Genomic DNA, 68,100 nt, shown 5'->3' on the forward strand with positions numbered 1-68,100 from the left:
GCCTTATCCATCGAAAACCTATGCCCTAATGCTCACCTTGTCGCTCTGCAACACCTCCTTCTCGAAAGTGTTCCTCACAATGACCTTCACTGGGCCACTGTTATCGGTCGGCACTGACTGGGACAAAGGCTTCGGTGGCTCCTCTGGCGGCAATTCGACCTCGATCTTCGACGTGGCATGTTCCTGCACAAACTTCAGCAGGTCCCTTGCCGATCGGCCCCCGGTATGTTTGATGGGCTTGCCGCTTCCCTTCTTGATGAACCAAATGGTGGGGAAGCCTGTCCATTTGAACTCGGGGTTGTCTAGCGTGTTTTGAGTCCCGTCCATCTTCGCGACAACCAGATTCTTCGCAGCAGTTGCCGATTTTGCAGCTTCTCGCGCAAATGCCTCATACACAGGCTCGAGCTTCTTGCAGTGGCCGCACCACGGGGCGTACACCTCCAGCAACACGTCCTGTACCACAGAACCACCCCGCGCCGTGCAAACGCGCCTAGTGAACCCACAAGCACCCGTGACACATGTCCCTCGCATTGAGAACAGAACTACATCCCGCCTTATCCATCGAAAACCTATGCCCTAATGCTCACCTTGTCGCTCTGCAACACCTCCTTCTCGAAAGTGTTCCTCACAATGACCTTCACTGGGCCACTGTTATCGGTCGGCACTGACTGGGACAAAGGCTTCGGTGGCTCCGCTGGCGGCAATTCGACCTCGATCTTCGACGTGGCATGTTCCTGCACAAACTTCAGCAGGTCCCTTGCCGATCGGCCCCCGGTATGTTTGATGGGCTTGCCGCTTCCCTTCTTGATGAACCAAATGGTGGGGAAGCCTGTCCATTTGAACTCGGGGTTGTCTAGCGTGTTTTGAGTCCCGTCCATCTTCGCGACAACCAGATTCTTCGCGGCAGTTGCCGATTTTGCAGCTTCTCGCGCAAATGCCTCATACACAGGCTCGAGCTTCTTGCAGTGGCCGCACCACGGGGCGTACACCTCCAGCAACACGTCCTGTACCACAGAACCACCCCGCGCCGTGCAAACGCGCCTAGTGAACCCACAAGCACCCGTGACACATGTCCCTCGCATTGAGAACAGAACTACATCCCGCCTTATCCATCGAAAACCTATGCCCTAATGCTCACCTTGTCGCTCTGCAACACCTCCTTCTCGAAAGTGTTCCTCACAATGACCTTCACTGGGCCACTGTTATCGGTAGGCACTGACTGGGACAAAGGCTTCGGTGGCTCCTCTGGCGGCAATTCGACCTCGATCTTCGACGTGGCATGTTCCTGCACAAACTTCAGCAGGTCCCTTGCCGATCGGCCCCCGGTATGTTTGATGGGCTTGCCGCTTCCCTTCTTGATGAACCAAATGGTGGGGAAGCCTGTCCATTTGAACTCGGGGTTGTCTAGCATGTTTTGAGTCCCGTCCATCTTCGCGACAACCAGATTCTTCGCAGCAGTTGCCGATTTTGCAGCTTCTCGCGCGAATGCCTCATACACAGGCTCGAGCTTCTTGCAGTGGCCGCACCACGGGGCGTACACCTCCAGCAACACGTCCTGTACCACAGAACCACCCCGCGCCGTGCAAACGCGCCTAGTGAACCCACAAGCACCCGTGACACATGTCCCTCGCATTGAGAACAGAACTACATCCCGCCTTATCCATCGAAAACCTATGCCCTAATGCTCACCTTGTCGCTCTGCAACACCTCCTTCTCGAAAGTGTTCCTCACAATGACCTTCACTGGGCCACTGTTATCGGTAGGCACTGACTGGGACAAAGGCTTCGGTGGCTCCTCTGGCGGCAATTCGACCTCGATCTTCGACGTGGCATGTTCCTGCACAAACTTCAGCAGGTCCCTTGCCGATCGGCCCCCGGTATGTTTGATGGGCTTGCCGCTTCCCTTCTTGATGAACCAAATGGTGGGGAAGCCTGTCCATTTGAACTCGGGGTTGTCTAGCGTGTTTTGAGTCCCGTCCATCTTCGCGACAACCAGATTCTTCGCAGCAGTTGCCGATTTTGCAGCTTCTCGCGCAAATGCCTCATACACAGGCTCGAGCTTCTTGCAGTGGCCGCACCACGGGGCGTACACCTTCAGCAACACGTCCTGTACCACAGAACCACCCCGCGCCGTGCAAACGCGCCTAGTGAACCCACAAGCACTCGTGACACATGTCCCTCGCATTGAGAACAGAACTACATCCCGCCTTATCCATCGAAAACCTATGCCCTAATGCTCACCTTGTCGCTCTGCAACACCTCCTTCTCGAAAGTGTTCCTCACAATGACCTTCACTGGGCCACTGTTATCGGTCGGCACTGACTGGGACAAAGGCTTCGGTGGCTCCTCTGGCGGCAATTCGACCTCGATCTTCGACGTGGCATGTTCCTGCACAAACTTCAGCAGGTCCCTTGCCGATCGGCCCCCGCTATGTTTGATGGGCTTGCCGCTTCCCTTCTTGATGAACCAAATGGTGGGGAAGCCTGTCCATTTGAACTCGGGGTTGTCTAGCGTGTTTTGAGTCCCGTCCATCTTCGCTACAACCAGATTCTTCGCGGCAGTTGCCGATTTTGCAGCTTCTCGCGCGAATGCCTCATACACAGGCTCGAGCTTCTTGCAGTGGCCGCACCACGGGGCGTACACCTCCAGCAACACGTCCTGTACCACAGAACCACCCCGCGCCGTGCAAACGCGCCTAGTGAACCCACAAGCACCCGTGACACATGTCCCTCGCATTGAGAACAGAACTACATCCCGCCTTATCCATCGAAAACCTATGCCCTAATGCTCACCTTGTCGCTCTGCAACACCTCCTTCTCGAAAGTGTTCCTCACAATGACCTTCACTGGGCCACTGTTATCGGTAGGCACTGACTGGGACAAAGGCTTCGGTGGCTCCTCTGGCGGCAATTCGACCTCGATCTTCGACGTGGCATGTTCCTGCACAAACTTCAGCAGGTCCCTTGCCGATCGGCCCCCGGTATGTTTGATGGGCTTGCCGCTTCCCTTCTTGATGAACCAAATGGTGGGGAAGCCGGTGATCTTGAAGTCATCCTGGGAGGGTCGGGTTTCGGTGCCGTCCATCTTGGCGACGACAAGGTGTGCGCGGGCGCTCGGGGATTTTGCTGCGGCGGTGGCGAACGCCTCGTACACGGGCTGCAGGCGCTTGCAGTGCCCACACCACGGGGCGTACACCTCGAGGAGAACATCCTGAGGCAGCCACGGCATCGCACAATCGAAGAGACGGTCGCAAACTGGCCCCAATGTCTCTGGAGAGAGGTGACGCGCCCTCGAACGCAGCAGAAACGTGGCACTGAGCGGACCAAAGGAAGCGCAGGCTCCCCGTCCCAGCCGATGCCACCCCGGGGCGTGAGTGCACCCGACTGCTGTCGTTCCGAGATCTGCAGCTGGCCGTCAACCCTGTAGCCCTCTGGCCCGTTATCCCATGCTGAGCCACGCGAGCGACGTGTGTGCCGCTCCACGTCGCCGGTCGTTTGATGGCCTTCCAGACGCTGCGGTCCGCAGGCCGGACCCTGAAACACTGTCCCGGGGTGTGCGGCGCGTCGAAAGGCGTACCTTGTCCCCGTTGACGATTTTGTCAAAGTTCGCGGCGTTCACGACTGTGGCCGCACTAGGGCCGGAGAAGACATCCACCTCTGGCGGCGGAATGCCAGCGATGTCGAGCGCGGGGTTGCTCCCGTGCTTCACAATGAAGTCGTAGAACCCTCGGAGCGTGCGGGGACCTGAGAAGGGAATGGGCGTTCGAGACCCGGCCTTGATGAACAAAATGGTGGGATAGGCCGACCAGGAAAACGCCTTGTGTCGGGTTGAGTTCTCCGTCCCGTCCATCTTCGCCACTACGAGAGACTTTGCAGACGGAGAGAGCGAGGCGAGACGAGCAAACTCTTCGTAGGTCGGCTTCAGGTTCTTGCAGTGTCCGCACCACGGCGCGTAGATCTCCAAGAGAACGTCCTGCAGGGCCACAGCGCGCACACCCCTCGCCGAGCAAACCCCGTGTCAAAACAAGAGCGAGCGCAGTGCTCACAAGCAGGCAACTAACGACAAACCGCTGAGAAGTAAACAGAAGCTCTCGCTCGCGCATTTCAGATGAAGGAGATCGGCGGCCGCCGCTATGTGGATAACGGGTCTTTCGGTGTGCGCCTCGAGTTCTGTGTATGTAGGTCTGTGTAGTTGCGTGCACGTGTCTACTTGAGTCTACACTGGCAGCCACGGAGGTGGAGCTGCCCAGACTTGTGTGAGCCCATATCTTTCCGTCTCTGGCCGCCCGTCATTCTGCGTCCCCTCTCGTGCGCAGTTACCTGCTGCCGAAAGCGTCGAGCCTGCGTCGAACGGAGGCTCTCAGCTTTGCCGCCTTGCTCCCCCACACGCGCCACAAAGCGAACGCATGCAGCGAAAAGGGAATTCTACGGCGGACTCTCTACGCGGAAGAGCTAACGCGATCTCCTATTTCCTATACTATTAGTGAACCCTTTTTGTCTGATCGTAAGTACGCAGTGAGCCCGCTGAGTGCATCCTTGTCCTGGGGCACCTGAATCCCGAAAAACGGCTCTTTTCAAGTTCGGGGCGGGCGAATGCGAGAGACCTTGCGGTCCAGGGATCCCCAAAGAGACACACCCGAGAGCTCTGGAAACCTAGGGGCCTGCCTCGTCTCTGTGGACACGAGATCTTGGGTGTCTTTAAAGTATTTGTAGCGCGCTGGTTACATACTTGCCAACAAACTATAGAAGTTTACGCAAAAGCAAAGGTGCGTTATGTAAGGTATTCTCGGAACCATTTACAATTTTATAGCTACATTTTGTTGAAGCGGGGGGGGGGGACAATCTTCCAATTTACATCTTTAAAGTACATAACGGCGGGTGGGCACTCCCAGGGTCCTTGAACCACCTTCGGATCTGATAGTTACCTTTTCTTCGTTGAAGACGATGCTGTCGAAGGTGTTCCCGACGACAACTTTGACCGGTTTCGAGTTGTCTTCAGGGACTGCCTGGGACATGACTTCAGCCAGATCTTCGGGGACCGTGGGCCGGAACTCCGCAGCTACGTGCTTGGCGACGAATTCCACCGTGTTGTACACGGTGAGGGCGTCCTCCATGACTTGAACTTTCTCTCGGTCGTGTCCCGGCGGCAGAACGAGAACTCGCGGCTGAGATTTGTAGTTGCAGAAGTCGAAGGGCTCTGGGTACCGGTTCGTGAGACCGTCGGCCAGGGCGAACGTGACAGGCGCCTTCTTGTCGGCGAACGCCCGGGCCGCCTTGAGGAATTTAGGTAGGAACGAGGAACTCTTGTTGCAGAAGGAGGAGTACGAGGCAATCACAACGACCTGACAAGGAAACACACAACGGCAATTGGCGAGGATCCAGGCTCCGGACGGCGCCGAGGCAGAAGCAGGCGTGAACGAGTACAGCGGTTCAATCGAGAGTCGACGCATTCGATAGTGCGCAGAGCTCCGGAGACAGCGCAGCTGAGTTGCCACAACAGGGACTGCCTCACTCACACCGGGGCTTCAGAACAGCCGAGAACTTCCCGAAAAGGACACTGCGGGGTCGGAAAACGCGCTGTCCCTCTTCAGTGCCCTCGCCTCACTGGGAGTGAACCTCGACTGTGGCGCCACCCGCCGAGGACCAAATTCACTCCCCTTTCCAGACAGACGAGCTTCACGAAGCAGCAGACCCACAGGTGAGAAATGCCACAGAGACGTGCCAGTCGGCTTCCGGGCTCCGTGTTTACCGGACACAAAGAGACGCGGGGCTGCTTTCCACGCAGAAGCGCGACCTCTCCACGGTTTCCCAGAGAGACACGGGGAAGGGTGATGCAGAGGCATCACGGCACACGGCCTCCGGATGCAAGACGTGGGAACTGCGCGTCTTCTCTGCAGCCCGCCCCACTCAGAGGGTACCTTTTCCTTTTCGAGGACGTTCGCGATGTTTCCGGAGTAGAGCTGAACGAGCGGATAAGGACGGTTTGCGTCTTTCCGCGGCTCTGCCTCGCACGCGCACCGCGGCGGAGCCGTCGTGGGATCGACTTTCACCATGTCGTCGGCGACTGTCGGCGTGCCTTTCTGTCGAGACGCGTACACCTCGAGAGCTTGGAAGTAGTAGCAGAAAATCTTGTTCGGAACCAAGTGCTCTTGGGCGTACTGGCGAGCTGGACAGGCAACCCAAAATCCCCAGCGACGGTGCCCATCGGATCACCACCCGAGAGAAGAAACGCGCCAGGAGAGAAGAGACAGAAGGATAGGGCGAGAGACAGACGGACACCGGGGGACTGAGGCAAGTGAAGAAGGCTTCATCCGTCGTTCGGCGCGAAGCGAGATTTACCCGGCCTTCACGCTCGGACACACACAGCCTTCCTTCTGGATCCACGCGCGCGAGGCCGTCTTGACAGAGAGCCGAAGACCCGACCAATGACCGGCTCTTCAGAATTGCTGGACGGGGGGTGTGCATAAACACGCGCAAAATTCCGTTCGCCTGAGGCTTTCCCTTGTGTGTCTATGCGAACGTGTAATATTCGTACCGTACCTGGGGCCACGTGTATCCGCGTATGTGCATGCATACAAGTAGACACAGCCCAAAAAGCCGAAACTCTCGCAAACCTACCCCGGTCGGCGATGGCTTGAGCCTCGACAGGGTGCTCCTCCGCCCACTTCAGCTGGTCCACGAGATCGGAAAGATCGTTCTTGAAGGGAAGGTAGTGGACGCCAGCCTTTAGGTCCCCGTAGAACCACTCGTAGTACCGCGACTCGTGCTTCAACGGGAGACTTCCAGCTGTTGCCAACACACGAGAGGCAGGCGCGTCGAGGACAAGACTGGTGCACAGACTGGGAATGCTCGCACGTCTTGCAGCTAACAAGAAGAGACACACGTTATGACCCACAGGCGGCGCTCCGGAGATCAAACGCAACGTCGCGAGGGACACGGCTGCACTTGTGTTTTATATATTTACATATATATGTTTGCATACGTATCAGTGTATGCATGAACGCTATGTACGCCTGCGGTGGGGCAAAAGGGCCCGAAGACGATTTCCGGCTGCATCGGGGTGTTGACGGCCGGTCGACGTTCCCGTTGCTCCACGAGCTCTTTCGTCTCCAAAACCCTACTTACTCATGAGGAGGTAGGGCGTCCGGAAGGGTGCGACGCTTCCGTCGACGAGGAGTTGGTATTTGTACTCGCCGAACTTCTCGAGAGGAATTCGGGATTTGTAGCCGCCTCCAAGTTTCTTCTCCTGCTCGGCGTACGTGTCGTTTTCCCAACTGGTGATTGCCACGTCGAGAATGTCGTGCTTCTGGGCGAGTTCCGCGAGTTTCACGCGCAGCGAGTTGCTGTCTCTGCCGCGGAAGAGAGCCTTCGGAATGCGCTTCGCCAGAGGTTCTCCCGATCGCGCCTGATACACCCAGAGGGGAGTAGCCGAAGAAAGTTAGGAAAAGCGACACGGACAGCCAGGAAATGTGCGCAGGTGCCTCCTGGCGAGCCGGCGAAGAGGAGACAGGAAATGTCGTGTTCCTCGATGGCCAAAGAAGAAAAGACGGACTCGAAAGGAGCGGTAACGACAAGAGCAAAAGACTCGCCCACTGAGTTGAAAACCCTCTGCTTCACTGCTCACCTGAATCGTGAGGAGATCGGGTTGCGACTTGCCGAGACCCACGGTGCTAGTCTTGGCGACATCCCACTGAGGAAGAATGATGTCGAAGGTGTCGTCGGAGCCCGACCAGGAGAAGAGCGGCAAACCGCCTTCGTCTGCATTGCGTTTCTCCAGAGGCCAGTCGCCCAAGTTCATGAAAAACTCAACATCTGCAAAAGGCCACAGGGTCCACAGTCCTGACGCGTTCCTCCACTCCCTAAGCAGGTGCCAGGCCAACAAGAATCCGATCCGTGCGTTAAACCCCGAAACTCTGCGCACATCCCGGCGTCTTCACACTTCAACGCATGCCCATTGGCTGTAGCGACTACCCTACAAATACCACCCGGCATACTTGCATGGGTGGAGACATGCAAGTACCCAAACACACACACACACGGACACAAATACACGCACGCACATCTGTGGAGTTGCACGTATATATATGTTTGGGCGGTAGACAGACTGGTTAGACAGCCGTCTGTGCCAAGGATACAACAAACGAGATACTTAAGCAAGGTGAAGAGCCTGTATTACGTGGAGAGACGCAGAGAGCAGGGATCTGTCGACCCCGCTGCTCCCCATGTGGGTGTCGGTGGCGACGCGGCTGTTTCCATAGCGTCCGCTGTTGCCTTACCCGGAAGCTTGACAGCTGCAGCGAGGTAAAGCAAGACGTTGTCGATGAAGTACTGGAAACCCGGGAGAGGCCCAAAGTGCCGACGGAAAATTTGGTTATCCTTGACCACGTAGTGAACCACTGTCCGCAGGGTATTGGGCGCCGCGAACGCCGGGCCGTCCTTTCTCAGACGTGCCAAGTCGACGACGGGGAATTTCGAGATATCCTGAAGACAAGAAGCCGTTTCAAACCAGAAATGTCAAGTGCTGCGCCACACCGGTTCATGCATGTGACAAACAGTTGCGCACACACGCAAAGGGACAGATACAGAGATCCTTGTGTTGAGGGGAAAATGAGACACGCACATGTCCACTGGACGCGAGACTCACGCGCCCGTGTGGGGCTCTCTGTGTGTGGATCCGCAGGCAAGTGACGTTCAGGAAAAGGACCAAACATGTCAAAACGTAGACGCATGCATGCGACTTGAGCCGTGCAAATACAGCTCGAGAAAGAGCGAGACACAGATGTAGACCGAAAGCCAGATCTAGTAGATTGATATACAAAAAGGTGCCTTTTCCAGGGAACTCTTTGGCCGTTTCATCGTGCTGCAAGGTTCAGGTGCGTATCATCCGGTAAAACATAGACCATCGCAGACATGTCTACGCATCCAAACCTTGCAGCGAGTTCCCGTCTCAACATGCATTCCAACCCCCCCCCCCTCCCCCAGCCGAGAGTTTCACGCACAGCCACACGCTGTGGAGTCGGTGGAACCCGAACCATCGTTCCTCTGTCCGCTTCCTGCCTTTTTCTTCCTCCCCATGCCGCTCGCGCCGCAGGCTGGATCGTATATACAAATACATATGCATGTGTGTTTGTGCAAAGCTATGCTCTCTCTCCCTCTCTCTGTCGCCCTGTCTACTTCTCTCCCTCTCCTTTCGACCTCTTTCTTCTTCTCCCTTCCCGTCTTTGTCTGGCTCTCACCCGTTCCAGTTGGCGGGGCAGGGTGCGAGGACAGCTGAGTGCCTGCTTCCAGGCGTCTGCGTTTTCCGGGCATCTGCAAGTTGCCGGGTGGATGGGGCCTTCCATCTTGAAGACGAACGGCTCAACGATGCTTCTGTCTGGCTTTTTGCCAGCGTAGAGAACCTTTCCGCTGAGCGTGTGCCCCGCGGGAATGGCGTCGTGGAGCGAGAAGCGGAAGAGGAAAGTTCCATCTTGTCGACTGACCACTTGCGAGCTCAGCTTCGCGCCTCCGGGAAGGCGCGGCGTAGTCGACCAGGACACGCTGAACTCGGAGGAAAGAGCCTGTTTCTCTCCCTCCGTCAACGCACCTTTGTCGGAGTGGAGCGAGAGCGAGAAGAAGCGAGACGGGACGTTGAAGCCCGGGTGCATACCGGGGCCCTCCGCCACGAAACTCAGATGCGACGCACTCAGGAGGCGCCTTTGCACGACGTAGTAGCAGAGCGCAAAGAGGAGAACGACGAGAGAGAGCGACGACACTGTCAAGTATCGGCGGAGACGCTTGAACGCGGCGCTCGCGCGAGAAAAACACCCCGCGACACCCGAACGTCGACGCGCCAGAGACGCCGCTTTCGGCCCGGGCGAGCCCGCTGTCACAGGGCGGCCGGCCTTCATCTTGTCCGCTGCATGCACGGCTGATAACGAGGGAAAGGGTGCGAGAGAAACGACGAAAGAGGAGAGATCGAAGGAAGATCTTTGGGAGAGGAAGCCGGCGCGAGTGCTGAGGCAGACGCGACGGGCGGTGGAGAACGGATGTCTCCTTCTTTTGGCCCCGTAGAAAGAAGAGAGCACGAAACGAGAAGTCCGACAGCGGAAAGAAGACGCCCAAGCGCCTGTGCGGGATGCTCAAAAGGAAGAAGGGAGAAGTTTTGAAGACGCGATCGACTGAAAGCTGACTCGGTAGCCTGCAGAAGCATTCTCCCTTTTCTGTGTTTTGCGCGCACGCCGTAAAGGGATGTGACACAGACAACACATAACCTGGGAGGAGAGAGCAAGAGAGCATCGAAACAGAAACCGGATTGGAAAAGGTTCATACTCTCAACGGCGACATCTTCGAGACACAACTCCTAAAACTACAGATATATATATATATATACTGGTGCATACAAACACTTATTATACGCAGGTTAACGGCGCACAGAAAATGAAGTGTGTACTCGTTTGTTTGTAGTGTTAAGCCTGCTGCACTGTGTACATATCCGCAACACCCCTTAGAGTCGGAGAAGACGAAACTCGGTGTGCGTCTTTTCAGCGCCTCAGACTGAGCCTGTGGAGTCGCTTCTCTTTGCTTTTTGCCATGAGTCCGTTGCCCAGAGGCTTCAGGGCACAAATGCACTCGTGACAACAGGAGACGACAGAAGATCGCATGGGGCTCAAAGGCCTCCGTCCTACTTCGAGACGAGCCGCGGCAGATCCTTTTTCCCCTTGTCTTTCACTCTTTCTTGTCGGGCTTTGCCGCATTACCTTTCACTGCTGCTGTCGGTCATGCAAGGCGATGACCAGGAGGGCGAAAACGGTATTCTTTTGGCCTTGTGGATCCTGTCGGACGAGAGTCGAAAGTTTCCTCCGGCATCTACAGAGGAACGACGATGTGTTTGAGCGGCACGGTCGCGGCGCCTCTTCTCCGGTTCGCCGTAGACCAAAGAAGGTAAAGACGGTACGGCAGTCTGCTTTTCGAGAAACGTTGCCCCGGTGGAGACCTTGAGCAGAGACGAACACGTCCTGTGTGTTTCTGGAAAAAAGGACGGTTGACTCGCTGGCTCCAAGGAACAGGCGAGGGGAATCCAGAGAAAAGATGTGTACGGTGAAGCGTAAAAACCTGCACACTTTAAAAAACACTGCGGGGTTGCATCTGTGTGTGTGTGTCCTCTCTCCCAGCGATCTAGCGTGCACCTGCACAGCCGGAAGAGATCACTCCCTCCTCCGCGAGGGCTTCAGGCATATTCATGAACTGGATAGAGAGGATCTTCAGATTCGAGAATGCGCGATGTCAATCTCGCTCTTTGGCCAGGACTGTTCTGCGCAGCTCAGACAACGGACGAAGGGGGGCGCCTGCCGGGCACACACACACGCACCAGCCCCGGAGGAGTGGAGATGCTCGGAACGCGTCTAAGAAGAGGGACAAATTCACACATGGACCGTCGTCTTTGAGTTGTCTCGCGTGCTTCGGCAAAACGTGGCGGCAAGACTCCAGGAAACGGGTACAGCATGTCGAAAAAGACACGACAAAGCGGCAGCCTTGTGGGCAACAGCGAAGAAGTTTCGCGCGCGCGAGACTCTCGGCCGAGCAACCGACTCTCCCAGTCGGCGCGCGCGCCGCTGGCCCTCTGGCCGCTCTCGGATGGACCCCTCCCGGACGTTTTCTCGGGAAAACGCGGCCGGAAACGGGGAAGAGCTGAAGCGAACATGGCAGGTTGCGCCCGTGCTTCTTCGTACCAAAGGAAACGCGAACTTGTCGAAGCCAGAGCAGAGACCTCGTGCGTTTGCGCGCCTCCTCCAGCCAGCTGGGTGCCTCCTCGCAAGGGCAGAGAGGCCGACGCGCGCGCGACGCGGGGCACACACAATCGTCTAAAAACTGAGAGGGGGCGCGAAATGCGCGGTGGAAAACGCGCTTTCTTGTCTGCACTCTTCCTCCTTTCATCCCGGCCGAGTTGTTCGCCGCTGGGCTTTTTTCCTCCCGCCAAACTTCCGCTTCGTCGCTGCCATCCGCGCGTTTCCGGTTTCAACGGAAAGCGACTCTTGTGTCGGGTGTACATACACCCGGCCCTCCAGCGCCTCCTATAGCCGTGGCGTGCCAAATGGGGCGGGGAAACCTGGCAATTTGGACGAAGTAAGGGACGGACGAGAACGCCTTTCAAATCGAACCCCCCGCCCAAGGGCTAGGTTGCGGCCTGCCCTTTGAGGTCCGGGCAAAACTGTGACCTTCTCTCCGGCTAGTGATCGCGCGCCTTTTCGGCAGCGCGAACCACACAGAAAGCCTCACAAAAAAGGGAGCGGTCTCTCCGAGTGCCCGCCGCGCCGCCGCGAAGAGGGCAAATCCGCGGCCTCCAGAGATCTTTGCCTTTTTCTTGAATTTGCGGCGTTCTTTGGCTGCGATTCGTCGACCCGGTGCTCGTCGTTTCCTCGGTTTCTTCGGGTCTCGTCTCCTTTGTCGGGTCTCCTGCGAGCGACGTACGCCAACCAAACTTGGATCTTGCGGAGAGAGGACGCGTCTTCGCGCGCACCGCTGTCTTCCCCAGCGAGTGGTACTCAGGGGGGCTGAAGCTGATCACTTCCCAGCAGTCCGTTCCTTGCTTCGCATGTGCATCTCTCCTGTCTCGCTCCTTGTGGGCCGCGCGAGGCTTCGCGTTTTCTGCCCGTTTTCCGTATTTTTCTCCCTCTTTCCCCCGCCCAGCGTCTTTCGCTGCTCGCCGTCGAAGCGCCTTCCCGTTCTCTTCGGTTTCGTCTGCGGTCTCCAACGCGTGCGCGCCTTCTTCCGTTTTTTGCCGAAACACGGGAGAAGAATCAGGGCCGGAACTTCGATCGTGCCGACACATCCGTTTCCCCCAGATTTAGTGCGGCTGAGCACCAGCGAAGACTATCACTCTCCGAACGTCTTTTTCGGGGGAAAAACCCAAAATCTTCCCGTTCAAACGCCAAAATGGCGAGCGGTATTGCAACAGTGAAGGAAGTTGTGTCGGGCGACACATTCGTCCTCGTCGGGGCGCCTAAAGGTAGGATTCTTCTGCAAATGCAGTCCGTTCGATAAAAAAGATCTTCTGCTACAGGGACATGGGCGTGCTCTCGCGTTGCAAGCGCCACGTGGCATGACGAGAACACAAAAAACACCAAATTCGAGAGAGGTTTGGAAACGGCATGCGGGGTCAGAGTTCACTCGCCTCCCGACATGGACGGGGGAAGTGTGAGGGATTTTCTTCTGTTTTCCTCTCTTTCAAAACTGGAGAAACAAACGCGCACCTCGCTTCTTCTGCTCGGCCTCTATGTAGCCTGTGTCTCTCCCTCGACGTCCCTCCCGGAGTGGCCTCTCTTTCGCGTGTCCCTGCGGCTCTGGCACGTCTCCTTGCTTCGCTCTTGCGAGAATTTCCTTCGAAACGCATGCTCGTTCTTCTTAACACCCCTTTGACTTCCTCTCCATTGCCTAGTCGCTCGCCATTTCTCCTCGGGTGTCTCTGCGGGGTCTCTTGCCCTCGAACACGCTCTTTGGTTTCTATGGAAAAAGGCCATCTCTTTCTCGCTTCAGTCTTCTCTCCCGTCCTCCTCCCTTTTCCTGTCGCTTCGTCCACCTCGAAAATTCTTTCCTCCGTTTTCTCTGCCGCTCTTCCTCCTCTCTGTCTGGGCTCGCCTCCGCAGTGCGTGCTCACTTTCTTCCCCCCTCCACTGCCTCTACTCCCGCATGCACACGCTGTCTTTGTTCTTTTCCTTTACTTTCTCTCGCTTCCGCCCCGCCCTTACTTCATTCTTTTGTCTACCCCCCTGCAACTCCCCGTCCCTGCGTCGTCAGGTGTTCGTATGTTTCTCTGTGGCTGTCTTCCGTTCTACGGCCACACGCGGTTTTTTCCGTGTTTCGAGGCGACCCCGAGCAGAAAGGCGTCTCCCTCTTCTCGGTCTCCCTTCCCCTTTTCTCTCTGTCTCCCTTCCCCTTTTCTCTCGGTCTCCCTTCCCCTTTTCTCTCGGTCTCCCTTCCTCTTTTCTCTCTGTCCCCCTTCCCCTTTTCTCTCGGTCTCCCTTCCCCTTTTCTCTCGGTCTCCCTTCCCCTTTTCTCTCGGTCTCCCTTCCCCTTTTCTCTCTGTCTCCCTTCCTCTTTTCTCTTTGTCTCCTTTTCTCACTCTTCCCGCTCCTTGTCCTGTTTTCCCTCAGGGGGGCCGCCGCCGGAGAAGCGGCTGTCCCTCGCGTCCGTGCAGGCGCCGCGCGTGGCGATGAAGTCGCTGAGTCACGAGCTGCAAGACGAGCCTTACGGCTGGGCTGCTCGGGAGTGCATGCGGAACCGGTTGATCGGCCAGCAAGTCGAGTTCAAAGTGGACTACGTGCTGAGCAACAAGGAATACGGAACCATCAAATTCAACGGCGAGAACATTGCCTGCAGCCTCCTCAAACAGGGGCTCGCGAAGCTGAAGCCAAACAGGAACCCGCCGTGCGCCCCCGACATCGAAGGTAAACGGAAAAAGAGAGAGGAAAGGAAGAGAGAAGGGGAAGCAGAGAGGCGAGAGAAGCCAGAGAGATCCGAAAAAAGAGAAGAGCGAGGTGAAAGAAGCCGAGATGACGGGTCCGCAACAGACGGCACTAGCAGCGGAGTGCCCGGCAAAATCTGTACAGAGACCAAACGTCGCGTTTCGGCGTTCAGATCCTCGCTTCCCCTTCCAAACGTGGAAAGACACGCCGACAGGTTGCCGCGGAAACGTCTAGTTCTTCGCGTAGCCTGCGGTACAGATATACCTTGGCCGCGACGCCTTGGAAGCGGCGAACGCGCGAGGCCGCGCGTGTGTCTCTCTCCGTGCCCGCTTCTCTCGACGACAGAAAACGCGTGTTTTCTTCTCGTGGGTTCGCAGAACTCGAGCAGTGCCAGGACTTCGCCGAGCAGCGGCAGCTCGGCGTGTGGGCTGCGGACCCTGCGGCGGGGAGTGGGACGGTGCGCGAGATGAAGTGGGCGGTGAACGACACGGCGTTCGTCAAGGCCTTTGTGGCGGAAAACAAGGGAAAGAAACTCCCGGGAATCGTCGAGTACGTCCGCGACGGCGGTTGCATGCGCGTGGCCCTCCTGCTTCCGCAGAAACCAGGAGAACCTCTCAAAGTCGTCTACCTCCCCATCCTCCTCTCAGGCATCCAGTGTGACGGTTTCAAGCGCGAGCAACAGGAAGGCTCGACTGAGTTCAAAGTGGTCCCAGAGCCCTACGCAGGTAGACGCAACACCGAAAACGCGGCAGAAAACAGAAACGACAAAGTGCTTCAAGACAAAAAGGGAAAGGCGAAGAAGAAGCGAGGGTTCTGCATGTCTCAGATGCACATGAAAGACTTCACTCAGTGGCAAAGCGAGCGTGGTTTCCCAACCCCCGCTGATTGAAACAAGTCTTGTTCGTCGAGCTCCACAGCCGGTTTCCACTTCCTGAGACATATATACATAGTTGTATGTAATTATATATATATATATATATATGTATATGTGCGCACTTTTGTACACGTGATTTTCGACATCTGGACGTCCTTCCTTGGACGTGTCTCTGGTAGATACACGCTTTTTCCGTGTTAAAACTGGTTGCGGCCGTGCGTTCCTTCACCTCGAACCAGATGAAGCTACCCACATGCGTGTACAGGTACTTGTAGCAGGTCCATATATATGTATATATATGTATATATATGTGTGTATATGTATAGTGTGTATTTAGTTGCATGCAAGGATCGATTTGTCTGCCTTTGGTTGGGCCGCCGCAGGACTCGTGCGTGGTTGAGAGTCTGCGTGAGTCTCCATCTGTTTTCCATCTGTTTACCGCTTTTTCACCCACGTCTTTTTTCAGTCGAGGCGCGTTTCTTCGTGGAGATTCGATTGCTGAACCGGGATGTAGAAGTTCGCATAGAAGGCTGCGATGAATATGGCAACGTGAACGGGACGGTCTACCACCCAAAGGGGAACATTAGCGTCTTGCTCCTGCAGAACGGCCTCGCGAAGATCCAAACTGGAACATTGAGCCTGACCGAGTGCGCGTCTCAACTCTCACAAGCCATGCGAGAGGCCCAGCAGAAGCAACTGCGAAAGTGGAAGGTAACGCGTTTTTCAGGCATCGCCTCCAATGAAAAAATGCGAAACCTGAAAAAGTCTGACGCCAAGCCTGATGAGGGCTACGGGGGTTGCGACAGCTGGACCTGCGTCCACAGGGAAAAGGTGGGGGGGGGGGGGGGGACGGGGGGGGACGGGAAGGCGGCTTATCTGGAAGCCAGGAAGCGAGTGGGTGAGACAGGGCGAACAAAGGAGAGATAGAGTGAACGCCGAGGGACTAGGAAAAGCGGTTGAGAAAAAAGACAAGACGGAGGAGGGAGGGAATGCGCACGCGTTGTTTTGAGTTCGGTTAGCCCCTTTTTTCTCCGTTTCCAGGGCTGGTCGTCTTCGACGTCGGCGGTCGCCTCGAAGAATTACATGGCTCAGGTTGCAGAAATTTTGAGCGGAGACAGCGTCGTTCTGCGACTCCCAGACGGCAGCGAACGGCGCGTGTACCTCGCCAGCATCCGGTGTCCGCGTGCTGCCGGTGTCGGCAAGACTGCGTCTCGCGAGGAAGAAAGCATCGCGTTCGAAACGAAGGAATTCGTTCGCAAAAAGCTCATCGGGAAGAACGTCAAGGTGAGAAAAAAACCTCAGAACCGCGCAAAAGAAGTCGCGAACAGGGGAAAACGACCGAGAAGATCGCGAGCAGGACAAAACTCGGCTTTCGTCTCAGAGAGGAGAGAAAGAGAAAGCAGAGAACGGTTTCTACGTGTCTGCAGACAGGGAATTCGCTATCTGGTTGGCAGAACGTGGCGATTTTGATTTTCTTTTAGGTCTTCGTGGAGTACCTTCGAGAGCCGCTCCCGAGCGCGTCGGGCGCGGCGTTGCCGCCCGCGAGCGACGACCAGGGACGCATGCACTTTGTCAGTTTGTGGATTCCAAACAGCCCGAAGGACACCGATCCCACGCAAACGAAAAACGGCCAGAACATTGCCGAGTTGCTTCTCCAAGCTGGACTCGCCAAGACTATCCCCCACCGAGCCGACGACGAACGCGCCGCTGTGAGTCGCAGCCCACTTTCTTTCCCCGCCGTGTCTCGGTGGTTTGCGCGTCAAAATCTGAGAGGCTGCATGCGCACGGTCTGTTTGAGTCGAGCACGCTTGGATAGATCCACACACTGCACCTTTGAAAAGGGGCGTTTGCACATGTCGGCGTGCTGGCAGTAAGCGTATAGGTGGAACGGCGGGTCGAGGAGGTACAGTTTTCCGGACCTCGGAGCACTTTTTGCATCAGTCTGTTTGCGTGTGTGGGTCAAAAAGTCTGGATTGAGAGAGCTGAAGGCGCAGAGAGTGGCGCGCATGTGGGGAGATTGACGGCTGTGTTTGGTTCTGTGTTTTCAGGAGTACGAGAAATATCTGGAGCTGGAGCAAGTCGCAACTCAGCAGAAGAAGGGTTTGCATGCGCCGCCTCAGCAGTGGAAAGTCCACCGCATCATCGACTTGCTCGGCCCCACAAACGCCCAACGCGCCAATGCGTATTTCCAACAACTCGAGAGAATCCCGAAACTCGACGGTGTCGTGGACCATGTCTTCGGCCCTGGCAGATTCAAGATTCGAATTCCTTCGGTACGCGTCCATCTACACAAAAATATGCGTTGTATGTGTATTGTATATACTTACATCCGAGTACGAGTTGTGTATATATATATATATGTATGTGGATGCATATAAGTGAAAAAAAAGTTCTCGCCGGAATTCACGTTCAGCACGCATATCGGGAGGGGGGGGGGCGGGTGAACCTACGGATATGTGTGTGGGACGGCTCCCTGTGTTTGTATGCATGCATACGTTTGTTTGCCTGCGTCACTGCTTGTTTTTCCGTGGCCCGTTTGCTCATCTTCTGAGCGTGCGCTTGCGCTCGGACAGCTCTCGCGCCTCATGATGTCCACTTCCGGCCGTCTCCAGAAGCCTCTTTTCATGAGGTCTAGTTCCCCTCCCTGAGTGAGCAGCAGGACCTCCGTTTCTCTTGCGTGTGTGTGCCTCTGCAGCAAAACATTGCGATTTCGTTTGTGTTGGGAGGCCTTCGGTGCCCCCAGACTGCACCTCGCCCAGGGTCGTTTGCGGCGACTGCGCGGCCAGGCAAGGCTCGCGAGGCAGAGCCGTTTGGGGAGGAGGCGCTGAGTTTCTCCCGCGCGCGGGTGTTGCAGCGCGACGTGCAGGTGAAAGTTGAGTCCGTGGACAAGGGCGGAAACTTTATCGGCAACTTCTGGTACGGTCAGGGCAAGCAAAACCTCGCAGTCGACCTCCTTGAGCTCGGCTACGCCCACACCGTCGATTTCTCGCTCGCCAGGTGTTCGTTGCGCGAGTTGCTCACGGCGGCGGAGGCAAAGGCGAAGGCTGCTCGGATGAACATTTGGAGTCTCCCGGGAGCTCTGGAGGCGGAGGAAAACGCGGCGAAAGAAGTCCAAGTCGACGAAGTCCTCCCCCACGTGACTGTGACCCACGTCGAGGGCGTCGACAGCTTCTTCATTCAGGTGAAAAACTCTCCGATCTGGAGAGAGAATCGGATATTGCAGGCGGGGCCTCGCAACTCGCGGTAGCGATTGACGGGGGGAGGGGGTATATACTAGCACAGAATATGCATTTGTATCTATGTGCATCGACGTAGACAGACGCATACACATGTGCACATGGAGGCAGGCAGATACAGAGAATGAGAGAGTTACATGCATCATATGCACAAGCATCTACCATATGTTATAGTAGCACTTATATATATATATATATATATGAATTTGCAGATGTAGATGTATGTGGCGTGAATGTGATGGATGTGTATGTGCCTTTTGTTTTCTCAGGATCCATCGAGTGCTGATTTGCAGAGTGTCATGTCGACGCTCGGGAAGTACGGCGCTGAAGGATCCTCGAACCTCGATGACACGTACACGCCGGGAGGGTTGCCGCGGAAAGGCGAAGTTGTCATTTGCAAATTTTCGGCAGACAACCTGGTGAGGAGACACCCGAGCGAACGGAACTGAACAAAAATCGCAAAGGTGACGCATGCACGGCATCTGCCACCTGCACATGTGCGTAAAATGTGTGTGTATATATATGTATATGTATATGGCTAGACGGATTTTGTAGCGGTAGCTCCGTGGATGCATAGTAGTAAACAACGGAAGTGTGTGCATAACAAACATGGATATTAAGGTGTGGAGTGCATGCAAATTGGTTTGTTTTGCAGTGGTACCGCGGGCGCGTCGACGCGAGAGACAGCAGCGGGAAAGAGCCGCAGATTTCCGTTTTTTATATCGACTTTGGAAACCGGGAAACTCTGCCCCTCCACGCAGTGCGCAGGTGTCCAGACGCTGTGGCCACAAGCAAGTTTCCGCCACAGGCGAAGCAGTGCTGTCTCTCAGGTGAATCTCGACACAAGAAGGCTCGTGCATGAACTCAACCAAGAGGCGCTGAGGGATGCCGTCCATTCCGAGAAGATACACGCCTGCGCGTTCTCCCCGAGACCGAGAGTCAGAGGCTGCTATATGTAGAGGCCCACAAAACCTACAATGATATATATATATATATGTAGATATTATATTATATATATTATATATATTGCGGATGGCTTAAAAGACCTGTTTGTCTGCCAATTCCGTCCTATTGTCGGCAGGACCGATTTGGGGATCTCATATATATATATATATATATATGATTATAAATATATGTAGGTACGTGTATACGTATGCATGTATATGCATACACGCATATGTAGATGCTTGTCGACTTCTTGGGAGTGTGTTTTTCATCCTGTTCGACTGTTCGAGTGTCGCTTCGTTCACTCGCTGCTTTCTGTTCTTTTCGACCTTTCTGCTTGGGCGAGAGGCGTGCAGATCTTTGTGCGCGGTTTAGCGCGCTCCAGTTTTTCTCGGATCGTGTCTGTTCCCTTAGGTCTTTTACCGCCGCCAGAAATGGAATTTGAAGCGGCTTCCTACTTGGATGAAGTGACACAAAACCTCGTTTTCCAGTGCAAAGTCGAGAAGATCGACATCCAGAAGAGGCGGCATTGCATCCTCACACCGCAAGAAGACCTCGGAACAGGAAGTAAGTTTTAGAATCTCAGAGAAGGAGCAATTTCTCAGGAATACGCACGAAAACGTACACAAGCACGCATGCAAATATACATATGTACATGTGCGTGCATGCGTATGTATGTGTATATGTCTATGGTAGATGATCAGGATCGGATACATCTTTCGTTTGTCTTTATTTAGGTGTATGGATCTGCAAAGGTGGAGAGCTGTTGTTGTGAAGCAGCGGGACACTTGTTTTTTGTGTCTTTTTTCAGAGACTGGAAACACCGTGAACGAAAAGATGCTCCGAAAAGGTTTGGCGTGCTTGGACAAAAAGTCCAACACGAAATACTTCCACCGATTCCAAGTTGAGGAAGAAGCCGCTCGCAAGGCTCACGTGAACGTATGGAGATACGGCGACTGCGGAGGAGACGATGAAGAGGACTACCCCTCTCTCAACGGGCGAGGGTAGGAAAAAGTCGACACACACACACACACACTGGTTTTTTGCGAGATGCGCTTTCCGCAAAAAGAAACCGTGGACTGTGCGCGAGGGTTTCATCGGATTATCTTTTCTACTCCTGCAACGGGCGCGAGAGCATCTTTTCACTGTCCTTTGCAGTTTATGTGAAGAAATGTTTTGGAAGGCGCTTTCCCCGGACTTCGTGCATGTTTCTCTTCCCCGCTTGTGAACCTGCAAGTGTCTCTTCTTTAACAGGAGCTCACATCTTCTGTTCCCATAGGGTGTCTACAATAATGGAAATCATCATGCACCCGCGTCTTCTGCGTCCTCGTCCTTTCCTGGGCGTCTGCCTGTCTCTCATCCAGAACTTCTAAAGCGACGTGTTTTTCGGTCCTCAGGAAACCTACAGAGAAATGCGCGGTCTGAGGGTTTCCCGTCTCTGTGCGCGGGCTTCGGCATTCTGTGGTGTCTTTTGTGGATTCGTTCGCCAATTGATACACGTTTTGTGCCTGTTTCTCACTTCTCTTTCAGGGGACGACGGTAAACAAGACGCCCACAGGGAAGAGGGAAAGCAAGAGGAGAGCGCTTGGTGCGCCTGAACATCTCCCGATCTTCTTCGTCTGTGGTTCCTCGGTTTCCCCTCGAACAAAGGAAACGGTTTCTTCCGCAATGGGTGTTCCGCCTCGCTGCTCTCCGCTTCTTTGTCGATGCCGAAGTTCCAGGTTTTGAGGCTCTCCAAAGAGACGCCAGAAATTCTCGCTTGCAGACGGCCAGAGGCGAGGGTGTGCTCGCGTGGCTGGACATTCACACGGGATGCAGCTTTGTTGGCGTAGAGAGGGAAGGTTTTCCGCGAAAGAGGAGAACGGGCGAGGGTTTTGAGGCGGCCGGTATTTTTCATGGAAAACGGAAGCAAAATGCGTTTCCGTTTGTTGTTGGTGATTTCCAAACTGGAGACAAAGTGTCGCACTTTTCTCTAGGAAGCGAGCCTCCGGCGGTGGAAGAAATCGGATTTCTCTGGTGTGATATCTTGGGAATGTGTGTCGCGTTTTTTCGTTAGATAAACCGAGCTTGGTCAGCGGCAATTTCACGTCGTGGCGCTTGCCAAGCTGAAATGAGTGCTCGTCTTTCGGCGTTGTGTTGTTTCCGCTCAACTCGAGAGTCTGTTTTGCCGCCGCTTTTTTCGGTATAAATCGTTCCCAAGGAAAACGACACAGAGAACTTTCTGGCGTTTTCGTGTGAAGTTTTTCACGCACTCCGCACGTTTTCCGGGTTATCTGCCGCTATCAATTCCATAGAGGAATTCCCAAACCAACGGTCCCTACTCTGCGCCTGCACATGAGAGTTTGCACATTCTCGGATGTGCTCGTCTAGGACAGAATGCAAATTCATGCTTACGGAAAAGCTGCAGTCGCCACTATTGGATAGTCGATTTTTTCCCATCAAGAGGAAATGTGCATGCATACGCATATGTCTCGTCTTACGCGGCGGCATCCTGCGTGGTTTAGTGCGGGCGCCCCCCCAGGTCCAAATATTTACGGTTTACACTTGGCATCCAAACAGATGTTTGTAGCTATGCATAGCCATGTGGATAAGAGAGTGGCAGCCATTAAAAATATGCATATATATTTATATGCATGTATGGATTCATTCATATATACAGGTATGCATGCGTTTGTCTACAAAAATAGGCGTGTACGTGCTGAGGCTGTGGTTGTCAGACAGTACGGTCGAGCTCTCAGGTCACAGCTTTGGATCAGGCGTGCAAAGGCGGAGCAGCATCGTCCAAGCTAAGTGACTTTCTTCTCAAAAAATCAACTGTTTTGTTCGTTCCAAAACTGCTTCTGTAACTGTCGCGAGGAGCAAAAATTGCTGCCGCGGATTCCCTAGGTTAGGGCCGTCGAGAGCCCTTTCCCTTCGCTCCATGTTTTCCTCTACTCTCGACCAGTCACAAGAAAGGACGCTTTTCAAAGCCTACATGACACGCGCATACATACACTCATATATATATATATATATATATAAATACATATGTAAGTAAACATATATATATAAGTAAACAAGCATATTTTTCTACAGGAGAAGGCCCTGTGTGTTGCTTCGAGCAGCCGGAGTGGCGAAAGAGTGAGGAAGGGAAGAGAGGGAAGCAACAGGCTGTGAGATGGTTTCGTAGAGAACGAGGCCTTTTAAGTGTTCGTGCCTCTTTTCTTTTGTTTGTTTTCCAGTTGTCTCGGCGGTCGGTCTCTGCGGTGTCCATCGTGGTTCTGCTATTCCGTGTCTGAAGGAATCTGCGTAAAAACAATCGGGGATGGACGGGAAACGGAACATGGAATGCCACAAGTGCTTCCTACGGACAGCGAAACATACAGTCACCGAACAGATGCTTTGTGTTGCGTAGCTGGCGACAGTTTCGTTTGAGATAAAACGTGGTGTGGCTTCGGAGGAGACGAGCTGGAACGCTCCTCAGCAGCGCCTGTCCTGGTCGCTAGCAACGTTGAAAAAGGAGAAATCGCGACTTGGTGAAAAGGTGCTTTAAACCCAAGTGGGCACTTTTTCCGGATAGCGTCCTTCTTCGTTGGCTTTCATACAACGTTTTAGGTCGGTAAGGAGAATCTGGACTTGGGAAGGGACACGTGCAATGTGATCCCAAGCACGTCTTGTTTCCAGAAACCTAGAGGACGAATATCGCACGGCAACGGCGCATGTCCTTTGACTTATGCTTCGTGTTTGATACTGGAAAAGTGCATGTGCCCCACAGCCTGCGCAAGAAGCCCCGCAGTTTCACAGGGCTGCGCGAGGGTAGCTAAACTATGAGGAGAAAGGTTTTCTCTGTGTGAAATGCAGAGAGCAGCACACTTGGGAGAGCGAGGCCTCAGGGATACTGGCTGTTTTTGCTGGGCCTGCCTAGGAGGGAAATTTACTACGGTTCCGCGCTGTCTCGTTTGTTATGTGGAATCTGCCCGATCGTGTGTGCAAAATAACGATCTCTCGGAAACAGGCAAGCAGCTTTTCCGCTGAGCCACCACGATTCCGCCCAGTCGCGTGGGGATATGAAATGCTCCATCCGCGGTAAAGAAACGAAGCGCTGTCGCCATACACATTGGGAAAAAAGAGCAGCGTCGGCGCGCAAAAGTCGATCGATTTAACTCAAAGTGGACTCCTCCCTCTGTGTGGACGTCTCTTACGAACGGGGAGGGCACGCACGCACGGGATTTGAATGCCATCAAGTCTCTTCGTACACTCCTCTGGACCCAAACTTGGCGGTATCTCGCTCTCTCTCTCGCACAGGAACGGACGGATACCCCTCCGCACACACACACACACACGTCTGTTCAAGTCCTGATGTGAGACTGCCTCTCTCCATTCGCTTTGCCTTCTCTGGTGAGCTGTGGAGATGGAACCTCAGCTGCGATCTGTTGTTCGCGGGGCCGTCGGGCGTCTGGCCGAGGCCGAGACATTGCTGACTCCGCAGGAACTCGCGCTGCTCCGGCAAGCTTTTGCGAAATTGGACCAAGACGGCGATGACTGGTTAAGTCCGGAAGATCTTCGGCGCAGCATGCATGCAGACGGGATCTGCGCGACAAAGGCAGAAGCAGAAACATACGTCTGGGAAGTCGATGAAGACGGAGACGGCAGGTTGGCGTTCCCGGACTTTGCTCTGCTGTATGCTCGAGCTAGGCGTGGTGTCCGCCGCCGGGAACCGCGAAAGTTGTCCAACTATTTGATTTATCGCTTGATTGATTTAGACTGCGACGGAAAACTCGACACCGCCCAAGTGTACTCTTACCTGTGTCACATCATGGACAAAGACGCCGCGAACCGGAACATGAACAAGATCTTTGGGGTCTGCTCGGATTCACCCACGACGGCCGAAGTGACCCCCGCGCAGTGGCTTACCATTCTCGAGACGTCGCTCTGGGAAAAGGACTGCCCGATCGTGGATGACGAAAGCGCGGCTCGGCACGCCAAACAGAATGCGCGCTTTCCACTGCCTCCGAAAGATAGTCTGCAAAGCGTGCGACCGAGGGTCTACGATCGACTTGACATCAAGAAACTGCGAGAAACCAGGAAGCAAGTTGTCGCGGGAGTTGCGCCTCTTCGGCACGAACCCTACCGAGGCAGGTGTCCCAGAGCGCGAAATCAAAAAAGTCCAAAGCCACCGGCAAATGTCACTCCAGGAATCTGTTCTCCCGGCGCATGCGAAAACTCCAGTCGGAGACTCCATGGAGGCCTCGCTACCGGGATTCAACGAGAAACGACGGGGCTGAAGCAAGTCAAACTTCAGACAGGAGTCAGATGAGAAGGCGGGGAGAGGCAAACAGGGCAGAGATGACATGAAGGACGCCGCGTGTCAGAAACAGACTGGAAGGCTCAATCACGACACCGCGGTGCAGGCGAGAAGCGTTTGCGAGAGAGAAGAGATGAACGCGTCGTACTCCCGTGAGAGAGCAACGTCTGAGGAACCAGAAGATGCCACTTGCACACGCTCGTGCTTTACCGAAGAGAGCCGGGAATTCAGTGGTTCCCCGAAATCCCCCGACATTTATGTTCGCGTTTTCGAAGCAATTCAGTCGTGCCCTTTTGAGAGAAGTCGCACAGAACAGGCGACTGTTCACGTGTATCGCCGGTGGCATTCGTCCAACCTACGCAATTGCGAGCAGGTAGTCATTGTACAGGTATATATATAAATATGTAGCTGTATTGCAGGTGTTTTTCTGCGTTACGGGCAGTCCGCTTAACGTAGATGGATGGCGTTTGGTGGCCCAGAAGGTATTTGCTGTCGGGCGGACTCTCCAGTGGGCCCCGGACGACGGGTGTCGCATTAGCCTGTCCAGCCAGAGCGTTACGGAAAGGACGTTTCGTTTCACTACAGCCTGCCACAAACCGGATGATTTCCCCTGAGAAAATGCAGTTTCTCTAGTACCACGTTTTGCCGCATACTCGCGGGGGAAGGCTGAGAGTAAACACGGAAGTTTTGTGTCTCCTCTTAGGGCGAAGGATTGCACCGACATTTGGAACTTCGATGTACGCATGCCTGCTCGAACGTTCCCAGTTGTTTTTAGCGGACGCCGAAACGCAGCGAGTTTAATAAACGAGTACATGCGAGAGCATTTGGATGTATAGGAACTCAAAGGGGGACGGCTACTTTTTCAAACCCTCCAGTTTAGAAACGCCGGTGTTGCAGTGCATTCGAATCGGATGAAAAGCTGTCTGTAAAAAGATCTCAACAACGTCACCTGGATTCTTCCACCCTGGGATGTAGAGTCGACACAGTTCGACACCTCAGCACCCTTATAAGATCTCTGCTACTCTATATACCGATAGCTTTGGGGCTCTGTCGCAATCGCTATCGATAAATATGTGAAAGGTAACTGTATATAGATTTATTTTGAGGCATCCCTAGCTATACAGGGAACTGTCTACAGATTCACAGATATATGTGAAGAGATGCTCATTTTTCTTTTATTGGAAGTGTTTCGTTATCGCTGGACGCGTGTCTGTGTCTGTCGAGGCACAGTGCCAATAAAATCAAATATGACAACAGTCGTATCCATTGTGTTCTGTTATCCCCGGCATTAGCTTTTGTCCTCGAACGCTTTTGTTCACGCCTTCACAAGACGTTGGACTGACATAGAATCACAAAAAGTTTCGATACGCCGGTTCTCACGCCCTTTTCGCGGCGCCCGAGAACACCTCAGTTGCCTGGACCGATACAAGTGTCCCGAAAACGTTGAAAAGGAGAAATGAACGAGCACCTGAAGGGTCGTCCGTTCCTTGCCATGTCACTGAGCCTGTTCAACTCCACCAATTGCTTCGACGGAAACTCTTTCTATCAAAGGAAAGGTCTTTCGGCAACAGGTTCCTCGTCCGGAATCGGCTTCACTCACGGCCCCCCTTTTCGCCGGCGTTTCTCGCGAAGCACCGCCTGGCCTTGCTTTCCCGAATCTCAGAAGACGTCCGATGCTTCTCCATCTGATTTTCTGATGCTCAGAGCCTCTCCTGTCGCTGCTTTTCTCTCCGGCCGCGCGAAATATCTCAACTCTGATTTCATTGTCCGAAGAAAGTGGCTCTGAGGGAGACGGAACCGGCCCGAGACTGTCTCGAGCGCACATGCAAAACCGCGTGCATGCGGCGCAACTGCTCCTGCGGAGGTCTCACAAGAGCCGCAAGGTGTTTCCTTTTCTCCTGCGTGGAAAAGAGTTGTTTCTCCCTTCTTCCTGGGCTTCACGCGTTTTGTCGCCTGAGCGAATTTTTTGTACGCCCTCCGTGGAGTGTCTATACACCTGCCGACCTCGCCGCAAGGAAAGCGGGCGAATCCTCGTCCACTCAAACAGTCGTTTTGCAGCCAGTGCGGAACCGCGTTTCCTGTTTCAACCTCGTATCCCGCTTTTTCTTCCTCCGGCTCGCCCCGCAGGAGCCTAGAAAACGCGCGCCTCTTACAGTAAGACTGTCGTTTTTCTCGATTTCCCCTTCTTCGGCACCATGGCGAGCAGCATGCAAACACTGAAGAACGGTGACGAAGCAACTGCCTTTCGCCAGGCGAAAGGCAAAAAGGCGCTTCTCTTCATTCAAGCCGCCCACGGACCCTCGCAGCAAATGCAAGAAGTCTTTGAAAACTTCCAAGAGGTAGACGGCGCCTGTCACTCTTCAGCTGCCTTCTTTTTCTGATTTGAATATCGAATTGTAGCGAGACAGAGCTGTTTCCAGCCGACTCATGTACCTATTAATATATATATCCATACATAGGGATACCAGCCTTGGATGGGGATGGGAACGGATGAAGCTTCGACAAAGCCAAGAAGCCGGTATATATCCAAATCTAACTGTTGCAACTTTCACCTGCGAAAGTGAATGTGTTTCAACATATTCGCAACGCATTCTACGGTGCATGTGTACATCTGTAAATACATGAGAATGCCGCTATTGTGTCCATCAGTCAGCTATATCTATATATACGCTTGCATTTAAATGCTTCCGTGTCGCTATGCATCTCTGCATAGTGAATATGTGAATGAAGTGGAGGTAGTACATATATATATATATATATATATATGTATATATATGTATATTATATATATATATATATATATATGTAGAGAGAGAGACGTGTGAATGGATTTACGTGCATCTTCGTGTGGGGCGCGACGATGGGAAACGCGTTTGTGTTGGTCTGCTTTGCTCCGTAAAGCGTTTGTCGTTTTTTCTGTCTCTTCTTCAGGATTTTCCCGCCGTGGCTTTCGGCGTTGTGGATGTGACGAGCAACAAATGCTTTGCTCACGCCTGCAGCGTAACCGAGGTCCCGAGCACGCTCTTCTACGAAGTCAGTGGAGAGTTCATCTCTTTTTTTCTTGCCTTCCCTTCCTTCTCGTTCCTCTCTCCTCTTCCGTCTCTTGCTCACCTCTTCCTTTCTTTTTCTCGTGCGTCTCTTTTCACTCTTTTTCCTTGTCCGCTTTGCTGTTTGTCTCTCCTGCACCGTCGCGCGGCACGTTCTGTGGACGCGAAAACCGCGCGCATACACCGCAGTGGATCGTTTTTTTTTGAAGAGGGAACCGGAATGTTCCGTCCATTGCCCCTAGGGCCGCGCGCGTTTTCGTTTCTCTTCTCTCAGGCACAGCCCTCGTGGACGGCGCTCACGCCTGTGCCTCGCGTTTCGGTTCCTCTGAGCAACGGAGCGAGTTGTCTTTTGGCACAAAGTGTTGTCGACCTAAAAGGGGAAAGCAAGCACTTTTCGCCCCTCTCCGTCGTGCTCCAGCGGAGAGGGAAAGTTCCTGAACAGAACGGCCATTCGCCTTCTCACTGAGTGCCCGAGAGTGCGGGGGTTCTCCTGTTTGCGATATGTTTTTTCTTCAGGATGGCGAGTTCCTGGGACGATTGGTCGGTGCAGTCCCACCCTCGGTGGCAAAAGCTCTGACTGCCTGGACGCATGCGGATCGATCCACGCTCCTAAACTCCCTTAGGGAAATGCAGCCTGCGCATCAGCCAGCGGTGCGTCTGAGACGGGTTCTCTTGCTGTTCACCTCTCGAGACACCAGAGCGAGCTTCTTGTCTTTCGCGAAAAAAGAAGATTTTGCGTCTTTTCGCAAGACCAAAATTGCGTTTGAGAGCCCACCTTCAAATTTCCAGTTGAAAAAGAGTGTGCGCGTCGTGTCTCGTCGAGGACTAGAGTGAATCTCCAGCTACCCAGGCACTGCGAGTGAGCTCTAGTCGATTGTCGATGCTTGCGCGGAGAGGAGAACTCTCGTTTTCGCTCGTTGTGTGTGTTCGCAGCCGCGAGACACAGAAGTGCCGCTCCAGGAGAGACTTGCCAGTCTCGTGAACAGCCATCCCGTGATGGTTTTCATGAAGGGGAAACGCGAAGCGCCTTTCTGCCGATTCAGCAAGCAGCTGATGGCGATCTTCGCCGAGAAACGACTCGTCCACTTTGGCGCCTTCGATGTCTTCGACGACGAAGAAGTCCGCGAGGGGCTAAAAACCTTCTCCAACTGGCCTACCTATCCTCAAGTCTACGTCAAGGTAACCGCCCGAAACGAAAACGAAAATGGTGCCACAGATACATCTGTACATATACATACACGTATGCAAATGCATATATATATATATATATATATATATGCATATATATTTGGAGATAGCTGTTCATGCGTATACATATACAGCATGCATATGTGTATATGCATATATGCAGGGATGCGTTCGCGTATAGGCATATGTGTATATATTGAACTATGTGATACTTATCAATGTTACTTTTGTATAGTTTATATCAGTGAATAGGCGCAACCTGAGAAACTAGGGGTTGATGATTTTGATTTTGGGGAAAAGAAGTGAGAAGGATAAGGGTCTAGGGACACAGTTGGTTCATGTTCCCGAGATGCAAAACGCATCTCTTCGCCTGTTTTGCCATCCTGATCCCTTTTTGTTTCGACAAGTTGCTCGCCGCCCCTCTGTCCGTGCGAAAAAAGACTTGCATGCGTCTCTCGGTGTCTCCCAGGGCGAACTGATTGGCGGAGTCGACATCATTCGCGCGCTGTGTGAAGACGGTTCCTTTACCGAGGTGTTCCCGCCGGAGGCCTTCGCCTGAAACAACAGCACGGAAAGCCCCAGAACTTTCTTTCAAAGCGACGAACGTTTGGAAGCCCAAAACGCACACTCAGCAATTATATATATATATATATATATATATATATATATATTTGACTTTGTATTGGTATAGGAGAGACATTTATATATATATATATATATATATATATTTGTGTGGTTGGCTCTCACCCCCTGTGCAATGGGCGTAAATGCGCATGCATATGCATGTGTGCATACGTGCCTATATGTATGTGGACATACGTTTGTGGTTTTGTAGCGAGACAGTCGCGTTCCTTTTGCGTTTCTGGAATGAGGTGAAGAAAGCAATGCTTTCGTCGTGTCGACAGAGAAAGACAGAAGAGGGGAGTGCCTTTTTCGTTGTGCCGAGGCGGGAAGGGGTTGAGAGGAAAGTTCAGTTTTCGCTCGCTTTTTCTCGCCGTGGAGAAAGCGTCGCGTTCGCTTTCCTGTGCTTCTCGTCCCGCAAGCGATATCTTTGGCCTTCTTTGGTTTTGCATGTGGGCGGCTGTCACGTTTTTTGGTTTCCTTCGCCTTGGAGGCGTCATCCCCTCCTAGGGGGGAGCGCAAGAGCTGGTGTCTTCTCCACTGGGCGCACACTCCCGAGTCGCTAGTTCGTTTTCTTCGTTTCCTCAGGGTTTCGTTTTTCTGTGTTTGTTTGCTCCCTCTTTGTGTGGGGATGCGCGTTCCTCGTTTCCGTGACCCCTGTCCGTGTTGCCTCTCCGTCGTCTTTATTCTTCTATTTTTTTTTCTTGTTCCCCAAGTCGGATGGAGTACAGGACTCTGTCCGCAACTCTTGCATTGTCTTTGAACCGTTTCTGAAGGAGTCTCCCGTCACTCGTCTTTCAAAATCTTAGGTGGCGACGACGACCGCCTGAGAGAGCGCTGCGCGTCTCGCTTGACGCTTCTGTCTGTTTATGTTTTTCTGTCTTGCTCGTGTGTGTCTGACTCTCTCCCTCTCGTCCTCCGGAGTCGTCTCTCTCTTTCGTTCTCGCGCCGCCTTCTCATGCTGCTGTACATCCTTTCTGTCTCTCTCGGTCGTTCTCTTTCTTTTTCTTTCTTCTTTCTTCACTGTTGCTCCTCTCTCCCCTCTTCACAGAGAAGGTGCGTAACTCTGAGGGCGACACGTTGGCGTCCGCTGCGTTCGAACATGATGCCATACGCCTTAGAAAGTGAAAGGAGAGAAACAGAGAGAAAGAAAAGGAGAGAGAGGAAGAAAAAGAGAGGGAGAAAGAAAAAAAGAGAGAGAAAAAGAGAGAAGGAAGGAGAAGAGGAACGAGAAGAGGTAGCCGGGATGTTCCGGTGCCACAGACTGTCACAGGGATTCCTAAAAAGCCGCGATGCGAGCGCCAAGGAGGCGTAGATATCCAGAGAGCATTTAGACAAGAGTGACAGATTTCAAAAGCGTTTTCGGAACAACTTTCAAAACAACTTTCCCTTTCCCAGACGTGTGCCCCTGGTTCTGCTTGCACGGAAACACCGTCTCCGAATCCCTCTCTTCGGGGGAGCGTTTTGACGAAAACAAGAAGCGAGACGAAACCGAAACCCGGTGTGAGGCTCGTCTCTGCTGTCTACACTTTCTACTGCGAGAGATGCGTGCGAACGCAAAGAATCGACTCTTTTTCCGAGACCGCCAAAACGAATTAACAGTCACGGCCCTCAGAAACGAAGAAGCCCGACAGGGCGCTTGCAAAACAATGCGAAAATAGGGAGGAAAACTGTTTCTGCATCCGTTCGCACGGGAAGGGAAATGGCTGCGAGCCCGTCTGGGGCCGCGATTCACGCACAAAATAGTTTTCGCCAAGACCTCGAGAGGAAAATTGAGAAGCCACATTTCTAGCTGGTCCATCTGAACACTTCTCGGTCCTGCCAGAGAGGAGTGCGCGAAGCGCGCAACCTTTGGTGACAAAAAGCGCAGCGCGACAAAAGAAACGAACACTGAAATGTACACTTATTCGTCAAGTTATATATATATATATATATATGTACATACTTGTATATGTGTACGTGTGTGTCTGTGTGTATGCACATATACATACATATAAATACATTTACATACATATACATGCATATACATATATATACATATATATATATATATATATGCATACAGTTACGTATCTTTATTTACACAGATTTTGCGGTCGACAGTGCGACATGTTTGTGAGTCGACTGTAGCGAGAGGCAAGCTGGAAGACGTTCCTTTGTTCCCTTTCTGTCCCCTTTCATCTTTCGTGTGTCTGGGTGGTCTCTGTCGCGTCTGGCCCTCTCTCGTTTCTGATCTGGGCGTGGCGCATCGGCGTCGCCCTCTTCGCTGTCCCAGAGACTTCGGAGACTCTCTGAACTTCCCGCGCTTTTCCCTCGCGCAGGCAGGAGAGGTCTCTCGTGGTGAGTCTGTGGCGGAAAAGGAAGCGGAGAAAACGCGGCCGAAGGCGACGCGAAGAGAGCCAATTTCAAGAGGTCCAGAGGAGAAACGTCTGGGAAAGGCTTTCGCGGAAAAAGAGTCGGCAGCCCGGTCGGTGTCTGTGTCTCCTCTTCTCCCGACTCGGATTCTCTCTCGTATCTCTCCGGTCTTTTGAAACCCTCCACTGGGCCGCTCCTGGAGTGCGTGGACGGCTGCGGCGCATGCACTTGAAGCTGCCTTTTCTCTGTCTGCTCGTCCCGCCTCGAGGTTCTTTCCGTCTTCGTCGCCCCTTCTCTTCTGGTGGTTGTCAGCCGCAGCGAGAGGAAACCCGTTTCCCTGGACGCAGTTTCTCCGGAAACGCCCCAGCTACGCGTCGGCGCGGCCATGGTCTCTCCTTTCTCAAGAAACGTGTCCAGTGTTCTTGTCTCTGCGGAACAAGGCCGAGACGACCACGACGCGCGCGGGCCGGACGACGCACCTGGACGGCGCCCGGGAGAACAGAGAAAAAAGGCAGGAAATCCAACAGGAGGTGCACACGCCTGTGGAAGAGAAGAAGGGGGAGGAGAAGAAAAAGAAGAAGGGGGGGGAGGAGAAGAAAAAGAAGAAGAAGGGGGGAGAGAATAAGAAGAGGGGGGAGAGGAAGGAAAGACGGGACAAGGTTGAAGCGACCGAGGTGACAGAGAAGGACAAAAATGAGACCAGGAAGCGGTGGAAAAGCACGGAAACGGAGGAGGCGACTGAGGAAACGGAGGCAGAGAAGACGGACGAGAAGGAGGATGTGGAGGGCGAGGGGAGACACAAACGAGTTCTTTTCGCGTTCCGTCTTGGGCGCTTGCCGCGCAGCCCGTTTCAGGGAACACAGCAAAGTCCAGCTGGTCAGGCGCGTCTCGCAGATTTTCAGGAGGGCGAACAATTTCGTTTTGTTCATGCCACAGAGGAACAGCGACAGGATTCGCAGAGGCGACTTCGCTTCTCCCTCGTCGGGAATCGAAGACTCTCCCGCCGGTCCTCGGCCGGTCCACGACCCAGTCGGGTCTTTCTCCTGTGTTTTGTCGCGCTTTTTTCTCTCTGTTCTCATCCGTACCCGCAGTCACTCTTTCTCCTCCCCCGAACCTCTGCGCTCCTCCACTTCCTGCCTGCCTCCTCGCTTTCCCTTCGGGCTCACATGCCCGACCAGAAGCACAAGCAGACGGAACAGAGGAAGAAGACGGAACAGGAGACGGAACAGAAGGGAGAGGCGTGAGGAGAATGATGTGTCGCCGGCGAGAAAGAGAAGAAGAGGGCTGAGGGCGCTCGGGAGAGCGCGGCGGTGCGTGGAGAGAGGCACGTTGGCGAGGGCAGTTGGGCAGGTGACAGGAGGCGACCTTCACTGAAACGCGGCCAGACGAGCTCAAGGATGGAGAGAGGAGCACCGTCTTTTCCACTGTTTTGTCCTTCGTGGAGGGAACAGTTTCTCCAGAGCAGCCCTTTTTGCTGAAGGTCTCCGCGTCTCGCCGCGCGCCAGCTTCTTCCTTCCCCTGCGCGGCCTTCTCATCTGTCGACGCCTCCCCACAGCGTTCTCCACTCGGCGCGTCTTTCCCTCGTTCTCCTTTGCCCGTCGTTTCCGCGCGAGACGCGACGAGGAAACCCGAGAGGAGAGTGGGGAGCTGTTGTTGGGGGACGGAGAGAGAACGCGGAGAAAGAGCGCATGGAGAGAGAGAAGAGAGAGAACAAGAGACCGAAGAAGAGACAGAAGGACGGAAGGCTAGAAACGTAGAGCAAGCGGCCGATGGAGGAAAAGAAGACGACGGCAGGGGCGAAGACGACGGACGGGAGAAGGGAGACGTCCGCCGCGGTAAGAGTGGAGACGCGCACGTCTGCAAGGAACAGGAAGAAATCAGGGAAGATCGCGTCCGTCCACTGCCTTGAGCTAGCGTCGCCGCGCGTCCGTTCGCGTGCTGAGGCGGCTGAGAAGACGAGACGGGGAAAAGCCTTCCGCTTCTTCCTTCGCGGCCAGTTGCAGCCAGAGAACTTTCGTCTTTTGTCTCCCTGCATCTCGCGCGACCTAATCCAGACAGAGAAGACGAAGGACGCGAAGAAGGACGGGAAGAGAAAGCAGGGCGGGAAGAGGAAGGGAGAGAGGGGACAGCGGACTGTCGCGCGTGCGAGCGCGGTGCGAGAGCAGCGCGACGCGAAGGAGAGGACGAGGGGAGAGAAGAAGGCCGTCGCGATGCAGAAAGCTCACGAGAATTCGAGGTTGCGCGAGAAGAACGAGGCAGCGCAGGAGACAACAGAGAGCGCGGTGCCTTGTTGCTCGAAGGCGCCGAGGCCATCCGGCGTCGTGTGTCGCTCTCGAGCCCCCAGGAGAGAGACGCAGAAGAGAAAGGAAGCGAACTCTCTACAAAGTTCCTTCTCTCCCACTGCGACTCGAGTGTGCGTCGTGAAAGACAAGAAAAGGAAGCAAAAGGCGGAGAAACTCGGCCTCGAGGAGAAGCTGCGACCGTGGAAGGCTGAAGTGTCGAGGCAGTTGGTATGCGAATGGAAGAGGAACGCGTCTGCATGACTATTTCCTTCACTCCTCGGTGTTGTCCCTTCTTCGTGGTTGCTTTGTTTCCGGTTTCGCTGTTTGCTTGGCTTCTCTCGTCGCCAATCGCGGTTCCTCTGGCGCCTTTTGGGAGACTTTCATTCCGCCTTCCGCCTTGCTGGTTTCGCTCCTGGGAAAACGAGGCCGCCCGAAACCGCCGCATCTGGAGGAGTTTGTGGTTCGAGAATGCCGCGCAGAGCCGCTCGAGGATCTCAGCATCTCTCGCCTGCTTTTCCAAAGTCCACTTCTGGAGCCGCTCGCCTTCCTGTCTGACTCCTGAGACACACCGTCGCGGGTGACCGTCGTGTCCCACGCATTCGCGTCCTTCTCTACCTTGTTCTCCCTCTTCTTCTCTCTCTTGTTCTCTTGCTTCTCTCCCTTGTTCTAGTCCTTCTCTCTGTTGTTCTCTCTCTTCTTCTCTCTCTTGTTCTCTTTCTTCTCTCTCTTGTTCTCTTCCTTCTCGCTCTTGGCCTCTGTCTTCTCTTTCTTTTTCTCTCTCTTCTTGTCTCTCCTGTTCTCTTTCTTCTTCTGTCTGCCGCGTACTCTCCCGTCTTCTTTCTTGGGTCGAGAAAACCGTAGATGGAGCGCGCGTCTCCTCGTCTTCTTTGAAATCGTCTTGTGCGTCCTCGTGATATCCTTTTTCTCGTCTCTCTGTGGCCAGAGGCGTTAAAAGTTCGGCTTTAAAGGCTCCCTTTTCAATCTCAGATTCCAGTTCATCCAGGAGGCTACTTCTCGCCTCTCCCGCTCGCTTTCCTCGTTCGTCTCCTTCTTGCCCCATCGATTTGTTTCTTTCATGTTCTCCTCTCCCTCGCTCCTTTCGTGCTTCGCTTTTCCACCCTTTCTCTCTTTCCGTTTCTGTCGCACCTTGCCTGTGCAATTCGAACACAGAGCTGGGCCCTGACGGTCGCGAATACGAAAGTGTCTTCTTCCTTCTCTCGCCTGCTGGGGAGACACAGACAGGAGAATCTCTTACGCCCAACGCTCTCTGACCCGCCACGGAGAAACACAGAGAAGAAGAAGAAGAAGAAGAAGAAGAAGAAGAAGAAGAAGAAGAAGAAGAAGAAGAAGAAGAAGAAGAAGAAGAAGAAGAAGAAGAAGAAGAAGAAGAAGAAGAAGAAGAAGAAGAAGAAGAAGAAGAAGAAGAAGAAGAAGAAGAAGAAGAAGAAGAAGGTGTGTGTTGGTAGTTTCCGAGGTTCGAGAGAAAGTGCAAATGACTCCGAAGTCTCTCGAGAAGCTCTTCGTGGGACGAAACAGGAAAGCCCTCGTCCTTCTCGTCGCTTGTCAGAAAAGGCGAAAGGAGCGAAGGAGAGTCGCTGGCAGATCTGCAAGAGAGAGAAGCAGCGTTCTTTCTTCGTCTGTCTTTCTCTCTCTCTTGAAAGACCCGCTTCTCACCTCTCTCCGCTTCTTCTCTTCCGCCCGTCCACCCTGTCCCTTTACCTCCTGTCTCTTCCGAGACTCCTTCTTCCTCTTCCTCTTCTTCGTCTTTGCTTTCCTGTCCCTCCCCTTTGTCTGCCGGTCTTGGTCTCTGGAGCTCGAGGTGAGATTTCTCTCCGGCTGTCCGATTCCCAGCAACGCACCTTTCTTCGAATCTCCCCGCCGCGCCGACCGCAGTTTCCGCGGTTGTCTCCTCCTCTGCACATCGCAAGACGGGCGAGGAAGAACCAGAGAACGCGAAGATCGAAGAGGCGGCAGAAACGTTCCCAGACAAGGGCGAGTCCGGCGACGAACGGAGCGAGGAGAGAGAAGACGACAAACAGAAGGAAGAAAGTGCATCTGAGGGGGACGCAGGCGTGGACGCACCGCCAGCAGGCGGCGTCTGTACAGCAGAGGGGAACTTCCTCTCGCCACGAAGAGGAGATCTGCGCAGTTGCGTTCTTCGACAAGCAACGCGGCGGCGCAGATGCGAAGCGGGGGGGGGTTCGGCCTCGGAAGGCACCGCAGGAACAGCAGAAAACTTTCTTTGTCGGCAGGAGGGAGAAGAGAGCAAAGGCGGGGACGCCTTGTCAGAGGAAGAAAGAAACGTCCCTGGAAATGGACTCTGGCAAGAAGAAACAGAACGCAGAGACATTTCTCGAGCGCTCGGCGGGGGCCAGGCCTCTGCAGATCGCCGTCGCACTGTTGACGTCGGCATCGTGACGAAACGCGCCACACCGAGAAAAGGCAAAGGAGAATCAGACGAAAGGAGAAATAAGGAAGGAAGAAGAAAAGGGGAAGAGGAAGACGGGGAAGACTGGGAAGACGGGGAAGAGAAGAGTAAGGTGTTGCCACAGGACTCCCCCGCGTAGTGTTGAAGTCGGTGGCATCTCTAGCTCTGTGGCAATCTACACGAAGAAAGGAAACGGAGAAGGATGGCGGCAAGCAGAACACGAAAGGAGCACACGGAAGGAAAGGTGGTACGCAAAGGAAACAAGAGCCCAACGCAGAACAAAGCGTCTCGTCCTCTCCAAGATCGCGACGGAAACGAAACTTCCAATGTGAATGTCCTTCCAGCGTTTCTGTGTGACAAAGAGGCACCGAAACAAAGATACATCTACAGATCCATTTCTCTCTGCATTTACAGACACGCACGTGCATATTACAACATATATACATATATATATATATATATATATATGCACATATAGGTACACATATAGGTATATCCATATATAGAGAGGGATATATATAGATATATATATATATATATATATATATCGATATATGTATTTATACATATATATACATAGAAACCTCCATGTCAGTTCCGCTTTTGAGGTGTGAAAAGGAGTGGAAGAGTGTCATCATCTTCTTTCATCGAGTCGAATTTGCGCTGTACGTACACACTGCTCAGGCGCACGCTGAGTGTGCAGTAAAAGGCAGTTTTGCTGGGAGGCCTGAGAGCCTCTTTTTTCTGCGTGTTGGATCCGCAGAGAGCAGCTGGAAAAAAGGCTCCGGAAGAGAAGCTGGATGCACACTGAACCTGCAAAGATTGCGGAGTTTTCACCTCCGGGAAGCCGGTGTGCCGTTAGAAGAGCTGTCTCACAGATGGTGGCGCAAGGTCGGCGCGATTCCTCGCGTTGTGCGAAGAACGCCAGAGAGAAGAAAGTTGAGATTTCTCTGGAAAGGGTTAGAAAGTCGCAGTAAAGGAAACGACAGAGACAAAGACACCAAGTTTCCCGTCGAGTGATGCACACGCGATGAGGAAGAGCCTCCGGCTTTGCGCAAAGAGCAGCGAAGAGAAGAAACTTGGACACGAGTTAAGCATCTTTTCGACGAAAAGAATCTTGTTTTTACAATCCTTCGAGTTTGTTGATTGCGTTTTCTTCCTCGCCTTTTTTTCTTCGCCCTTTCTTTTTCTGTTTTTCGCTTTCTTTTCTCTCCTCCGGACAAATTCGAGGAGAGCAGGTGGGGTGTTTTTGAGCCTGCTGTTTCTGCTCACGCTCGTTTTCTTTTCTTGTCCCATCTTCCGCGATTCGCCGACAGCGAATTCTTCTCTGGCATCCGAGGGGGTGGTCCGTGTCAGGCAGCGTTTCGTTTTCCAGGCTTTTCTCCTTTTCCATCGTCTTTTCTTCTTTTCGCTCTTCTTCTGACCCTACTGGAAAGGGCGGCTGCATGTCGCGGCACATTTCCCGTCTGGACGAGACCCAGAGAGAGGAAGAAGGTTCCACGTGATTCTGTGACTCGCTCGAACGTCTTCCATCGACTCCTCGCTGACAGTGCCGTTTCGCCTTTCGAATCCCCGGGGCAGCTGTATGTACACCTCCGAACCTCCGAGGGCCTTCGCTGCTTTGGCGTCTCGCCGCGGTCCCCCGTTTCTCCGTTGGCCAGTTCCACGGTTTCCTTCTCTGGGATTCTAGTGATGTCGGTTTTCCGTGAATTCGCGCTTTTGACGTGAGCGCACAAAAGTCGCGTTAGAAGATCCGTTCCCCTGCGTCGGTGTGCGGTCGGTTCAGGGTTACGCTCGAAGAACCTCGGAGAAGCAAGGCCAGGGCGCTGTAGAAATCGCGCCGTGATATCTCCGAAAGAGGGGGGTGAAAAAAGGAAAAGAAGAGGGAGAGAAGGAGCAACAGAAGGACAGGAGAGAGATTCACTTTCCTCGCTTCTCGAGCTTGTCAAAACTGCTTGAAGACTTGCTCTTGTTTGAGAGCCCGATTCTGCCGAGGGGAAAGGCAGAAAAACTGCGTGTCGTCTCTCTTCTCCTTCTCTTCCTTTTCTCTTCTCTCCTTCTCCTCCTTCTCTTCTCTCCTTTTCTTCCTTCTCTTCCTTCTCCTCGTTTTCTTTCGCTCCTTGCTGTCGTCTTCATGGAGCCCTCTCCTCGTCGAGTCCCTTCTATCGGGCATCTGGAAGATCATCTTCCTCCGCACCATCGCTCTTCTCGCCACGACGCCCACAGCCGTGTCTCTCACCGTTCGCGTCCCCCTTTCTGTCACTCTGGGCCCAGGCGCTCAGAGAGACATCCGGAAAATCCCTCTTCGTCCCCTGGCTTCTCTTCTTTTTCCTCTTCGTTCGGGGGCCGCGAAAGCCCCAGCGCGTCTCCTCGCGGCCGAGACGGCCGACGCCCGGGGCGCGGTAGGCTGGGCACTCGCTTCTCAGGCCTCCGAAGGGGAAGAGGCAGGGAAGAGAGGCTGCATCGACGCGAGGGCGAACGCGTCGAGGAAAAGGTGAGAGACGAACAGAGAATTCCAAAGCGAAAAGAAGAGAGAGACGCCCAGGACAGGAGCTGTGAGGTAGAGAGAAACGGCGGGAGAGGGGAAAGAGGACGATGCGTTTGGGTCTCTGCGTATTTTGGCGCTGCCTGCAGGTGTGCATTGTGTGTGGAGCTCGAGGCGAAGCAGTCAAGTACAAACTGCCGTGCTGTCGCGGCCTCTTCTGCTCATCGGGATGCTACCAAGAACACAAAAAAAGGCCTTGCGCATGCAGAGAACCGGGCGGACATGAAGGCGCGCGAGAAAGGAGAGCGGAGGGAAGAGAAACGGAAGGTGACGGAGGCGGGGCGATGCACTCTGAGTTTGTCGAACGAGAAGAAGAAGAAGAAGAAGAGATGGAGGACCGCGAAGACGACGCACGGGCTGTATGTACAGCTGGCGCGGGGAGAAGCGAAGGAGACAAGAAGAGGAGACGAGAAGACGGAGAGGACTCGGAAGAAGAAAGAGAAGAAGGCGAGGAAGAAGACAGTCACGACGGAAGAGAACCGTCGAAGGCGAAATTCCAGAGACGCTTTCCAGCGGAAGGAGAAATGGGCGACGACAGTGGCGGTGCGTCCTCGTGGTGTTTCGGGGAGAAAGATCCCGACTTGTCCGGAGAAGACGAAACGGCCCCTCTTCCTCGCTTTGAAGGCTGCGATGAACACGAGGAAGATGTCGAAGAGAACGACGAGCTGTCTGTACAGCAGAAAGAATCGCTCCGTACGTGGCACAGAAAACGCGAAACCCCCGGTTGTTTGTCCCTTCTTGAGTTCTCTTTCTTCTGCTTTCTCACTTCTCTTCTTTTGGATGCCAGTTTTGCCCAAAGCCTCTCTCGTGTGCCCTCTCGTCTGCTCTCCGTCGGTTTCTTTGCGTTTGTGTCTTCTTTCCCCTTGTCTCTGCACCACCCTTTTCTTTCTCTTGCCTCCCCGTTTTCTCGTTATTTCCAGGCACGAATTTGAAGCTTCGCGAGGCCTTTGAGAACAATGCGCGGTTGCGAGAAGCCTTCTCTGACGTGGCTGCGTCTGCCGACCAAACTGCCACGCTTGCGATGTATTTGAACGACGCGGTTTTCCACGGAATCTGCAACCAAGTCATGGACATCATTCAGGGCGACGAGCAGAGGAGTTGAGGAGAGAAAGGATACAGAGATGGAAGAGGAGAAACGAGATTGGATGTCCTTTTGTCGACAGCATCACGCAGTTCCCTCAGGAAAGAGAGTGTTTCACAACTGCACTTGCGAGTTGGCGATGGCCTCCAAGTACACAGGAAAAAAATTCGAGTTACCAAAGTCGGAGATGACGGGCATAAGGGAAAGAGAGAAGAAAGAGAAGAGATTGAGGCGGTGATAATGTTTGCATATACACCGCAGTTTGCTCACACGCGTCTCCGCAGTGTACAGACACCGGGTGGTGTTTGAATCGATGCGGCCAGGCGTTGTTTCAAGGAGCGGGAAACTCGGCTTTTTCTCAAGGTTGAAAGTGTGTCGTGTTTGGAGAGCCTTTAGGGACATTTTCTTCGCAGTTCGGATGCGACTTTTTTCGTGTGGTTACCGGTACAGCGTATTTCGTGCGTTTGTCTTGTGGGAAAGGCAATGAGAAAAACAGGTTTCTCTCCACTCTCGCTTCCCGTCGTTGACAGGAAGTTTCCAATTCTTTGTAAAAGGGATTTCAGCTTGTCAAGTCAAAACTGTCGCCTTCCCAACTCCACGGGGAAAGTGTAACGAGGTAGAGATACACATGTATCGAGCACTGCATGCGATGCCGGTGTCTCCTACCAGTTTATGCTTCAGAAAAGTATAAAAACCGAAGAGGAGATCGATCTCTCGCCTAAAATGCACTCCTCGCTTTCTACTGCAGGCGCTGCGTCTTCAACTAAAAGTATTAAGTTCTAGTTCAAGGGTCTCACGAACATCGTACAGTGCCACACATCCCGCATCTCTTCATGCGCTTCATATATACATATATATATATAAGTATACGCAGAGATGTTTGTGTGAAAATCTGTGCATGCATGTGGAGGTGTAGGGATATGAAGTTACACATTCCCAAGGGATAGAGGAGGCACCCGAGGCAAATCCAGAGAATTGAAATTTCCATCCTTTCTCTCTCAGATCGTTGTGGGAGATTTGTGGAGCCCCTCGCATCGCTCAAAACACCTTTTTTGTTGCTTGTCGCATTTCCTCTCTTCTTCCCACGGAGAGGTTCCACCTTCTCCCCTTTCTTTTCGTATTTGATTTTCATAAACCGACTGACCCGTCACAGATGCTGTAGGTTTATTTCAATGCTCATGAATAACACGAGTTTATACAAAGAATTTGTGAGGAGTGAGATGCCGACTTCCATTTGCTGTTTTGCTGAGTTCTTCGAAACACGCTCCCGGCATTCGCGGACCCTGTGCTAGGGTAGAGGAAGCGATGCCTGTTTTGCAACGGGTGATCGGTGAGCAAGGCCAAAGCATTGTACGACTGTGGTGAGTCTCCTGTTTTTCCTTGGAAGCGTGCGTTTCTGTGGCTGTTCCAGATGGTTTTGCTTCCAGGTTTCCCTTCTTCCCTTGTTCGCGACATCGTAGAAAAGAAGCCTTTCAACGAGACCCTTTGTACTACTTCTTTGGTTGAGACCGCCCCTTGCCATTTTCTGTCTTGTCTTCCCCTGTAGCAATGATTTGCCAGGAAAGACCAGCATTTTTACTGTTTCTCTCGCCGTCTAGAGAAGAGAGCGGAGTTCGAAAGCCCTGCTCATCGTCTGCTTTTACAGTTCCCCGTCGTTCTTGCTTTTCTGCACCCGGACTCGGCATCGTGACCTCCGTTCCCCGAACACCCAGAAATTTTAAAGAAAACGAAGCCGACTCTTCTCTGAGCCGTTCGTTCTTTTCACCGGCTTTTCCCTGTCTTTCCTTTCCTCACCGCGCTCTTTTTCCTTCTAGTGATAAGACCCGTGGACTGTACGTCGTTCCTCCTCCTCCTCACCGTCTGTGTGTGTTCGACGAGGAGAATACTGCTAGTCTACAACGCATTCTCTCTTGCACCAGTGAAATTGCCTTGAAAGTGAGGAAAGCTTACCAAGACAAATCAAGCAAGTGCAAAACAAAACGTTTTCGGTCACACATACTGCCTCGCCATCTCCACGAATCCACGATTCGTGGCGTTCCTTCGGAAACGCGTGTCCCCATGGTTTCTACAACCGAATGCGCAAGAGAGCCATACAGCCCTACAACATCGGCCAGGAAAGGCAAGGGCGTCTCCGTTTAGCACGGTTGGGTATTTGCACGCATTGACGAACCCCCGCGATTTGAAAAACCGCGGAGGCAACGGCGCAGGAGCTTCGTGCGGATCCGCTTATTCCATATCGCCACGGTGGGATGGAAAATAAAGAAGCCCTAGGCCAGCGCAATGCTCCATCAGCGGCGAGAAAATACAAGGATATTTGCGTTTGAGGGTGCTCTAACTACAAGACACACAAACCTAAGAACTGAGTAGAGGGGTGACTGCCAATCTGAACTGTGACATGAAAGCACTCTTTTTCACCAACACGCGACGCCTGAAAATGAAAATAATGGCCGAATCGGAACAGAAACGAATGTGCAAGCGTCGTATAAATCACCGCCGATTCGTGTGATTCGAGACTTACAAGCCACGAAGCGCACAACAGCGAGGACCCAAGTACACTTGCTTTCTTTTGGCACTCTTAAATTCAGAAAAAATCATAAAGCACAAAGAGGAGTGATTTCCTCTGACTCAACGAGTGCTAAGTAGGAAGACAGGGACGGTGAAACAAGCTGCGCTGGACCGAAACAGCCGGTTCTAGTTCTGAACAGCCACCGAGAAGACGTCATTTCTCTACTAAGTCGACAAAATCAGAAAAACATTAGTCAGTGAGGCAAAAAAGAATCCTCCTGGCGATAAAGTGCCCGTTCTACGCAACTTCTCGAAGCAGAAACACGAGAACATTCTACTCAACTCTTTCTGTCCCTCACTTCCCCACTCTTCCCCCCCCTCCCCACGTCTCCTCCACTGTCTCTACTCTAGAAAAACACGCACAGCTTCCACAAACAAAAGCAAACTTTTTTCGAGAATTCGCAATCCCTTTTCAAAAAACCGCAACTTTCTTCTCTCGCGGCTCAGATATCTGGCCCAGAATCGGTCCTGGAGAAAGGAGCCTGCTTAATTTCGAAGTTTCGAAAATCGAAAATCGAAGAAAACAGGTTCCTAAGACCTCCGCCGAATGCCGAAAAAGGCATAAATCATCTTCGCCGCAATAGAAGTATATTACGTGTTGCAGTCTTCAGGTTTTTGAAGACTGATTGATCACAGCCCCGCCGATTCGGCCCCATCGCCCCTCCGACTCGCTCAATCGCACGCACTCAAAAGGGGAGATCCGCCCTGGCGCTGCCAAAAATGCGGAAATGCATGCATGCGCAGCAGCCCCACACCGAAGCCAGCGCTGGCCATTTCTCGATAAAAGACACCGGCTAATGAACGGAGAGCTATTTGTTCCGTGTCTTGCATGGGTGGAGGGTCGTAGGCGCGCGGGGAAGACGATGAAAAGAAGGGCAAGACAGGAAGATGTGCAGAGGGAGAGGCGAAGGGAAACGCCGGGGCGACAAAGAAGAGACTTGCAGATACGGAGAGGCAACAACGAGGTGAAGGAGAAGGTCTAACGAAGAAACAGGGAAAAGGGTGTGTTTCTACCGAAGGAGAGAGATCGATGGTGGGGTACTGTACAGAGACATCCCAATATGGATACTGTATACATATATATATATATATATATATATGTACATCTATTCACAGTGGATATATACATAGATAGATAGAAGTATCGACGTAGAGAGAGGCAAAGAAGGTCATTTTTGCCAGCAATTCGATACAAAACCATCCTCGCTTTCCATGAAACCAAAAGAGCGCCCTCGACTTTCCTGTTACTTTGTTGTGCCTCGAATGAAACTGTATTCACATTTCCATTTCGAGCCCCTAACTTTGCATTCCTGCATATGTTGATCTACCTACGGATATATATACATATAGATAGATAGTTGGATAGATAGATATATATGTGTTGGGCGCAGAGTAGGGAAGAGGATGGTGAAGCGACAGGAGAGAGATTTACGGGTCGAAGGTGAAAGTTTGTGAACTCGAAACAGCTGCGTGAGTCATTTTCTCCGTTTTTCCTTTTTCTCTCAAAGTTATTTGAACGCACCAGACAGAATTTCTCTCTCAAAACAGAGATCAGAAAACTTCCTTTTTCTCTAATGTCAACTCCTCATGATTCGCGCTTACTCCGCGTGTGAAGTGTCGGTACGCAACAGATGTTTCGAGAGAGGCTTCTTCTCTGCTAGGTTTCTTCCCTCCGCTGATCACCCCCCACTGTATGTTTCTTCGCTCTCTCTTGAATTCTCTCTTCCCTCCTTCCTCCTTCTCCTCACGTCACTCTCTGATTCTGTAAGGGAGCGAGAGAGAAAGGCTAACGAGAAAGACTTTTCTTCGCCTTCTGAGAGGCGTCTTTTCTCCAAAAGCTCCGCTGCCTCGGCTCTGGGCTCTGCGGAGTCTCCTCTCTTGAAAACGTCGACTCTCCATTTCGCCTGTCCTGTAAAGTGAACGCGTCTCCTTTTCTCAGAGAATTCTCTTCGCCGCATGCGCCTTGGAAGGCTTCGCTCAACCGGTGTCTGCAGACAGCCCCCGTGGCCATTCCATTGCCTGCATTCTCTCGCCCCTTTCTCCTCGATCTCTGCCATTTTCCCCTAACCGCCCACAGATCCGTTAACGCGTGGAGATGTGCACGACGGCGTAAACAATGCGCATGCATCAAGTCAACACGCATGCAGTCATCTACGTGTGTAGATATGCTGCGCTTTTTCACGAGGTGTGTGGTAGTCTAGTTTTCGGCGTCGGCGGAAAAACGAAGAGGTTCCCGATTTCTAGAAAATGGAGGCTTTTTGATTCAACAGTTTTGGTGCGCCTGCGCAAAATTCTCCTGCCAGAGAGGAAGACATTTGTCGAACGAAAAAGAACGGATGTGCAGAGGGAAAGGAACATCCACCTCTCATCGACGGCCACGCATCCAAAAACGCGCACTTGCATGCATCGGTACGCTTGCACACACGTAAAACCATATACATAGAGATATAGCCACAATATATATATATATATATATAGAGATACATAGGTAACTACACACATGCATATATACGGATCCACGTATGCATAGCACGCATATACGTGGATGTCCGTGAAGGGAGAGACGAATGAGAAGAAACAGGAAGAGACAAAGACGCAGAAGATGAAAGCGGATGCACGCGCAAAACAGGCTCCGACCCTCCTTCGTGGATTTTCCCTTGACGCATTTCCTGGCTTTGTGTCATCCAGCTTTTTAGTCTCGCAACTCGGCGAGCGCAGGACGTTTACGCGGTTCGTCCTCTCCCTCTTCCCTTCGCTTTGAAACGCGTTCGAGTTGAGAAAAGGAAAAAGCAAAGAGAGAAGACGGCCTTCTCTTTGAAAAGCTTTTAGATGATCTTTTGAGAGTGGAAGTAGCGAATGAGGTAGAAGACAGAGACGAGGGTTGTGGCGCATAGCAACAGCAACTGGAGAACGGAGAACCAAACAACTCGGCTGTTGATCGATTCATGTGTCCTTTGGAAACGCTCCTCCTGATTGCACAAAAAAAAGAAGAAAGGCATAAAAACAAACGTGTCCACACACGCACATGTCAATAGATGGAGGCATGGAAATACATCGAAATACACGGTAACACAGAGATACATATATATATATATATATATATATGTATATACATGTATGAGGCTACGAAAGTGAGAATTTTGATACGAGAAAAAGGAAAAAGGCACACAGTCGAGCTGTCACAAAGACTAGAGAATGAAGTGCTTATACCTCTCAAAGACGCCTCTTCATCGATATCTTTCCCTCTCTCTTACCACAGACGCTGCAGAAATATATGTATATAATACAAACCCACAATACATGTGTATACAAGCATATATATGGATATATATATATATACATATATTGGTGGAGTTCGAGGGAGAAGAGAAAGACAGAATAGGTGTATATCCAGAGTTCTGTGTGTATACTTAACTCTCTGTAGACAGGCATGAAACGACTCGCGTGTCGCGGAATCACGTGAAAACAAAGATTGACATGTTTCTTTTGGTCCTCACCTGCACACGCTCGTACTCGTTTTCGGCCTGCATCGCTTCCAGGCGCTTCGCTATGGCTTGTAGCTTAAGTTGCAGAGAATCAACGTCGTCTTTCTTCGCCAACTCCTGCTCCACCAAAGACAACAGAAAAGGCGCGGGAAATGCGGCAAAGCGGCGGCAGCAGAGAAACGCAATCTAGTGCTTTCGAAAGGCATTCAATTCCCTCTTCATTCTGTTGCGCGTTGTGTCAGAAAAAAGAGTGTCCAGTATCTTTCACACTGGGGCGAGAGGATCTCGCTGAGCGTGGTGGCGGAAGTTCCTTGTTCGCCCGCTTTCCGTCCTTCCAGTCCGATATGCGTATGTGAGCAGTGGATGTTCATGTTTGTTGTGCATTTCTGCACAGAGTTGGGGGTCGCGCTGCCTTCGTCCTTTCTCTACCCGGCGTTTCTATCTCAGGTCTCAGAAGACGGGCATCGATGTATGTATATAGAGATGTAGGATATAAAAGCATGTTGACTTGCGTGTGTATTTTTGTGTAAAGCGTGTCAATCCCCCTAGTGAAGGTGTGGTTTTCATTTGAGTGTGTGTGTTTCGCCTTACGTCGAGGTTGATTTCTGTGTCTCCGAGTTCGATCGAGATGGACCACTTGAGAAGCTGTGTGTTGAACCACTTGGAGGAGGCACAGGAAATGCAGATTTTGTACTCGCCAGCTGTTGCCGTCATGTGCGAGATTTTCCCCTGCGGCTCCGTCGGCAGGACTTCCTTGCTGTAGACGGAACGGCCTGATGGGTCTTTATAAACGATGCTGCAGGTGACTCCTGCAAGCAAAAAGAAACAGAAACAGAGAAAAATGAGGAAGACGGAGGGACGAGAGAAAGAGAAGGAACAGAGATGAAGAGAGAGAAGAGAACGAAGGATCCGTGTTTCCGTCTTTTCTTGGTGTACTGCCCTGCCTGTGTTTCTTCACGACAGCAGACCAGCACTGACCAGGGTTCTCTGGGTTGTTGTAGGTGACCGTTAGGGCGACTCCGAGAGGCACACTCTCCACGAAGCATTTGTCTTGAGATTCTTGGACGTAAAAGTACGCGGCTGAGGCACCGAGAGTCTGGGGAAAGAAAGAAGCGACCTTTCCACTGCCTGGATGGGTCGGTGAAAATCCGGCGAAAATCCCGAGAAAAACTGCAACGAGAAAGGCGGCCGTCAGCCTGCATGAAGCGGCGCCGAAACGCGACTCGGAACGCGAAAGACACCCGGAGAGAGGAGTTTGCATCGGCTGTGGCAGCGTCATCTTGCCGAGAAAAGGGAACAGAAACGGAGCGACAAGGAAAGCTTTTTGAACCGCCTGTACGTTGAAACCGCGGTATGAGGCACAGGGCTGAGAACGAACACAGACAAGGGCAGAACGACAGGAAAACAGATATCAGAGAGACAGAGTGACGAAACGGCGTCTGCGAATCAGACGAAAGCCGACAGTGACTCACGAAAACAGTTCAGGACAGCGAGTAAAGAAGTGCCCGGAAGTGTCTTAAACTTTGGAACCGATCGAGGCAAACGCACCGATGTGCAAGTGTGCTGGCGCAGTTGCGGATAGTCCGCCGTTCGTCGGCCCTGAAACAAGCAGATGGACCAAGAGCCCGGTTTCGGAAAAGTTTGGGAATGATCTTTGACGCCATTGCAACTGTGAATTCAGACATCCGAGATTCTCTCGCGGGTCCCCCCGGGGAAGAAGTCCGAGTTCCTGCATGCAACCCAGACGGCGCATGCGCCGCCTGGATCTCCGGTGTCTGTACACCGCACGACCGGATTGTGGTCCCAGTGTTGCCCGTCACTTTTTTCTTTCTGCGCGTTTTCTCTGGTCGGCACACAGAGCATGGGGGCCCGGAGGCGTTAGGTTATTTCACCCGTCAGGCGCCGCGAATGAAGGACTTGAGCTGTGGGAGCGTATGTGACATCCTTTTGTTTTCGGCGATGTCGTCAGTGCGCAGCAGTGGAGAGTAATCTAGCCCTCAGTTAGCCCTGCGTTCCAGCGTGAGTGTGGTCAGATCCCAGAGGCTTCCCACAAGCGACAGAGAAGCGATATGTATTTTTGGGGATCTTCTTCTCATGGGAACACTGTGCTAAACTCGATCGTGCTACGATAAGTATCAACCGAGAACCAGGGCAAACTACCGAGTTACCCGGTTTCACTGTCGGGTCACTGGACTCCTCAGCTCAACCCACTGCAGCAGAACACATTTCTGGGTTCCCTGGCGCGTTAAATGGGTGGCTTTCCAACTGGATATAGTCACCCGCTCCGCCAGGAGGTTCGGCCTGGGTCTGGCGCAAAAATTCATAGTCTCTCGTACGTTAACTGTCTAGGCTTCACAGCGGCCGTACCACCGAGCCGCCGGGGGTGCAGTTTAGTCTACCGCAGTGAATGGACGCAAGCGTGAGGTGCGCTGCCGTATTAGCAGCTGGTATGTTTATTATCGATGCACTCCAGCCGTGAACGTGTGTGAGCGTGTGTCCCGTCTCTAAAGTAAAAGTGGCTGCAGACGTGGCGACTACAACACTCCGTTGATTAGCGATACGGTGGGTGGCACGGCATTTCTCGAGTTTGCGTGCTCGAGAAAAGTGTTTTTGTGCTGTGGTCGATGGAAGAAAGCTTTCTTGAGTGGTTGGGCCGGACTTATTGAACTGAACTGCTACCTCTGACATGTGCGGCTTTCCGCGTACATAAAAGAGGGACTGGGTACAAGGCGCTCACTGGCAGCCCCGATGAAAAGTCGTGCACACTGCTGGAACTTCCTCCACCGTTTCTCATGACCGTTGCTTGCCTCACCTAGTCAATCGGTTGGGAGCCCACATGCTTGATGCTGCACGATATCACTCGCTTGCATTCGGCGTTCCTTGGTCATATTTTCGATACGCTTTCTTAATCAGCGCGTTGCGGAAGTGGTGGGCTTTTACAGAGACTGTTCTTTGCAGCGTTTATGCGGGACCTCACCAGGGTGAGTGCTCTAGATTCTTGAATTCTTCACGTGGAAAAATGAAGAAACTCAGCCCTTTCTTGGGAGAAGCCCCCTGGACTCAGGGTGTTGGATGTCCACTCATCAGGATCGTTTTGCCCGGACGTACAACGGGGCGCGTTGTCGAACAGGCGTGCACGTCGGTCTGACAAAAGCAGCTAAAAATCACGAAATCTGCTGTCCATGGACGACTGTGGATTAAAATTTGTCACTGGAGCTTGCACGGGCTTGTTAGCCGTGTCACATGTCAAAACACAGCTCGAGCCGCACACAGATTACCTGATCCCCTTCCAGTCTGTTCCGAGGCAAAAGCTAAACTTGCAAACTCCGAAAAGGCAAGCAACGCAGCTGTCGCAATGCTGTATACAGAGCATGCAGAGGCGTTTCTTCGAGACACAGCTCCTAAAAGAAACGCAGTCAGGTGTCGTGTTAAGGCACACACCCGACGTTTTGGGGGCCGGTTCTGGGATTCCAAGGACCTGGCGCCTTGGTAGAAGCAAACTGCGGAGTGCTACATGGGAAGCGAACCTGTCCCGACGATGAGGTGGCTTCGCACCAGTTGCTCATCTTCCCCAGCAGAGTGTGTGTGAATGGGTGGCGTGTGTGCGTTTGAGCATGGGTTCACTCTTGCAAACACTCAGCCGCCGTTGGTTTTCACGTTAGTTTTTCGCCACTGCATACTCCGCTACCGAAAGACAAGGTTAGAGGACGGATAACAGCTTCCTCCCGCCGAGATGCCAGTGCGAAACTTGCTTTTTGGGACAGGAAACAAGAGGCGAATGCATGGGCATGTTTTTTGGCTGTTTCGCTTCGATGAACAGGTACACACTTTTTAGGATGAAGCGTCCACCAGGTGGCCGTATGTACACCCCAGAAGAACGGGCTCGCAAGACCTTCGTTTCATTTCCTCTGCTTCCATCGATTTCTCTGTCTCTGTGTGCCTGGCCGGGATGTCGAGACACACAGTGAAGAAGAAAGGAGTAAAACGCGAAGAAAGAGCCTGCGAGTCACGAAACAGCGCCTGCGGCGGTCGGAATGTCCCGGCGGCAGCGGCTCACCCCGCCCTGTCTCAGAAGACAGCATATCCTAGATCGTCTGCTGGTCTTCTCGCCTAAAAGAACCGGAAAGCGGAACCTGCTTTTGGTGAGCTTTCTCGGTTCTGTCGATTTGATGTGCAAAACTCCGCGAAACTCAGCGGCGAAACCTTCAGGGGGGTGGTAGCACACATGCACGGTTGCGGCCGCCGTCCGTGTCTCCGCAGGAAAAAACGACATCCACCCTGCGCGTTTTCTGTCCAGGTTGGGGGTGAGGACAACGGCGGGAAAATCAGAGGGAAAAAATCTCTGCTTGGCGCCAAAAATCGCATTTTCCCATGTTCAAGAAAACGAGTACGACGACGGAGACACACGCCCAGCGACAAGACAAGAATCGCCGCCCTCCCTCGTTTCAAAGCCTGTCAATATCGAACTTCCGCCTTCACACTCGCCGTCTCGCTCAACCTCTTTCCAGCGAGACTCGCCTCTCTTTTTGGAGCTTTGCAGTCAACAGACAGAACTTGCCTGGCGTACCTGAAGAGATAACCACGGGCAATCCTGCCTCGTAGTGTTCTGGATTCCGGCCGTCCCCTCTCCCTTGCCCTCGTCAAATCAGGAATCTGGTTGCCGAGCCTCCTTACTCTTTTGTTTCCTGCTCCAACCCAGTGGAAGGTTTACGAGTGTTGTTGCTTGTCTCACGCGAGGCGGTTGTGAAAAACCGGTGTTTGGCGCCTGCCCCGTCTTGCTCTTGGACTTCCTCTTGGAAACGTTCAGGTTCCTCTGCTTCCAACTCCACACAATGCCCGCCGTTTACTGCCAGTAAGGTTCTCGGGGATTTCGCTTGTTCAAGCAGTCTTGTGTGTCTCTGGTGGACGGTTGTGTTGGGTCACGCAGTGAACGTCTCGATCTTCACGATTTTTCTTGTGTTTGGGTGGTCCTCAGAATCAATTCTCGCATCCATCTTCTACCGACAGCGCTGGTCTCATTCCTCCCGCGCATCCTGCGCGTTTCGCGTTTTCGCTACTCCTTTCCTCCTCTCTCACTCTCGCATTCCCTTCTCTCCTCGTGTTCCCTCGCTTCTCGCGCGTCTAACTTTCCGCACATTCTTCCTCCCCGTTCTCTCGTTCCACTATCACCCTGTCCCTCTCTTTCTCCTCTCGTTCCACTTCACCCTCTCCCTCTCTTTCTCCTCTCGTTCCACTATCACTCTCTCCCTCTCTTTCTCCTCTCGTTCCACTACCACCCTCTCCCTCTCTTTCTCCTCTCGTTCCACTATCACCCTCTCCCTCTCTTTCTCCTCTCGTTCCACTATCACCCTCTCCCTCTCTTTCTCCTCCCTTCCATCGTCGCCCCCTACCTTTCTTTCTCCTCTCCTCCTCTCTCCTCTTCTCTCTCGCTCTTGTTTCTCCCTCAACCGTTCCTTCTCTGTGTCCCTTACTTTCTTCTGTATCTTGTCTCGTCTGTTCCTTCATTTCTGTTTCGTTTTTGTCTCTTGCCAGGCCGTTGCCTTCCCTTCACCTGGCCGAGCAGGTGGGGAAGGTTGTCAGCATCACGGGACGCGTCAAGCAAGTCGAGGACGGCTACGCTGTCGTTCAGACCTGCGACGGTGAGAGGAAAACGCGCGACGGAGGCGCATGCAGAGGCGGATGAAAGAGCAATCCAGACTATAAAACGCAAGGAAACGGCGGTCGCGGGAAGGGACGCGCTAAACAGAAACAGCTGAAGACGAACGGCAGAAAAAAGCGGCAGACAAGCCGGTCGAGAAACGACCGTGCGACAGTGGGAGAAAGAGGACGGAAGAAAAGGAAGGAGGGACGAAAGCGGGAGGCCCTCGGCGGCACGGAGGGATACACCAGACTACTTCCTGATCGAGAACACGCGAATTGAAGGAGAGCAAAGAGGGAAAAGAAATGCACATGTCTTTGTTTTCTTCACAGGGACGGAAGTCAAATGTCAACTGGCGACAGACGTTCCGCCCTGCAAGTTCTTCACAGTCACGGGAGAAATTCAAGAAAACCTCACTCTTCTCCAGCGTGACAACCACGTCCTCATTCCTCTCGGAGATGATCTCGGTACGCTGCTCTTTTGAGAATAAGAGAAAGAGAAAATGCAACGTTTTCTGAAATATAACACTTCGCCCCCTCGTCCATCCTATGTGGACAGGTCGAAGCACATATACATCTGTACATATATATATATATATATATATATGTATATGTATATTTAGTGCTTTTTCATCTATTTACCTTTCTCGTCTTTGTCTGTTTCTTCTTTTTTCTCCTTTTCTTCTCCTTCTCTCTCCTCTCTCGTCCTCTCGCTTCTGCTGTTTTCCTCACGCACCCAAAATCTCTGGCAGTCCGGATCTCTCCAGATGTTTCTCCGCTCTGTCTGTTCCGTGTTTTCTTTGAGATCCTTTTTTTCCTTTTTCTCTTTTTTGTGCTGGAGCAGATACCGGCTTGGCGCGAGATGTGGCTTTTGCGGCGAAGCATCCTCTCTTTGCTTCCCTGTTTACCCCCGCCGCCTAAAGAAGTTTGTTTCAAGAATCAAGAAAACAAAACTTTCTTCTCCCCCCTTCCCTCTCGTTTGTTGCTTTTTCTTTTTTACTTGCTTTGTCTCTTTTTTACTCGCTTTGTCTACTTTTCTGTGATGAGCACCAGGAACGACAGGCGCTTCTTCCCTCGAGCTCTCTCCTGGCGTTAGTTAAGATTCTTGTCTCTGTCCAAACGGGGAGGTCTACGCTTAGCCTCTTGGCTGTTTCTTTCCTCCGTCTCTCCTTCGCGTTTTCTCTCGCTTTCCCGAGTTTCGTTGCTCTCTCTGTGGGCGTATCTTTTTGTCACCAGCACACACGCGCTGAAGAGGAATTGAGTGAATCGACGCTCATCCGGAAAAGGTGAACTTTTCACACTAGCCCACGAGGTCAAAACTATCGGCTCGCCTCGCAAAGGCGCTTCAGCCCCTTTAAGCATGGACACCGAAGTTTCACACAGAAGCCGTATCAAACTCTCACTTCCGATCTTTTCTACCTAGGTTTCTCTCCCCAGATAGTGTTGAATCAGCAGATACCTATGCGTATATATATATATATATATATATTATAAATATATGTATGGACATACATGTATCATGGTAGGTTTTGTAGTGAAAACACGGATAGACGTGAGAACCTCTATATTCTTGCGTGCCGAGAGTTCGACAAGGATGTTGCCTTTTCAGTGCCTCGCACATCTTGGCATATTCGTTTTACGACTACCAGAGAGAGATGAGCTGAACTGCTCGGCGAACACATCTGCATGCACTTCCATACATACATACAAATATATATATATATATATATATATGTCCAAGTATCTGTTTCTCTGTGATTCTTCGCACTTTCGTGTTGAGGTGAGGAAAGGACGACGGTGGCGAGACAAAGAGGGGAAAGCTTGTGGCCCTTAGATTTGAAAAGCCCTCGTTGGTTTTTTTTCAGACAGCGGGGGTGCATGGGACTGGGTTTCTCTCGCGTCTCGAGAACATTAGAGGAGAAGTTCAGGCTCGCGACCGCATGCACAAGAGAGCAAAGAGGGCAGACAACAGACAAAAGAGAGAAGAATGGAGGTAAAATTACAAGACGGAAACAAAAGACGCTCTCTCATGGGAGCACGAGGGAATTTAAAACAACTGGTTACTCTCGAGGTCGTCGATCGCATGCAGATTTTCCCGTGAGAGTGGATACGATGGAAGGTACAAAAAAGCGGAGAACGGGGACGCGCAAGAAGCTGCACACATCCAACGCTCTGCAAAACACAGGCAAGGCCTCGGCTCCAATCCGAAATTAAAAAAGTTAAAAAAAACATTTACATGCATTTCTCCGTTAGCTAGAGCGCCAGTACAGAGACATGCATCTCTAAATCATACACAAACATATATACATATATATATATATATACATACATACATACATACATACATACATACATACATGTATAGTTTTTTACGCAGTTACGACTTCGCACGATCTCGAGTGTAGGAGCCCCCAAACTTCAATAAAGGAAGACGCCTCGACAGTTGTCTCGGAACCCTTGCGTAGACATGCAGTATAGCAGCAGGTGTGTGTTTAAAGAAACTCTTGAATACACAGGCAGGACGAGAGATCCAGGGAAAAAGGGAGAATAGAAAAATTTTGAAGGGGCGGCACAAAGAGACGAAAGACAAACGCCTTTCAAGAGTCTTTGAAAAAATTCAGAGTACTTCTCTGCAGCACGCGGTCGAAATAGACACTCTCTGCATTCCTTTAACTTTAAAAGACTTCACCGATCCAGGGAACCTGTAAAACACCTCCACAGGCCTCTGGTGTTTTCCCATGCCTAAACGTGACAGCGATACAGCAACCGATAGAGACGCCTGTACGTCTATATAAATGTATGCATATATCTCTATCTCTCGCTGTATCACGCTCCACATATACAAATATATATATAGGCATATTTATTGAAAGAGGTATTGCCACAGAGCGCTCGACGGAGGCACTGGTGCGTCTCCAAGAAAAGGGTGCAAGAGACCGAAAAGGAGACATGTCTACACCACGCGCCGCTCTTCCGTCAACGCCCGCAGCCGTTCAGAGCCACAGAGGGTTTCGGAATCGAGCGCGACACCGCGATGAGGAAATGGAGCGAAAAGCGAACAGTAACGCGAGAAAAAGCACATGCGTTGCAGGGACGAAGACGCGCAAGGCCTCGCACAGGTGCGACCACACAGTTCTTCCTTTCTCTCTCTGTCTCCTCTCTTCTCTCTCCTTCCAGATTGACGGCAGAGAACGCTTTGCTTCGTTTATGTGGGGAAGAGGTTTGCTGAGGGCGCACAGCGTCCGCTGCAAGGACGCGTCTGCTCCTCCTCCAGGGTTTTCCGGCCTTTCCCTTCACACACAGGCGAGCCTTTGGCAGTTGCTGTATTTTGAGACCCGCGACGATCGCAGAGTTCCGCATCACTCCGCTCTTTTGTCATCCCCAGGGAGGCTATTTCGCACACAGGCACAGAAAGGCGACGTCGTGAGGAGCGAAGAATCTTCTCCCTTTTCGCGCAAAGTATCTCCACTCTCTCCGCGATGCAGAGTCGCGACTTAACAGACCACACGACTTCTCTCCGTTCTGAACGTTTCCCCCTTCGAGGACGGCCCTTCCTGCCGATCCTCTCTCTTCCTCTCTTTATCTTCCTCTCTTTCTCCTCTGCCGTCCTCTTCTCTCCTGATCTCCCTCTCGCATTTTCTCGTCTCTGTCTTCTTCACCACAGTTCAGCCCATCGAGGAGATCCGCCCGATTTGTCGAAAGTGCGGAAGTGCATGAGGGCGAGAGCAAGAGGTGGGAGGTACGCGAGGACGTAAGTGAGCGCGGGGAGGCGACACGCCACTGCGAGGGCCAGGAGGGCGTAGCAGAGGGAAGCGAGGCCAAGGCCGAGGCGAACCACGCGCAGAAAGGAGGCGCGCGAGTTCTCCAGCATGTAGCGGTCGAGAATCAGAAAGTAGTAGAGCGCGGAGGGAATGCTCAGAAGCACAGCGGAAAACAGACCAGGGTTGTACGAGAATCCCGACGCGACAAAGAAGAAAAGATGCAACAAACCGTCCAGCAGCGTCAAACCAAATGCAAAAACGCCCGTCCCGTACCACGGCCCTTGCCACAGAGCCAGCGCGCTGACACCTGAAAAGGAAAGCACGCAAACGGATCCGCACACAACACACGGTTGGAACAAAACAGAAAAGACCGAGACGTGTCGCGGGTGTGGACAGTGGGAAAAAGCGAAAAGAACGCCTTCTTTCTCCTCGAAAAAAATGGAGAACCTCTTTCTTCCGCGCAGCACCGGCCCCTGACTCACGAATCCAAGCCGTCGCAGGAAAACCCTACATATATATATATATATATATATATATATGTTGGTGGAGATAAAATGGGTGTATATCTTTGACCCTCCATCTATCCTCTATACATGTGAATGCCTTTGCGGACGCATACACATAATATATATATATATATATGCATATAAATGTATACATATGTGTGTGTATATAAAAATATACAAATGTGTATGTATATATATATATATATATATATGTATGTGTAAATATATGTGTACATATAAACATATATATACGTCTATGTGTATATATGTATATGCATCTCTCTGTGTCTGAAACGTCTCTGGAGAGATGTTTGTTTGGGGTGTTTCTTGCCCAGGTTTTTTCGAGCGGTGAGAGTTGCCTGGTTTCTCGCGGGAGGGCTGCGCCGCGCGAGTTGTTGCTGGGTCTGGTTCCGCACCTCCGAGGTGGAGGAAGGAGAAGGCCATGACGGAGGCGTCGCTGACGAAATCTGCCTCCCACGTCGTTTTTCCAAAGAGGGTTTTCAGCCCGAGGTTGAGGTGCGCTTTGAGCGGCGATCGGCGCGCGTCCAGCCCGTTCAGACCGTGTTCCTCAAAGAGGTGAAAGCACAGGAGAGCGGGACCGACTGCTAACCAGCTGCGGGGTGTCACGATGCATCCGAATCCCGCAAAGATCGCAAAGAGGAGGAGATAGCCCGCGCCGAACGCGAAGGCTGGCCATTTGTAGAGGACTTGAACGACGTCGGACCAGACGATGTTGTACTTTCCGAACGGCGGTCCCGGAGAAGTGAGGGTCAGGAGCATCGACATGAACCAGAGGAGCGTCCAGATGATGCGCTTCATCTCCAGACTCGCCCCAGGTCCAGACCCGGCGGAGAACGACAGTGAGTGCAGAGTCGCAGAGCAGCGCGGCGAGGCGACGGAAGGCGTATCCTCGTCGACCGCATGCAACGGACGAAAACGCGGAGACTCCCGCTGCTCCGGATGCAACAACGCCACGTGATACGCCTCCCCTGCAGATGACGGCGGCAAAGGCCACGCGGCAGAGGAAGAAGAGGAAGAAGACGAAGAGGGTTCCTGGCCGCGTTCGACGTCGAAGGAGGGAGGCGAGTCCCCGTTTCGGGTGGCGGGAGAATGCGGCTCTGACGACATGGTGAAGACAAGGAAGCGAGAAGAAAGACAGAGAAAAGCAAAGAAAAGGGAGGAAAGAGGAAGAAGACAGAGAGGAAGAAGGCACACACAGGAAGAAGGCAGAAACCTGGTGAAACCAGAGAGAGGTTAGTCGTCCTGCCTCGTGCAGGTTTCGGAACCGTGCGGCCTCTCGGGTCGGCGCGCGGCGTTTCCTCTTTCTCTTTTTCAAACGGTCCTGAAAAAGAACTGCGTCGTGGAGCTTTCTTTCTCAGGCCACGTGAAGGCAAAATCTCGGAGGAAGAGGGGACTGTCTCCGCGCGCGTGCGGCGAGCGGCAGAAACGAGACCGCCCGAGAAAGAGGGAAACGAGGAAAAAGAGAAAAAAAGAGAGTGAGAAAGAGAAAGGAGAAAGAAAGAGACAAAGAACAAGATTTTTTTGAGTTGTCGGGGTCTTTCTTTTTAAAGGGGAGAAGAGCGCAGAACAAAGAGGAGGTCCAGAGAAAAGCTTTTGCAGAGAATTGCGCTGGGGCCAGAGCGCTGTCTTCTTGACCCGCGCACACGTTTCTAGCGGCCCCTTTCCGTTGTTTTGAGTTCGCGTAGCCGCTCTATTTGCAGACGAAAGAAAACGAAGAAAACTATGGATGAAAAAGAGACTCGACACGTGCTTCTTGAAAGAGAAAATCTCGCAGAGAGACACCCGTGCACCACACACACGTGAAGCCGCCGCCGTTTTCTCAGCCTCACCTTCCAACTTTACGAGGTCCGCGCTGCCCAAACATGCAAAAATCTACAGAATAAACATAATCAAAGTACATAAATAAATATAAACATGTATACACTCATACATACCAATCCATATTTATAGATATAAGTACATGGAATAGGAAATATATATATAGAGAGAGAGAGGGAGAGAGAACGGTATGTGTTTAGGGTTGCCTGTGAGACGAGATAACCAATTCCGTTTGTGCGTCGTGAGTCTCTATCGAGGAGAAAGAAGAGAGGCACTTGAGAACTCTACGGGGTGTGCAGCAAAACACTATGGATCCGCTTCTTTTTACGGTCTTAATAGCACATATAAAGAATATATATAGATATGCGGATGTCAGCATGCACGTCTATCTGTAGATATGAAACCATATCTTCCGAGATCTCAGTATGTGCGCATATTGCATACGCCCAAAAAAGCTGATGTTCAAGGAGGCAGATATGCACTTTGAAGCCGGCTGTGCGCGACATGCGGTTTGGACAGGAGCGGATTTTGTTGTCGGCCTGCATTTTCTTCTCTGTATGTACAGCTCTAAAATCGATCCTCCAGTTTGAATAAGTTTCCCTTTAAAGAGCGCCCCCTTTTTTGCGGAAGGGGGATGAAGGCCCACGAGGCAAGGACCGTTCCTCGTCGCCTTTCTTCCCGGTCAGTGCCAGCAACCGACCAGTATAACTGTGTGCATGCATGCCTACACTAAGGAATTATAACAATTATAACTGCTTTGGTTGTCGGAGATATTCCAGTTGATGTGGAGCATTCGCAAGAGAATCCCGTTCGTTTCCCATATGTGTTGAGGCTCTTTTGGGAGACGGAGCAAGCAGGGAAAGCGCGTGCTCTGGAAAGAATGCGCGCATTCTTCAAGATCTAACCCAGTCGTCCGTCTCGTAGTATATATACCCCAGAAAAAGGTTCTTTGAAGGAACCTACGAAGCTGGCGGGAGATACGCATCCTCTCTGCCCCGCTGAGGCCGCAGGAGACTTTACGGCAGAAAAAAAGCTACATACGGAGATTTCTTTCGCAGGGTGCGGGGGGGGGAGGGGGAGGGGGACTGAAACTCCAGGCGCGTGAGTTCGAGCAAATTCTCTGTTTTGAGAGAGCGCTACCGAGGTGCACTCTTTCGGCGTATATCTTTTGGAGTCACGCCTAAAGTTTATGATTCTCGTGCGCGCACGGGCGTCTCAGAGTCGTGCTTTATTTACCCCTCTATCTAGAGAGAAAAAGAGACCGCCGACCGGGGATTTCTCCCGTTAAATCGACATGGCCTGACGGCGCGTCTTTTCTAGAGCCTGTCTCTCTCTGCTCCGAAGAAAAGAAAGGCGACTCGTGGCGGATGCATGCGCTGGTGTCTTTCCATGCCATCCGTGGAAACAACACAGAGACAGTATCCCCTGGAGGCGACCAGTAACACGAACAAAACGTCTTTTTTGAATGGCCGAAAACACTTGTATATATAGAGCAGCGCAGGGGTGTGAGCCAATATGGGTACAGAACGCGAAAAAAAGATTCGGACTTCAGCAGATGACCTCCTTTTCCACTCTTTCTCTTTCTCTCTGTCGCCTAATGGAGCCTCGGCTCTTTCCCTCTCTACTTGACTGAGAACAGCCTTTTCTTGTCTTTCGTGTTTTTTTTCCCGTCTCTTTCCGGAATTGCCCTTCCACCTCCGCCTCCCTTTTGGCGTGCGAAACTCCGACAAATCGCCTTTCTTCTCGTGTTTGCTGAGTCTCTTGGCCTTCTGTCTTCTTCGGGTTTCTCGCGTGATCAATCGGAGTCGGAAGAACACCGGGGCGCCACGCGCCCGCCAAAAATATCCTGCTCAGGCTGAGATCCTCCCCCTGCATGCGCGGTGAAAAAGCCGCCTTGCGCGTGCGTTTGCCTTCCCCATCTTCTGTTTCTCTCGGAGGAAGACGAGGCGCCGTCTGCGTGGAAAAAGCGCCTGCGTTTCTCGCGCGGGAATCTACCGCCGGTGCTCCGCTCCAGGAGCGACGAGGAAGAGCGTCGGCGCGCTGTCGACCCGCGCGCCTTCGCCAGCAGCCGAGAGAAATCTTCCTGTGCAAAAAACGCAGCGAATGGGGAGACACCCTGCGAGAATGGCTCTCATAGATAAATTCTTCCTGAGTAAACACTCGCACACACAACACATCTTGACTCCAAGAAAAAAGACACCAACTTGCCTCTCCAGTTCGCAATTATGTCGAGGCATCTCACAGGTCACCTAAACTCAGCAATATCCACAGATACACATTTACATCCGTAGATAGAGATATACAGATATATACACATCTACTTCTATAGTTAGATATATATATATATATATATATTTGTTTATGTGGGGCTGTAAAATTGAATGAGGCAGAAAAGACAGTTTGTCCTACCCGCAAGTTGGGGAAGTTTTCGGACCCGTGTCGACCGCCTTTCCACTCAGACTTCCCTCGGAAGAAGTCTGTGTCTGCTGTTCGTTGAAAAGAAAGGCGGTTCGTTCGAAAGAGCCGGAAAAGGAGGACGGCAATCAACGCCAGGACGAGACTGCGGAGAGACAACGCCCGCATGTGAAAGCCCACGGGTGCAAACTGCATGTCACGAGGAGACAGAAAAGCGAGTTCTTCCCAGAGAAAAAGAGAGACAAGCTCGACCGAGAGAGCATGCAGCTAACGAAGAGGGCAGAGAGAGAAGACTTACATCGGCAATCGAAAGTTAAACCAAGGCTCTTCTTCAGGAGGCAATCCCTGTCTTGACAGAGGCTCGAACAGGCGAATCTCATCGCCTCCTGCAAAGCGCACGCACACCTGTTCCCTCCCACTTATCCGCTTCACTTAGATATCCGTACAGATCTCGGTCTCTCTCTCTATGCACATGCGTGAATGGGATGTTTCGTCAGGTAAGCAATGCACAAACACATATATTTACAGGTACACGTCTACATATACATATATATATGGATGTTTTTACGTAGAGGTACCTATCAACAAAGTGCACGCATAGATGTACACGTGTGCACCTGCATATATTCAAAGGCGTATATCCATGCACATGTATACGTATGCGAAATTTTGTATGTACAGAGATCGGCACAATTTTGTCATGCACAAGGCGCGTCCCAGTGAGTCGCGATTTGCGAGAAGAGAGCGGCGCTTACGGCGCGAAACGACGGCGAGGAGAGACGTTTCTCCGAAGCGAAAGAAGGAGGCAACAGCCCCAGTCTGCAGGAAACAGCGAGCGCGACACTGCGGAGACACTCCAGAAAAGAAGGCGGGAGCGAGAGCGAAGAAGCGGGGCGACGGACGCGAAAGAAAAGAGAGAAGGACGGAGAAAGAGAAGAGAAAAAAGAGCGAAGAGGAGATTCAAACAGGAATAGAGAGAAGATTCAAATAAGAGGAGAGAGAAAAGGACATGACAATTGTCTTTGCTTTACTTGGAAGTTTTCGAGCAGAAATCTGTCAGCGGGGCGGAAGGCACCGGCGGGTGGGTCGAAAGCGATGCTGGCCCGAGGCGCCTCGGCCTCTCGCAGATCGAAGGCCAGCAAGAAACTCTGGATGAAAGTCAGACGAAAAGGCAAGAAAATCAGTGAACAAGACCCAGCTGAGAAAGCCGACAAGACACAAAGGAACCAGAAAAAGGAAAGGGAAAGTTTCACCAAGAAGCGGAAACGGTAGCCCGTGCGAAGCACGCAACGCGACACAGGCGCGAAAGACATCTCCAGAAATCTGTCAGTTGTCGAGGTGTAAAAGGGAAAGAGGAACAAGCGCAAGAGACAAGCAGTCACGAAAGAGGGGGAGGCGCAAACAGGCGGAGACAGCAAAGAGATTTGCAGCGAAAAACCACATGTGCAAGCCAAAAGTAGGGGCGGAACAGCGCGACGAAAGGAAGAACCAGGAGAACGAGAAACAAGGCGCGAAGCAAGCGAGAGAAGAGAGCGAGGGAGAGAGCGACGAGAGAGACGTGGGGGAAGAGGGAGGGAGAGAAACGTCAACTTACGTCATTGCCTTCGTCGACGCTCAATGCGAAAATCATTTCCTTCGTGAAGATGAGACGCGTGGGCACCCGAGACGAGCTGGGAAATTTGTGGAGCACTGAAGCATGCACGGACAGGAAGAATGATAATAAAAAAGCCAGACGCCAGAGAACAGCGCGGGTCTCGCCGAGACGCTCCACGGAACGCAGCGGCACGCCAGAGGGGCAAAAGAAAGGAAAAAGAAGGGAGAAAAGAGAGGGAAAGACGACAGGGAAAGACGAGAGGAAAAGGTGAGAGGGAAAGACGAGAGGGAAAGACGGGAGGGAAAGGTGAGAGGGAAAGACGACAGGGAAAGACGAGAGGGAAAGGTGAGAGGGATGCATAGGTATAAAGATTAACATAATACTAGCCAAGAATACAACAAACCAGATACCTAAGAAGGTGAAGAACCTGAATTTACATGGAATAGATTTACAGTATCTCCGAACGCGGCGTTAAAGTAATACCATCCAAAACCGGTAAAGAGAGGAGAACAAACAAGAAATCCCTCTCGCAACTCTCACGAGATGCCTTTTTTAAATCATAGTAGAGGATCTGTCCGTCTTCGAGGGCGACCGCCAGCCGCGTTTGCCGAGTCGGGTCGATCGCAAGAGAGGCGATCGGGGACCGAGCCTGAGAAAATGAAATCGGGCATTCTGCCGTTTCGCTCAATTCGGTTCTCCGTCTCTTCTCTCTTCCTGTTCTGTTTTTTCTGTTCTGCCTCCCCCACGAGTCCGCTCTTCCTCTGGTGTCGGTTACTATTTGACTGTGTTCTTGGCGTTGCATTTGCCTTCCCGCCGGTATTTTCGCTGGTGCGGGCTTCTCCGTTTCGCCTTCTATCTTTTCTCTGCCCCGCCTTCCCCCTTCTGCGCGGTCTTCCTCGCCTGTCCCTCTCTCTTTTTCGTCTTCATCTTGCTCCCGGTCCCTCTTTCTGCGTGGCTTCTCTCCGTCGTTCGGAGACTCTCTCTGCACTTACGTCGACAGTCCCAATCGCGCCTGAGACGTCCATGGTTGCCACACTGAAGACGGCGAAGGTTCGCGTCGCTGCGAGAAGAGAAAAGACAACACAACGAAACGATCCTGAATCTGAAGCTGCACGCGACCTTTCGGGGGCTTGCCGAGAAGACGCGGGACAAAAAATTACACAAGGATCTCCCTAACAACGGCCTTCCGACGCTCTCCCCTTTCCGCATGTTCTTCCGCCTCGCCAAACGCTCCACACAAACACAACAGAGACAAGCGTAACGGAAAGCGGGTTCTTTCCAAAGAACTCTGCAGCTTGTCACGTCACGCCGGCTCTTTCGTGCTTCCGTTCTGAAGACGCCGCGAGAGTTGCCCTGTCTCACGAAAACCGCGTTCCCGCGAGTTTCTCTCGGGTGTCCTCTTCTGCGCGCTGCTTCCCCTGCGTGTGTGTGCGTTTCGTTTTTCTCTCATCTTGGAGGAAAGACACCGGGCGAAGGGTTTTCCTCGCGATTTTCTTTCCTGGACGCACTGCTGAAGACGACGACTCCCGAGCAGTGAACGACGTGCGTAACCCCTCCCGCCTCCTCGGCGACTTTTACGCGCCTGCGGAGAGTCCCCGCTCGCGAGAGAATCCTGCAGAGGTTCGGACATGTGCAGAAGGAGCCGTGAACTACAGAAGAAACAGATTGAAAGACGTCGTTTGTGTGTGTCTCCTTTCACGCGTTCCGTTCTCCGTTCTCTCGCGGCATCGCCAGGGCCGTCTTCGTTGACCAGCCTCTTACAATGGTGCTAAGCGCGAGTTCCGCGTCGGGGAAACAAACGAAAGAAGGCTGAATTCTGTGACAGGTCAGAGTCCGTTTTCTGCCGGTGGCGCAGGCGGATGCAACCAGGATATCTATCTTTCGCGTTCTGTCTCGTTCTCTTCCTTTCTCTCATTGTTGCTCTTTTCTGCCCCTGTGCGCGTCTCACGTGACCCAGCCTTGAGAGTCTGCGACGAGAAACAGTTTCTCGCCCTTATGGGAAATGACGAGGAAATTCGTGATTGTTCTCTCCGAGGACGAAGACAGAAACGCGTGCTGAACGCAGAAAAGGGAAAAGGGGGAACGGCAACAGAGCGAACGCGAGCGCTAGTGGTGCTGGATCGCTGGTGCGCAGGCAGAAGAGAAAAAACAGATGCGGAGAGAAAGAAGAGAAAAGAAAGAACAGAAACACGAGAGTAAGAGAAAGAAGAGGATCCGAGAGGGAATAGGAGGAAGAAGCGACTTGGGACGGAGACGAGTAAAGAAGGGAAACATCCAGCGTGCAGGTAGGAAGGCAGAAGAAAACGCGAGTGGGGTGCGGAAGAAACTGGAGAACAGGGGAACACCGCGCTCGGAGGGAAAGGAAGGAGTTTTTGGTTCTGTGCACGGAAGAGGCGCCGAGAGTTCCTCGCAAGAGAAGAACACACCCGCTGACAGAGGTCACCTCGAACAAAACGTTTCTTGCTGGCAGGCTTCATTCCCCCAACTGCACGCATAGAAATACATGCATTCAGAGATGTCAGCGCATAAACGCGGGTGGATGTACATGTAGACACGGAGAGAAAAGAAACTGTTTTCGGACTTACGTGAACAACCAAGTCTAGTTCCAGCTTCGCCGCCGGCCGGAGCGAGAGAAATCGTCCAACTTTCTCCTGGAATCCGAGATGCTCTGCGCAAGAAACGAAAAAAACGCGTTCAACCCCTGACCCCCCCTGGACCCTTCCCCAAGCCAAGAAAAAAAAGGCAAGTCTCAACACATCTAAAGAAACTCATCGCGTGATGCAAACACAAAAGTTACACGTATATACACATCTATACATACATATACATATATATCCACCTGTAAATATACATGCAAATGTGCCTACAGAACCATATATATATATATATATATATACATGCATGCGAATACAATAATGTATGCATTGATTCACATTTTGTGAATGAAGAGCCACGGAGTTTGTTGACGTGGGGCGCGTTTCCAGTGTCTCCTCTTCGTCGAGAGGCCGCGCAGAACGCACCTGGGGAGCAACCGGAGGAAGCGTCCCCTGCCGGCGGTCGATGTCCCTTTTCCTGGTGGGAACAATCGGCGACAGAAGCGATGCTGGTGGAGACGGAGAGGATCCGGAGTTCGCCCGACAGGTCGAGAGTCGCAACGAAGGAGTCTGAGACGCAGGCGTGTCGAGATTGCGGCGGCTGTCGCTTTTGGCAGGCTTCTCTCCAGTTGCCTGCACGGCCCCGTCGCAGTGGTGATCCGTGGAAAAGCTAAAATCAGACGCGTCGTTCTCCACCGCGTTCCCTAGATCCGCCCAGAGCGCCGGCGACTCGGTTCTTCTCACCTTCTTGCGGCCGATGAAAGGCGGCGAAAGCTGTGACGGGAAAAGCGTGGCTGGTGGCCGCAGTCGCGAGAGGCGCGCGGTCGCCGTCTGCCGGAAACAGAGCGATGTCCCCACCCCTCGTGCATGTCACGACCAGGACTGAGGGGGAAAGGGCTGAGAAAAAAAGAAAAGAAGCAAGGGCGACTGTCGCAGAAGTGGACACGCCAAAGCAAAGAGAGGAGAACTGAAAGAGAAAGAGAGAAAGAGGAGAATTGAAAGGGAAAGAGAGGGAGAGGAGGGAAGGAAAGAAAGAGAGAAAGAGGAGGGGAGGAGAGGGAGAAAAGGAGAGAGGGAGAAAAGGAGAGGGGGAGAAAAGGAGAGAGGGGGAAAAGGAGAGAGGGGGAAAAGGAGAGAGAGGGAAAAGGAGAGAGAGAAAAGAGAGAGAGACAGGAGACAGAGGCGAGGCGTCCGCATCGCGAGGCTGCGTCGCCGGAGAGACAGCAGACTGGGGCATGAAGCGGGAAAGTGGACAGACGAGGCAGACATCGATTCTGAGATTTTCATTTCAAGCGAGACGCCCTTGAGAAAAACATGTGAGGAACAGAATTACAGACGGAGCGTCCTTTCCAGGCGTGGCAAGCTTTCTTCGTGGTCACAAGAGACCACCAAGAAAGATCGGGGAGAGAACACGTCGAGAACTGCCGTGTGGTGTGCATGATGCGGACTCTGCAGATGCTTGTGTTGTCCTGTCCCTTTTTCTCGCAGCGGCGGGGCCGTATGGAAGGCGTGGTGAATCTGCCCTTCTCTCTGTTTTCCCGCTCGTTCGCATGGCTGCACGTACTCGAGAACGCCTGACTCTTCCCTCGAGGGTGCATCGGGAGAAGACCGATGAAGTGGACAGGCGGCTGCATCTGCAACGGAGAGAGAGACGATCGAGGACAGATAGCTGGCGCAGGCAAACGGTCAAAACGCGCTCGGAGAGAAACGCGCAGACGAGGCGACGCCACTAAGCGTCAAAAACAAACTGAAAAGAGAGACGGGGGACCGACCGCCCCGAGAGAAAGAAACCCAGAGATTTCGGGGTAGGCGCTGCAGAAAGAGATCGACAGCCCACGCAGCGAAAGGGGAATGCGGACCACTCAGGGTCGAGCTTTTAACGGGAAGGGACCGCGAAGCAAACGCGGGAAAGACGCCGCAAGACAGAGATGAGAGACGCTGGAGAGAGGAGAGACAGCTGCGACGGAGAGGCGCAGAAACCGAGTACAAGGGACGGGGGGCGAGAAGAGCCAAAAGGGGGGCGAGGAGGAAGGAAAACGCGTGGAAAGGAGAGAAAGAGACAGGGGAGAAACAGAAGAGAGAGACGGAGACATACCCGCAGCGGTCGTTTTTCCAGAAGGAAGGGGGCATCACGGAAAGGCCAAATAAAACCGACTTCGTCTCTGCCGCCTTCCCGAGGCAAGGAGAATCTCCGCGCGCAAGGCCCATCAAGAATCTTCCCCTCTTCTGTGAAAGAAGGGAAAGAAAAGGACGAAGAAGAGGACGGAGAAGGCGAGGGTGAAGGACAAGAAAGAGACGGTTTGTTGCAAACAGGTTTTGCCATATCGATGGAGAGATACGTTCCTGAGGGAGCTGCAGGGCACTCGGAAGGCCCCGTGGAGCCTTCACTGCGAAGCGGGCTCTCATCGTTCTCCGAAGGCGCATCAGAGAGAGAAGCGGTTGCGAACGCGACTGAGGCGTCGCTGCGGTGCGGCCCATCGGCCCCAAAGGTGAAGAAGAGACAAAGGAAGAGGAGAAAAGAGGAGAGGCTCGGTCGTCTTGGCTGCGTCGCGACCGCAGCCACAAGGCTCCCTCTCTCCTCTTTCCGACCACTCTCAGCCCGTGGGGCCGCGCGAGTTAGGTGGGGAATGCAGGACGGGATTTGCACACAGTCAGGGTAACGAGCGGGGAGTTTCGGTACCCAGGAACTGGCGGGGCTTCCAGCGACTCTGGCAGGTTGGAACAAAGAACTGCGTCTTGGAGACAGAGCCTGGAAGCGTCTCTGCTTTAGGGGATAACGCTGCCACGCTTCCGGCTGTTCGGCCGACACGTGTCCCTCGTGGCCGTGTTGTGCTGGCTGTCGCTCTCGTATCCGGGAGCGTGTCTCGAGCTTTTTGTTTTTTCCCTTTACGCGCGTTTCGTTGCCCCGGAAAGGAATAGAAGGAACGGCTGTTCTCCCCATGGTTTTGAAGCGGAGGACATTTCAGCGAGGAAAGGAATCGGCTCTGGGAACTCACAGAGTGTCGAGCCTAAGGAGGGTCCGGGTGAAAAGGCAAGGAATATAGTATGCAAATGTATACATGAATGTGCCGGGTCCTCGCTGCACACGCTCTCTGAGTAGATCACTTCCGCGCCTTGCCATCAGTTCCGCGGGAAGAGGTGGGAAGAAGGCCGAGCCTGGTGAACAACGCGTGTGGCCTTTCCTGTAGTCACTGATGAAAATGCACAAAAGTAGGTCAGTTTGAGTTCCGCATAGAAGTATTCTGTCATTCTCCAGTAGAAAACCTAGGCGCTGCTTTTAGGATGCCGCACACATGCACCTGTGCTTGTATGGAAGCATGTGCGGGTGTCTGCTTAAAATCATTTGCCAGATTCTCGATACAAATTCACACACTAAAAAA

General features: G+C 52.6%; 9 protein-coding genes across 9 annotated transcripts in view; 5 read left to right on the forward strand and 4 right to left on the reverse strand.

The window, feature by feature from the left end:
• The window catches only part of NCLIV_015430 (hypothetical protein), a gene marked incomplete at both ends in the record, with an annotated part of 10,854 nt that extends 970 nt beyond the window's left edge, over positions 1-9,884 (reverse strand). The window contains 14 exons of the mRNA XM_003881735.1: positions 37-438; positions 588-989; positions 1,139-1,555; positions 1,690-2,106; positions 2,241-2,657; positions 2,792-3,208; positions 3,575-3,970; positions 4,923-5,339; positions 5,916-6,163; positions 6,616-6,783; positions 7,123-7,402; positions 7,622-7,809; positions 8,274-8,478; positions 9,234-9,884. Coding sequence (XP_003881784.1) covers positions 37-438; positions 588-989; positions 1,139-1,555; positions 1,690-2,106; positions 2,241-2,657; positions 2,792-3,208; positions 3,575-3,970; positions 4,923-5,339; positions 5,916-6,163; positions 6,616-6,783; positions 7,123-7,402; positions 7,622-7,809; positions 8,274-8,478; positions 9,234-9,884 — 5,025 coding nt within the window. The remainder of the gene's footprint in view (positions 1-36; positions 439-587; positions 990-1,138; positions 1,556-1,689; positions 2,107-2,240; positions 2,658-2,791; positions 3,209-3,574; positions 3,971-4,922; positions 5,340-5,915; positions 6,164-6,615; positions 6,784-7,122; positions 7,403-7,621; positions 7,810-8,273; positions 8,479-9,233) is intronic.
• Positions 9,885-12,909: 3,025 nt separating this feature from the next.
• Positions 12,910-20,501, forward strand: NCLIV_015440 (hypothetical protein; the record flags this gene model as incomplete). Its single annotated transcript, XM_003881736.1, has 12 exons — positions 12,910-12,982; positions 14,127-14,420; positions 14,816-15,163; positions 15,779-16,023; positions 16,354-16,596; positions 16,794-17,021; positions 17,361-17,585; positions 18,008-18,493; positions 18,818-18,967; positions 19,204-19,378; positions 19,908-20,060; positions 20,305-20,501. The coding sequence occupies 12 exons, from the start codon at positions 12,910-12,912 to the stop codon at positions 20,499-20,501; spliced, it is 2,817 nt and encodes a 938-aa protein (XP_003881785.1).
• A 3,382-nt stretch (positions 20,502-23,883) lies between these two features.
• NCLIV_015450 (putative EF-hand domain-containing protein) lies at positions 23,884-24,789 on the forward strand (the record flags this gene model as incomplete). Its single annotated transcript, XM_003881737.1, has 1 exon — positions 23,884-24,789. The coding sequence occupies one exon, from the start codon at positions 23,884-23,886 to the stop codon at positions 24,787-24,789; it is 906 nt and encodes a 301-aa protein (XP_003881786.1).
• Positions 24,790-26,972: 2,183 nt separating this feature from the next.
• On the forward strand, positions 26,973-29,571 carry NCLIV_015460 (hypothetical protein; the record flags this gene model as incomplete). Its single annotated transcript, XM_003881738.1, has 5 exons — positions 26,973-27,116; positions 27,709-27,810; positions 28,341-28,475; positions 28,758-29,003; positions 29,482-29,571. 5 exons carry the CDS (start codon positions 26,973-26,975, stop codon positions 29,569-29,571), a joined length of 717 nt encoding a protein of 238 aa, XP_003881787.1.
• A 4,186-nt stretch (positions 29,572-33,757) lies between these two features.
• On the forward strand, positions 33,758-40,345 carry NCLIV_015470 (conserved hypothetical protein; the record flags this gene model as incomplete). The annotated part of the gene is made up of 6 exons (XM_003881739.1): positions 33,758-34,498; positions 35,441-35,744; positions 36,122-36,805; positions 38,973-39,100; positions 39,333-39,936; positions 40,164-40,345. 6 exons carry the CDS (start codon positions 33,758-33,760, stop codon positions 40,343-40,345), a joined length of 2,643 nt encoding a protein of 880 aa, XP_003881788.1.
• A 5,369-nt stretch (positions 40,346-45,714) lies between these two features.
• NCLIV_015480 (emp24/gp25L/p24 family domain-containing,transmembrane protein) lies at positions 45,715-47,653 on the reverse strand (the record flags this gene model as incomplete). Its single annotated transcript, XM_003881740.1, has 4 exons — positions 45,715-45,858; positions 46,387-46,491; positions 46,966-47,183; positions 47,353-47,653. The coding sequence occupies 4 exons, from the start codon at positions 47,651-47,653 to the stop codon at positions 45,715-45,717; spliced, it is 768 nt and encodes a 255-aa protein (XP_003881789.1).
• A 3,553-nt stretch (positions 47,654-51,206) lies between these two features.
• On the forward strand, positions 51,207-52,932 carry NCLIV_015490 (replication factor A protein 3 domain-containing protein; the record flags this gene model as incomplete). Its single annotated transcript, XM_003881741.1, has 4 exons — positions 51,207-51,226; positions 51,907-52,013; positions 52,345-52,479; positions 52,856-52,932. 4 exons carry the CDS (start codon positions 51,207-51,209, stop codon positions 52,930-52,932), a joined length of 339 nt encoding a protein of 112 aa, XP_003881790.1.
• Positions 52,933-55,666: 2,734 nt separating this feature from the next.
• On the reverse strand, positions 55,667-57,406 carry NCLIV_015500 (conserved hypothetical protein; the record flags this gene model as incomplete). The annotated part of the gene is made up of 2 exons (XM_003881742.1): positions 55,667-56,079; positions 56,695-57,406. 2 exons carry the CDS (start codon positions 57,404-57,406, stop codon positions 55,667-55,669), a joined length of 1,125 nt encoding a protein of 374 aa, XP_003881791.1.
• Positions 57,407-59,912: 2,506 nt separating this feature from the next.
• NCLIV_015510 (conserved hypothetical protein) lies at positions 59,913-66,354 on the reverse strand (the record flags this gene model as incomplete). Its single annotated transcript, XM_003881743.1, has 13 exons — positions 59,913-60,200; positions 60,527-60,677; positions 60,831-60,918; positions 61,288-61,351; positions 61,564-61,680; positions 62,127-62,221; positions 62,667-62,775; positions 63,119-63,186; positions 63,635-63,738; positions 64,075-64,181; positions 64,712-64,794; positions 65,465-65,617; positions 66,285-66,354. The coding sequence occupies 13 exons, from the start codon at positions 66,352-66,354 to the stop codon at positions 59,913-59,915; spliced, it is 1,497 nt and encodes a 498-aa protein (XP_003881792.1).
• Between the last annotated feature and the right edge of the window lie 1,746 nt (positions 66,355-68,100).

The sequence above is a fragment of the Neospora caninum genome, chromosome VI (genome assembly GCF_000208865.1).
Source record: "Neospora caninum Liverpool complete genome, chromosome VI".
Classification (NCBI taxonomy): domain Eukaryota; phylum Apicomplexa; class Conoidasida; order Eucoccidiorida; family Sarcocystidae; genus Neospora; species Neospora caninum.